We start from the raw sequence: 72089 nt of genomic DNA, 5'->3' as shown, positions 1-72089 counted from the left end.
TTCTGTCGGTGTAAGGACTTCCCACAGAGCGGGACGTCCTGCAGCGCTTCCAGGCGCCGTCGTCGGCCTGTTTCGACCTGAAAACATCCTAATTTAAGGTTTAATTCACCCAGGACGTCGTGAGAGAACAGAGAATGTTCAGAAGACGCCGGCATGAGGACTTAATCAATCAATCAACTTTTTTCTTATATAGCGCCAAATCACAACAAACAGTTGCCCCAAGGCGCTCCATATTGTAAGGCAAGGCCATACAATAATTATGAAAAACCCCAACGGTCAAAACGACCCCCTATGAGCAAGCACTTGGCCACAGTGGGAAGGAAAAACTCCCTTTAACAGGAAGAAACCTCCAGCAGAACCAGGCTCAGGGAGGGGCAGTCTTCTGCTGAGACTGGTTGGGGCTGAGGGAAAGAACCAGGAAAAAGACATGCCGAGAAGGGGGGCAGAGATCAATCACTAATGATTAAATGCAGAGTGATGCATACGGAGCAAAAAGAGAAAGAAAGTGCATCATGGGAACCCCCCCACAGTCTACGTCTAAAGCAACATAACCAAGGGATGGTCCAGGGTCACCCGATCCAGCCCTAACTATAAGCCTTAGCGAAAAGGAAAGTTTTAAGCCTAATCTTAAAAGTAGAGAGGGTATCTGTCTCCCTGATCTGAATTGGGAGCTGGTTCCACAGGAGAGGAGCCTGAAAGCTGAAGGCTCTGCCTCCCATTCTACTCTTACAAACCCTAGGAACTACAAGTAAGCCCGCAGTCTGAGAGCGAAGCGCTCTAATGGGGTAATATGGTACTACGAGGTCCCTAAGATAAGATGGGACCTGATTATTCAAAACCTTATAAGTAAGAAGAAGAATTTTAAATTCTATTCTAGAATTAACAGGAAGCCAATGAAGAGAGGCCAACACGGGTGAGATATGCTCTCTCCTGCTAGTCCCCGTCAGTACTCTAGCTGCAGCATTCTGAACCAACTGAAGGCTTTTTAGGGAACTTTTAGGACAACCTGATAATAATGAATTACAATAGTCCAGCCTAGAGGAAATAAATGCATGAATTAGTTTTTCAGCATCACTCTGAGACAAGACCTTTCTGATTTTAGAGATATTGCGTAAATGCAAAAAGGCAGTCCTACATATTTGTTTAATATGCGCTTTGAATGACATATCCTGATCAAAAATGACTCCAAGATTTCTCACAGTATTACTAGAGATCAGGGAAATGCCATCCAGAGTAACGATCTGGTTAGACACCATGCTTCTAAGATTTGTGGGGCCAAGTACAATAACTTCAGTTTTATCTGAGTTTAAAAGCAGGAAATTAGAGGTCATCCATGTCTTTATGTCTGTAAGACAATCCTGCAGTTTAGCTAATTGGTGTGTATCCTCTGGCTTCATGGATAGATAAAGCTGGGTATCATCTGCGTAACAATGAAAATTTAAGCAATACCGTCTAATAATACTGCCTAAGGGAAGCATGTATAAAGTGAATAAAATTGGTCCTAGCACAGAACCTTGTGGAACTCCATAATTAACTTTAGTCTGTGAAGAAGATTCCCCATTTACATGAACAAACTGTAATCTATTAGACAATAGATTCAAACCACCGCAGCGCAGTGCCTTTAATACCTATGACATGCTCTAATCTCTGTAATAAAATTTTATGGTCAACAGTATCAAAAGCAGCACTGAGGTCCAACAGAACAAGCACAGAGATAAGTCCACTGTCCGAAGCCATAAGAAGATCATTTGTAACCTTCACTAATGCTGTTTCTGTACTATGATGAATTCTAAAACCTGACAAACTCTTCAAATAGACCATTCCTCTGCAGGTGATCAGTTAGCTGTTTTACAACTACCCTCTCAAGAATCTTTGAGAGAAAAGGAAGGTTGGAGATTGGCCTATAATTAGCTAAGATAGCTGGGTCAAGTGATGGCTTTTTAAGTAATGGTTTAATTACTGCCACCTTAAAGGCCTGTGGTACATAACCAACTAACAAAGATAGATTGATCATATTTAAGATTGAAGCATTAAATAATGGTAGGACTTCCTTGAGCAGCCTGGCAGGAATGGGGTCTAATAAACATGTTGATGGTTTGGATGAAGTAACTAATGAAAATAACTCAGACAGAACAATCGGAGAGAAAGAGTCTAACCAAATACCGGCATCACTGAAAGCAGCCAAAGATAACGATACATCTTTGGGATGGTTATGAGTAATTTTTTCTCTAATAGTCAAAATTTTGTTAGCAAAGAAAGTCATGAAGTCATTACTAGTTAAAGTTAATGGAATACTCAGCTCAATAGAGCTCTGACTCTGTCAGCCTGGCTACAGTGCTGAAAAGAAACCTGGGGTTGTTCTTATTTTCTTCAATTAGTGATGAGTAGAAAGATGTCCTAGCTTTACGGAGGGCTTTTTTTATAGAGCAACAAACTCTTTTTCCAGGCTAAGTGAAGATCTTCTAAATTAGTGAGACGCCATTTCCTCTCCAACTTACGGGTTATCTGCTTTAAGCTACGAGTTTGTGAGTTATACCACGGAGTCAGACACTTCTGATTTAAAGCTCTCTTTTTCAGAGGAGCTACAGCATCCAAAGTTGTCTTCAATGAGGATGTAAAACTATTGACGAGATACTCTAACTCCCTTACAGAGTTTAGGTAGCTACTCTGCTCTGTGTTGGTATATGACATTAGAGAACATAAAGAAGGAATCATATCCTTAAACCTAGTTACAGCGCTTTCTGAAAGACTTCTAGTGTAATGAAACTTATTCCCCACTGCAGGGTAGTCCACCAGGGTAAATGTAAATGTTATTAAAAAATGATCAGACAGAAGGGAGGTTTCAGGGAATACTGTTAAGTCTTCTATTTCCATACCATAAGTCAGAACAAGATCTAAAATATGATTAAAGTGGTGGGTGGACTCATTTACTTTTTGAGCAAAGCCAATAGAGTCTAATAATAGATTAAATGCAGTGTTGAGGCTGTCATTCTCAGCATCTGTGTGGATGTTAAAATCGCCCACTATAATTATCTTATCTGAGCTAAGCACTAAGTCAGACAAAAGGTCTGAAAATTCACAGAGAAACTCACAGTAACGACCAGGTGGACGATAGATAACAAATAAACTGGTTTTTGGGACTTCCAATTTGGATGGACAAGATTAAGAGACAAGCTTTCAAATGAATTAAAGCTCTGTCTAGGTTTTTGATTAATTAATAAGCTGGAATGGAAGATTGCTGCTAATCCTCCGCCCCGGCCCGTGCTACGAGCATTCTGACAGTTAGTGTGACTCGGGGGTGTTGACTCATTTAAACTAACATATTCATCCTGCTGTAACCAGGTTTCTGTTAGGCAGAATAAATCAATACGTTGATCAATTATTATATCATTTACCAACAGGGACTTAGAAGAGAGAGACCTAATGTTTAATAGACCACATTTAACTGTTTTAGTCTGTGGTGCAATTGAAGGTGCTATATTATTTTTTCTTTTGAATTTTTATGCTTAAATAGATTTTTGCTGGTTATTGGTGGTCTGGGAGCAGGCACCGTCTCTACGGGGATGGGGTAATGAGGGGATGGCAGGGGGAGAGAAGCTGCAGAGAGGTGTATAAGACCACAGCTCTGCCTCCTGGTCCCAACGCTAGATAGTCACAGTTTGGAGGATCCAAAAAAATTGGCCAGATTTCTAGAAATGAGAGCTGCTCCCTCTAAAGTGGGATGGATGCCGTCTCTCCTAACAAGACCAGGTTTTCCCCAGAAGCTTTGCCAATTATCAATGAAGCCCACCTCATTTTTTGGACACCACTCAGACAGCCAGCAATTCAAGGAGAACATGCGGCTAAACATGTCACTCCCGGTCTGATTGGGGAGGGGCCCAGAGAAAACAAGAGAGTCCGACATTGTTTTTGCAAAGTTACACACCGATTTAATGTTAATTTTAGTGACCTCCGATTGGCGTAACCGAGTGTCATTACTGCCGACGTGAATTACAATCTTACCAAATTTACGCTTAGCCTTAGCCAGCAATTTCAAATGTCCTTCGATGTCGCCTGCTCTGGCCCCCGGAAGACAATTGACAATGGTTGCTGGTGTCGCTAACTTCACATTTCTCAAAACAGAGTCGCCAATAACCAGAGTTTGATCCTCGGCGAGTGTATCGTCGAGTGGGGAAAAACGGTTAGAGATGTGAACGGGTTGACGGTGTACACGGGGCTTCTGTTTAGGGCTACGCTTCCTCCTCACAGTCACCCAGTCAGCCTGCTTTCCCGACTGCACGGGATCTGCCAGGGGGGAACTAACGGCGGCTAAGCTACCTTGGTCCGCACCGACTACAGGGGCCTGGCTAGCTGTAGAATTTTCCACGGTGCGGAGCCGAGCCTCCAATTCGCCCAGCCTGGCCTCCAAAGCTACGAATAAGCTGCACTTATTACAAGTACCGTTACTGCTAAAGGAGGCCGAGGAATAACTAAACATTTCACACCCAGAGCAGAAAAGTACGGGAGAGACAGGAGAAGCCGCCATGCTAAACCGGCTAAGAGCTAGTAGCTGCGCTAAGCTAGCGGATTCCCAAAAACACACAAAGTGAATAATGTGCAAATAATCCAGAGGTGATTCAGCAGAAGGAGTGCCCCAATCAAGGCACCAAACAGGCCATGAAGCAGCACAGGCAACGCACGACAACAGCGAATGCACGACAACGGTGCTAAAATAAAATAAAAATAAAAAAAATAAAAACGAAAGCGTTAGCAAGCTAGTTAGCTTGCCAACGCTAATGAAAGTTAGCTGATAAAAGTGCTCCGTCGCGATGTTTCGACCGTTAGAGGTCTTCCTTAGGCGTTGTTGGAGCACAGTAAAAAAGTTAAAAAAAGTAAAAAGGTAAAAAAAGTCTTGAAAAAGACTGTTAGTTCAAGTCCAAAGCAGCAGGTAGCAGTCTCTGTGTAAACAGTCCCAACCTAACATTTTTTAATGAAAGACGTGCGTGCAAATTCGCCGAGTCGTTTCCGTGACAACTCGGCAAATCTGTGTGCGCCGCGACAGGAAAAATACCTCCGTGTTGAAAACCATTTGTAAAATTCAGGCGGCTTTTGATGGCTTTCAACGAGTAACTGAGAAACTGTTTAACAGCTTGGGCATGTTCCAACTTGTCCGTTAAGGTTTCCAACGGAGGTGTTTTTCCTGTCGCGACCCCCGCGGTCGGGTCCGGCCCGACATGCGACTCTGCCCGCACGATCTTTCATTACAAGATGTCCGTTAACAATGGAATGTCCGAATAAACTCATGCCGACTTCTTCTGAAAGTTCTCTGTTCTCTGACGACTTCCTGGGTCAACAGAGCCTGAAATGTGGAAGTTTTCCACTTGAAACGGCGAGACGCTGCCGCCTCAAAGCGCAGATCGCCGTCAGGCGCCGTGGGCCGTCCTTACGGCGACACTACCAGACCAAAATCTCTCAACCGTTAAAATTTTTACCGAAAACCAGCTGAATTTATCGAATGGTGTCTTTAGTTGTGCCTTACAGCTTTGAAAAAATTTTGATCAAACAAAGCAGCAGTCAGCCATTCCTAAACAATGAAAAAAAAACGACGAGAGGGTGGGCCAGTCCTCACTCAAAGACTGCCCACAGGCGAGTGACGTAACCGACAGGCGTGAAAAAACTCTTGCATGCCTCGTCTATTTTTTATTGCGAATAAATGTCTGAACGATTTGGAGCTTTGCTGCATCAATTTTTTTCCAGAAACTGTAAGAGACCTCCAGGTGGACACCGTTCGAAAAATTAATATGGCTTTCAGGGACGATTTTATGGGGATTAAACAGATTAAGGAGTGTTACTGCCCCTTTAAGGACGGCCCACAACTGCTGAGAGCACGGCGCGCTCCCAGCGCCGATGGACAGGCTGACACCGCGCACAAACAACCAGATCATTTCCAACGTGAAAGCTTTGTTGATCCGGGACCTTGTCTGACTTTCACAAAAAGGCAGAAGATGTGGACATCAGCACTTTTTCCGGCACATTCCACCGTTACAAGATTTTTTTTTTCATGGAAAAAGAAGCCGAAGGACGCGCCACGGAGCCGTTCATTATGCGGGACAAAACCACCTCGGTGTTGGTCTCACAGGACGGCTTAAAGGTGGATTTCAGACGGATTCCAGTTGCTTTCCAGTCGTGTGAATATCCGATTGTGATTGTGCATGAGCTGGACATGCCAGAACATGTCCTGTGAGGCTTCATCACGGCGTTTCTTTTCGCCATGCAGCTCCGCCGCGATGCGCGGAATTCCTTCGCCTTTGTTCCTCTTTCCATGACAAAAACTCCTGTAACAGTGAAATGTGCAGTTCATTTCTAAACTGGACGCTGTCTTGATCTGGTATGTCCTCTGACTAGCACAGGAATTGTGAAAAGATGTGGACATCAGCACTTTTTCGGCACATTAAGACAGACGTGCGGAGGAGTTCGGCGCGTCGTGATGCAGCCGCTCGGTGCAAAGAAACGCTGTGATGAAGCCTCACAGGATATGTTGGGGCTTGTCCAGCTCAAGCTCAATTTCTCGGATAGTCACACGACAGAAAAGCAACCGGAATCCGTCTGAAAGCCACCTGAAAGCCGTCCTGAGAGACGGACACCGAGGTGGTTTTGTGCGGCGTCCCTCGGCTTCTTTTTCCATGAACAAAAAAAAACTCCTGTAACGGTTGAATGTGCCGGAAAAAGTGCTGATGTCCACATCTTCTGCCTTTTTGTGAAAGTTAGACGAGGTCCCGGATCAACAAAGCTTTCACGTTGGAAATGATCTGGTTGTTTGTGCGGGGTGTCAGCCTGTCCATCGGCGCTGGGAGCGCGCTGCGCTCTCAGCAGTTGTGGGCCGTCCTTAAAGGGGCAGTAACACTCCTTAATCTGTTTAATCCCCATAAAATCATCCCTGAAAGCCATATTTATTTTTCGAACGGTGTCCACCTTGAGGTCTCTTACAGTTTCTGGAAAAAAATTGATGCAGCAAAGCTCCAAATCATTCAGACATTTATTCGCAATAAAAAAATAGACGAGAGGGGTAGACCACACCTCACTCAAAGCCTGCTCACAGGCGAATGAAGCAACCGACAGGCATGAAAAAACTCACGCATGCGCACGAGGGTTCAAGCTTGGCTGACGCAATCACACGTGATTCAAATCCATATGGTTTTTGAAAAAAAAAATAATAAGGTCGGATACTTTTCTAACAGACCTCGTATCACGGCCTGACTTATCATACTGAGACGTTACGACTGCTTAAACAAAAATAAAGATTTGTTAACTTGCCCAGACACTGAGCTCTTCCCTTCCTCGATGACTCCAACATGCTTTCGTTGGAGACGCATCATTATCGTCGTACTCCCGTGCCATGCGAGGTCCGACTTGCAAATGTTGCAGTTAACAAACGTCTTTGCATTAACGTAAAGTGCTCCCACACTTTTGAAGTCTTGACTTTCTTCTGTCTACTTGCTTCTGCCATATTCTAAGTGTGTAGTTCTTCTACGAAACAGCGTCTGATCTGCTCTGGGAAGGGAGGTGATGGTCTAGTGGTTACGGTGCTGGGCTTGAGTCCAGAAGATCATGGGTTCAAATCCCCGCCTGACTGGAAAATCACTAAGGGCACTTGGGCAAGGCCTTTAATCCCCTATTGCTCCCGGTGTGTAGTGAGCGCCTTGTATGGCAGCACCCTAACATCAGGGTGAATGTGAGGCATAATTGTAAAGCGCTTTGTGCGTATGATGCAGATGGAAAAGCGCTATATAAATGCAGTCCATTTACCATTTGCTCTGTGCACTGGTTGCTTCTGGTGCCATAATCGCTCGACACAATGCATCGATGACGCAATGTGTTGCCAACGCCTGTCGTAATCGAATTTTATCGATTCGTTGTTGCAGCCCTACTTTGTTATATATATATATATATATATATATATATATATATATATATATATATATATATAAAAATCAGTCCGTTTTTGATTATTAACATTTACTTGCACTTTTACTTTCAATACTTGAGTACATTTAGTTGTACATTACTTGGCATACTTAAGTACAATAAATACTAGATACTTTAAGACTTTTACTTGAGTAGCATTTCAATCGGTGACTTGAACTTCTACCAAAGTCATTTTTTTAATGGGTATCTGTACTTTACTTAAGTGTGAGTTTCCGGTACATAATACAACACTGATGGCCAAAGAAGACAACTCAAATAAAATCAGAGCAACCTTAGTTGATCATGTCATCAACCATGGGTTGACAATGCGAGAAGCTGGACAGAGTGCAGCCCAACACGAGCAGTTTTACTGTCTCCTCTGTCATCCGGACATTTAGACTGGAACACAGGTATGTAACCAACATATCTTTCACACTATGTAATATAGCCCATGTCAGTGTATGAGTTGGGTGACACCTGTTTACTTCATGAATGGCTGATGTCACACACTAACTGTATACTTTACTCTACTGTGGGGGAAATATTTTTAGGCTGCATTGTCCAAGCCCTATATATATATATATATATATATATATATATAGTTTTGGAAAATAATGAAGTCAGACTACGTGAAATTCAAAGCCACATCATCCAAGACAACACCATCTTCAACACCATTCAACGAGTCAGTCTGTCCACATTGGCTTGCATTCTCAAATGAAACTAAATCAGGCTGAAACAACTTTATAAGGTGCCTTTTGAGAGAAACTTTCAAAGAAACAAAGAGCTCAGACGTGCATATGTGGATGTAAGTAGAATATTGACTGCAGTACACTACACGCAGCATGTTCTCCAGTGTACTGGATAATACCATATTGACTTTGTTCTTTGTTTTCAGGGAGCACTGGAAATGGATGCTCATGCAATTTCTCAAGTTCATCTTCGTAGATAAGGTTGGCTTCAGCCTAGTGTTGCAGGTGGAACCATGGGGTGTCGCTGTTGCCCCACAGACTACTATAAGAAGCGGAAGTGGGGTGGCAAGTGCTAGTTTCCGTGGGAGGCCGGGGCGTTACCTGGGTCCATGCTTTGTGCTGATGCAACAAATTGAGTTTTTATTGTTTTATGATTTAAATTATAGTGCAGAAGTAAATTTTTATTGTTTTATGGAAGGGTTGCATTTAATTCAATGCTTCGCATTGGCTGAACAACAGATGCAGTGAGAAGCGAGACATATGTGTGTGTGTGGGGGGGGGGATGCGACGCACAGGTACATCTGTTTTACTACATAAGTTTTATTGAAGTAGTTGGGACTTAAATATTGATTTTACTTTTTTCTTTTACAACGATACACTGTTTTCTGCTGCCCTTGTAGTTGTGGTCTGTTTTTTTTTCCTACTTAGTCCATCTAAATTTTTGTCTGTTGATGTCAGAATTAGTGTTTTGTAAGGGCGGACTAACTAGTTTATTCCATTTTGTTTATCTGTTTTTATTGCTTTGGTCACTTCCGTAAACCTGCACTGCCGAGGTAAACTTTTCATCACCCAATCATTGGAAGCTTTCAAAAATATTGGGAGGACAGTAGGATGCCTAACGCTAAGGAGAGACAGGAACTCTGTAAGGGTTCGAGGGAGCTGATACGACAATGGGGCCGTCTCAGAAAGGGGAGGAGCCGGTGCTGCCTCAGTGTTTACAGGAGCGTGTCCTTCGTTCTCTCCATGATGAACATGGTCATCAGGGGGTAGAACATACTGTACAGTTAGTTCGTTCCAGGTATTACTCTAATTCTCTACTGCCTCTACTGATGGTTGGCTCTCACTGCGGTATTGTATCACTTCCTGTTCCGGAGCACAGCGGTGTTTTGCTGTATCTGTTAGCTGTTTAATCTGCGCAGTTAGATTGATCTACTTAACTAGATAATGATTTGTTTCAGTGTAATCTTCACGTGCCTTAACTAAAGCACTCCCTCTGCTGAATCACCTCTAAATTATTTACACATTATTCACTTTGTATGTTTTTAGGAATCCGCTAGCTTAGCGCAGCTACTAGCTCTTAGCCGGTTTAGCATGGCAGCTTCTCCTGTCTCTCTCGCACTTTTCTGCTCTGGGTGTGAAATGTTTAGTTATTCCTCGGCCTCCTTTAGCAGTAACGGTACTTGTAATAAGTGTAGCTTATTCGTAGCTTTGGAGGCCAGGCTTGGCGAATTGGAGACTCGGCTCCGCACCTTGGAAAATCCTACAGCTAGCCAGGCCCCTGTAGTCGGTGCGGACCAAGGTAGCTTAGCCGCCGTTAGTTCCCTCCCGGCAGATCCCCAGCAGCTGGGAAAGCAGGCCGACTGGGTGACTGTGAGGAGGAAGCGTAGTCCTAAACAGAAGCCCCGTGTACACCGCCAACCTGTTCACATTTCTAACCCTTTTTCCCCACTCGGCGACACACCCGCTGAGGATCAAACTCTGGTTATTGGCGACTCTGTTTTGAGAAATGTGAAGTTAGCGACACCAGCAACCATAGTCAATTGTCTTCCGGGGGCCAGAGCAGGTGACATTGAAGGAAATTTGAAACTGCTGGCTAAGGCTAAGCGTAAATTTGGTAATATTGTAATTCACGTCGGCAGTAATGACACCCGGTTACGCCAATCGGAGGTCACTAAAATTAATATTGAATCGGTGTGTAACTTTGCAAAAACAATGTCGGACTCTGTAGTTTTCTCTGGGCCCCTCCCCAATCGGACCGGGAGTGACATGTTTAGCCGCATGTTCTCCTTGAATTGCTGTCTGTCTGAGTGGTGTCCAAAAAATGAGGTGGGCTTCATATATAATTGGCAAAGCTTCTGGGGAAAACCTGGTCTTGTTAGGAGAGATGGCATCCATCCCACTTTGGATGGAGCAGCTCTCATTTCTAGAAATCTGGCCAATTTTCTTAAATCCTCCAAACCGTGACTATCCAGGGTTGGGACCAGGAAGCAGAGTTGTAGTCTTACACACCTCTCTGCAGCTTCTCTCCCCCTGCCATCCCCTCATTACCCTATCCCCGTAGAGACGGTGCCTGCTCCCAGACCACCAACAACCAGTAAAAATCTATTTAAGCATAAAAATTCAAAAAGAAAAAATAATATAGCACCTTCAACTGCACCACAGACTAAAACAGTTAAATGTGGTGTATTAAACATTAGATCTCTCTCTTCTAAGTCCCTGTTAGTAAATGATATAATAATGGATCAACATATTGATTTATTCTGCCTTACAGAAACCTGGTTACAGCAGGATGAATATGTTAGTTTAAATGAGTCAACACCCCCGAGTCACACTAACTGCCAGAATGCTCGTAGCACGGGCCGAGGCGGAGGATTAGCAGCAATCTTCCACTCCAGCTTATTAATTAATCAAAAACCCAGACAGAGCTTTAATTCATTTGAAAGCTTGTCTCTTAGTCTTGTCCATCCAAATTGGAAGTCCCAAAAACCAGTTTTATTTGTTATCTATCGTCCTCCTGGTCGTTACTGTGAGTTTCTCTGTGAATTTTCAGACCTTTTGTCTGACTTAGTGCTTAGCTCAGATAAGATAATTATAGTGGGCGATTTTAACATCCACACAGATGCTGAGAATGACAGCCTCAACACTGCATTTAATCTATTGTTAGACTCGATTGGCTTTGCTCAAAATGTAAATGAGTCCACCCACCACTTTAATCATACCTTAGATCTTGTTCTGACTTATGGTATGGAAATTGAAGACTTAAAAGTATTCCCTGAAAACCCCCTTCTGTCTGATCATTTCTTAATAACATTTACATTTACTCTGATGGACTACCCAGTAGTGGGGAATAAGTTTCATTACAGTAGAAGTCTTTCAGAAAGCGCTGTAACTAGGTTTAAGGATATGATTCCTTCTTTATGTTCTCCAATGCCATATACCAACACAGGGCAGAGTAGCTACCTAATCTCTGTGAGTGAGATAGATTATCTCGTCAATAGTTTTATATCCTCAATGAGGACAACTTTGGATGCTGTAGCTCCTCTGAAAGAGAGCCTTAAATCAGAAGTGCCTGACTCCGTGGTATAACTCACAAACTCGCAGCTTAAAGCAGATAACCCGTAAGTTGGAGAGGAAATGGCGTCTCACTAATTTAGAAGATCTTCACTTAGCCTGGAAAAAGAGTCTGTTGCTCTCTAAAAAAAAAAGCCCTCCGTAAAGCTAGGACATCTTACTACTCATCACTAATTGAAGAAAATAAGAACAACCCCAGGTTTCTTTTCAGCACTGTAGCCAGGCTGACAGAGTCAGAGCTCTATTGAGCCGAGTATTCCTTTAACTTTAACTAGTAATGACTTCATGACTTTCTTTGCTAATAAAATTTTAACTATTAGAGAAAAAATTACTCATAACCATCCCAAAGACATATCGTTGTCTTTGGCTGCTTTCAGTGATGCCGGTATTTGGTTAGACTCTCTCTCTCTGATTGAATTATTTTCATTAGTTACTTCCTCCAAACCATCAACATATCTATTAGACCCCATTCCTACCAGGCTGCTCAAGGAAGCCCTACCATTAATTAATGCTTCGATCTTAAATATGATCAATCTATCTTTATTAGTTGGCTATGTACCACAGGCTTTTAAGGTGGCAGTAATTAAACCATTACTTAAAAAGCCATCACTTGACCCAGCTATCTTAGCTAATTATAGGCCAATCTCCAACCTTCCTTTTCTCTCAAAAATTCTTGAAAGGGTAGTTGTGAAACAGCTAACTGATCATCTGCAGAGGAATGATCTATTTGAAGAGTTTCAGTCAGGTTTCAGAATTCATCATAGTACAGAAACAGCATTAGTGAAGGTTACAAATGATCTTATGGCCTCAGACAGTGGACTCATCTCTGTACTTGTTCTGTTAGACCTCAGTGTTGCTTTTGATACTGTTGAGCATAAAACTATTACAGAGATTAGAGCATGCCATAGGTATTAAAGGCACTGCACTGCGGTGGTTTGAATCATATTTATCTAATAGATTACAATTTGTTCATGTAAATGGGGAATCTTCTTCACAGACTAAGGTTACTTATGGAGTTCCACAAGGTTCTGTGCTAGCACCAATTTTATTCACTTTATACATGCTTCCCTTAGGCAGTATTATTAGAAAGCATTGCTTAAAATTTCATTGTTACGCAGATGATACCCAGCTTTATCTATCCATGAAGCCAGAGGACACACACCAATTAGCTAAACTGCAGGATTGTCTTACAGACATAAAGACCTGGATGACCTCTAATTTCCTGCTTTTAAACTCAGATAAAACTGAAGTTATTGTACTTGGCCCCACAAATCTTAGAAACATGGTGTCTAACCAGATCCTTACTCTGGATGGCATTACCCTGATCTCTAGTAATACTGTGAGAAATCTTGGAGTCATTTTTGACCAGGATATGTCATTCAATGCGCATATTAAACAAATATGTAGGACTGCTTTTTTGCATTTGCACAATATCTCTAAAATTAGAAAGGTCTTGTCTCAGAGTGATGCTGAAAAACTAATTCATGCATTTATTTCCTCTAGGCTGGACTATTGTAATTCATTATTATCAGGTTGTCCTAAAAGTTCCCTGAAAAGCCTTCAGTTAATTCAAAATGCTGCAGCTAGAGTACTGACGGGGACTAGAAGGAGAGAGCATATTTCACCCATATTGGCCTCTCTTCATTGGCTTCCTGTCAATTCTAGAATAGAATTTAAAATTCTTCTTCTTACTTATAAGGTTTTGAATAATCAGGTCCCATCTTATCTTAGGGACCTCATAGTACCATATCACCCCAATAGAGCGCTTCGCTCTCAGACTGCAGGCTTACTTGTAGTTCCTGGGGTTTCTAAGAGTAGAATGGGAGGCAGAGCCTTCAGCTTTCAGGCTCCTCTCCTCTGGAACCAGCTCCCAATTTGGATCAGGGAGACAGACACCCTCTCTGCTTTTAAGATTAGGCTTAAAACTTTCCTTTTTGCTAAAGCTTATAGTTAGGGCTGGATCAGGTGACCCTGAACCATCCCTTAGTTATGCTGCTATAGACTTAGACTGCTGGGGGGTTCCCATGATGCACTGAGTATTTCTTTCTCTTTTTGCTCTGTATGCACCACACTGCATTTAATCATTAGTGATTGATCTCTGCTCCCCTCCACAGCATGTCTTTTTCCTGGTTCTCTCCCTCAGCCCCAACCAGTCCCAGCAGAACACTGCCCCTCCCTGAGCCTGGTTCTGCTGGAGGTTTCTTCCTGTTAAAAGGGAGTTTTTCCTTCCCACTGTCGCCAAGTGCTTGCTCACAGGGGGTCGTTTTGACCGTTGGGTTTTTCCGTAATTATTGTATGGCTTTGCCTTACAATATAAAGCGCCTTGGGGCAACTGTTTGTTGTGATTTGGGGCTATATAAATAAAATTGATTTGATTTGATTACTGGCCGAATATGTACAGTGATGTTGAGAAGTGGTGTCAGAACTGTGAAAGATGCGTGTTGGCTAAAGCTCTACAACCGAAGATTAGGACCTACATGGGTTCACTTATAGCATCCAGGCCTCATGAAATTTTGGCTATAGATTTCACAGTACTGGAGCCTTCTACAGATGGGAAAGAAAATGTTCTTGTTATGAGCATGGTGGGCAAGCATGGTGGCGGAAATTATTGTAAAGCATTGGTTTCACTTATTTGCGTAGGTGGCCCAGACATCTATCACAGGTGACTTATGCTTATAACACCACTGTGCATCAGTCAACAGGTAGGACCCCTTACCTTTTAATGTTCGGGCGGGAGCCAAGGATACCTGTAGATGTTTTAATGGAGTGGAGGAGATGGAGCCGTACATAACTGTGGACGAGTAGGTTGAGGAACATCAGAAGTCTCTAAATGTGGCATATGAAACTGTACAAAAGAGACTGGAGAGTAAAAGAGCACAGAGGGAGTTGAGGAAACAGGACCAGTCTATGGCTGCAGATTTTGAGGAAGGAGATTTAGTTTAGACAAGAAACCATTCAGTCAGGGGAAGAAATAAAATTCAGGATTTTTGGGACCCTATCCTTTATTGGGTAGTATGCCCCCACCTTCAAGAGGTGTCGTTTACTCTGTAGCTCCATTAGGACAGGAGGGCCCACTTCATCAGATGCACAGGACAGAGTTGAGAAGTGTTCCTGAGAGTAGGACTGAGAATGAAACTTCTGACTGTCCAAGGGCAGAAGATGTGTTGACTGACTTGACTGTGGATGTGGCGGGTGATTTATCTAATATAGAGTTGAACGATGATTGTGCGCATGATGCATTGTCTGAGGTCAGGTTTTATCCAGGCCAAGATCCCACGAAGGAAACTGGCACCCCCTTAGTTTCTGAGGACAACAGGACAACACTCAAATCCACATAGGCTGCCGCAATTGGTGCAGGCAAACAAAGTATTAGAATAAAGATGCAGGTATTTGATAGGTTCTCCTTTGTACATCGTCGGGTCGATGATGCTTCTTGTTGAGGAGGGATGTTGTGGGTGTAACTGTGGGGTGTCACTGTTGCCCCACCGACTACTGTAAGAAGTGAAAGTGGGGTGGCAAGTGCCAGTTTCCATGGGGTGTTACCTGGGTCCATGCTTTGTGCTGATGAAACGAATTGTTTGGTGAGTTTTTATTGTTTTATGGTTTAAATTATTAGCACAGAAGTTAATTTTTATTGTTTTATGGCAGGGTTGCATTTAATTCAACGCTTCACGTTGGCTGAACAACCGATGCAGTGAGAAGCGAGACGTGTGTGTGTGGGAATTCGACGCACAGGTACATCTGTTTTACTACATAAGACTTTTATTAAAGTAGTTGGGACTTAAATATTGATTTGCCTTGTTTTTTTCTCTTACAGTGATACACTGTTTTCTGCTGTCCTTGTAGTTGTGTTGTTTTTTTCCCTAGTTAGGCCATCTAAATTTTAGTCATGTCAGAATTAGTGTTTGTAAGGGCGAACTAAGTGTATTTCTGTTTTATCAGTTTTTATTGTTTTGGTCACTTCCCTAAACCTGCACTGCTGAGGTAAACTTTTTGTCACCCAGTCATCTGAAGTGCTGTGATGTAATGCAGTGCACTCGTCCGTTTGTGGTTTTGCCGTGTTTGACACTGGTGTTTGTAATTGGGTTGTTCACAAAGTGTCCTCAGGGTGGAGCAGTTGAAGCAGGAATGTGATCTATTTATTTTGAGTGCAAATAAATAATATAAACTATATTGCTGACTGTCTGCATATCTACAACCTGGTAACATTAGAAAAGACCAGAAGAAGGGGAAGAAACAATTGGCCACAGAGCCATTATACAGTGGGGCCAAAAATTATTTAGTCAGCCCGATTGTGCAAGTTCTCCTACTTAGAAAGATGAGAGGTCTGTAATTTTCATCATAGGTACACTTCAACTGTGAGAGACAAAAAGAAAAAAAAAAAAAAAAAACAGGAAATCACATTGTAGGATTTTTAAAATGGAAAATAAATATTTGGTCAATAACAAAAATTCAACTCAGTGCTTTGTAACATAATCTTTGTTGGCAATGACAGATGTCAAATGTTTCCTGTAAGTCTTCACCAGGTTTGCACACACTGTAGCTGGTATTTTGGCCCATTCCTCCATGCAGATCTCCTCTAGATCTCTCCTCTCGCTGGGCAACATGAACTTTCAACTCCCTTAAATTTTCTATGGGGTTGAGCTCTGGAAACTGGCTTGGCCACTCGAGGACCTTGACATGCTTTTTACGGAGCCACTCCATTGCCCGTGCGGTGTGTTTGGGATCACTGTCATGCTGGAAGACCCAGCCACGTTGCATCTTCAATGCTCTCACTGATGGAAGGAGGTTTTGGCTTAAATTCTCATGATACATGGCCACATTCATTCTTTCCTTAACACGGATCAGTCGTCCTGTCCCCTTTGCAGAAAAACAGCCCCAAAGCATGATGTTTCCACCCCCATGCTTCACAGTAGATATGGTGTTCTTGGAGTGCAACTCTGCATTCTTCTTCCTCCAAAAATGACGAGTTTTTACCAAAACGTTGTTTTGGTTTCATCTGACCACATGATATTCTTCCAATCCTCTTTTGGATCATCCATATGCTCTTTGGCAAACTTCAGACGGACCTGGACATGTACTGGCTTAAGCAGGGGGACACGCCTGGCACTGCAGGATTTGAGTCCCTCTCTGCGTAGTGTGTAGCCTTTGTTACTTTGGTCCTAGCTCTCTGCAGGTCATTCATCAGGTCCCTCTGTGTAGTTCTGGGATTTTTGTTCACCGTTCTCATGATCATTTTGACCCCACGGGATGACATCTTGCATGGAGCCCCAGATCACGGGAGATTATCAGTGGTCTTGTATGTCTTCCATTTTCTTACAATTGCTCCCACAGTTGATTTATTCACACCAACCTGCTTGACTATTGTAGATTCACTCTTCCCAGCCTAGTGCACATGTACAATTTTTTTCCTGATGTCCTTCGACAGCTCTTTGGTCTTGGCCATGGTTGAATTTGGAGTCTGACAGACTGTGGACAGGTGTCTTTTATACAGATAACGAGTTCCAACAGGTGCCATTAATACAGGTAACAGGTGGAGGACAGAAGAGCTTCTTAAAGAAGTTACAGGTCTGTGAGAGCCAGAAATCGTGCTTGTTTGTTGGTGACCAAATACTTATTTTCGACCATAATTTACAAATAAATTCTTTAAAAATACTACAATTTGATTTCCTCGATTTTTTTTTCTCATTTTGTCTCATAGTTGAAGTGTACCTTTGACGTGCCTGGTACACCTCCCTAGGGAGGCGCCCAGGGAGCATCCTTAACAGATGCCCTAACAACCTCAGCTGGTTCCATTCAATGTGAAGGAGCAGCAGCTATACTCAGAGCTCCCGACAGCTGACCAAAGATCTCACCCTATCTCTAAGGGAGACACCAGCAATAGAGTTCTTTCGGTCATGACCCGACCCTTATGACCACATGTGAGTAGGAACGAAGACTGACCACTAGATCGAGAGCTTTGCCTTTTGGCTCAGCTCCCTTTTCGTCACAACAGTACATTAAAGCGAATGCAGCACGACCTCTGCTGCGCTGATTCTCCAGCCAATCGTCCCCTCACTCGTGAACAAGACCCCAAGGTACTTGAACTCCTTTACTTGGAACAAGTAAAGGAGTACCCCTCACTCCATACTCCCGCAGTACCTCCCACAGTATCTTCCGGGGTACCTGATAATACGCTTTCTCCAAGTCCATAAAACACATGTAGACTGGATGGGCATACTCCCAGGCACCTTCTAGGATCCTTGTGAGAGTGAAGAGCTGGTCAGTTGTTCCACGACCAGGATGGAACCCGCATTGTTCCTCTTCAATCAGAGGTTCGACTATCGGCCAAACCCTCCTTTCCAGCACCATGGAGTAGACTTTACCAGGGAGGCTGAGTAGTGTGATGCCCCTGTTGTTGGCGCACACTCTTGTCCCCCTTTTTAATATGGGGACCACCACCCCAGTTTGCCACTCCTTAGGCACTGTCCCAGACCCTAACGCAATGTTGAAGAGACATCTCATCCAAGACAATCCCTCCACACCCAGAGCCTTCAGCATTTGTGGATGGATCTCAACCCCCAGGCCTTGCCACTGCGGAGTTATTTGACTACCTCAGTGACTTCCACCAGGGAAATTGATGCAAATCCTCCATCAGCTTCCAGCTCTTTAATGTAGACAGCTTGGGTGGTTCCCCGTTTTCCCCTCCTGAGGTGCTTCATGGTCTGCCAGAAACACCTTGGCGTCGACCTAAAGTCCTTCTCCATGGTTACTCTGAACTCCTCCCACACATGCTGCTTTGCTTCCCCCACAGCAGAGGCTGCTGCCCTTTGGGCCTGTCGGTACCGTGCAACTGCCTCCGGAGTTCTGAGATAATATATCCCAGAAGGACTCCTTCAGTCGGATGGCTTCCCTGACCAGCGGTGTCCACCACGGTGTTCGAGGGTTGTTGCCCCTTGAGGCACTTAAGACCTTCAGGCCACAGCTCCCCGCTGCAGCTTCAGCAATGGAAGCTTTGAACACTGCCCATTCTGGTTCAATGAGTTTAAGATCTGTTGAACAGTGGGCTCCTCCAGATGTTCCCAGTTCACCCGCATTATGCGTAAACCTAATGGCTAAAGAGACATCAGGATATGTATGTCAGCTTCAGGAGCCACACAAATCACCCGTTTCTTGAATCTAAAATACTGACATTTTTGGATCTGGTAGAATACTTAAGTGTAATTAGAATTTATAAAGCAAAAAATAGTTTGCCTGATAATGTTCAAAAACAGTTTATGGAGAGAGAAGGGGGATACAATCCGAGAGGTGCACTAAAATTCAAACATGTCAGAGTTCTCACTACCAGAAAGAGTTTTTGTGTCTCGGTCTGTGGTGTGAAGCTCTGGAACTCAATCAGTGAAGAGCGGAGAGGGTGCCCAGACATGAGAAGGTTTAAAAATAAGTTTAAAGAGGTGATTCTGTCACGATACAGTGAAGCAACTTAGAACTAATACATTTCTGAGAGTTGAGCAATAGAAGAAACCCTGTTGCACTTATTAAATTATGCAAATGAATGTTGGAATTTCTTATGTGTAAATTATAGAAAAGTTGACTGAAACTGTGAAAGCAACAAGAAATGTTCACAAATAAGTGAGTATAAATTGTAGTTTGAAACTTCTGAAATATATAAATTGCAGAATTGGGAACAACACTGTAACCAAGGGACCGAATGATGATATAAGTTGTATTGTAAGTTCAGAGTAAAGGGATGGGACTAAAGTCTATACTTCTTCCCATTCCTTTTTGAATATGTACTTTCTTTATGTAGTAATGATATTGTTTTGTCTTGTGTACTATACACATATTCAAATAAACAAACTTGAACTATCCGTTTGGGATTACCAGGTCTGTCTAATGTCCTCCCCCATCCCCATATCCAACTCACCACCAGATGATCATTTAACAGCTGTGCCCCTCTCTTCACCCGCGTGTACAGAACACGCGGCCTCGGATCAGATGATACAATCACAAAATCGATCATCAATCTTCGGCTGCTCATCGATAGGGTGCTCTGGTACCATGTACACTTATGAGAATCCTTATGTTTGAACATGGTGTTCGTTATGGACAGTCCGTGACTAGCACAGAAGTCCAATAACAAACCACCATTCGGATTTAGATCAGGGAGGCCGTTCCCCCAATCATGCCTTTCCAGGTGTCTGTCATTGCCCACGTGTGTTGAAGTCCCCCAGCAGAACAATGGCCAAACTGCTCAGGCAGGGATTCATGAGTATTCCACACCCACCCAGCTCCTCACACCCTGGGCAACTCCAGAGAAGGTCCAACCCCTATCAAGGAGAGTGGTTACGAAGCGGAGGCTGTGCGTGGGGGTGAGGCCCACCAGATCTAACTGGTATCGCTCCACCTCCCGCACAAGCTCCGGCTCCTTCCTCCACAGCGAGGTGACGTTCCACACCCCTAGAGCTAGCCCCTGCCACCCGGGTCTGGTCCGCCGGGGCCCTCAACTTTCACTGCCACCCATGGGACAGTGCACCCGACACCAGCGGTTCCCCCTGTGGATGGTGAGCCCACAGGGTGGAGATGGAAGGTCCTTGTTGCCTTTTTGAGCTGTGCCTGACTGGGCTGCATGGCAAACCCAGCCACCAGGCGCTTGCTGACGGGCCCTATATCCAGGCCTGGCTCCAGATGGGGCCCGGTTTCCTCCGGGCCAAGTCACATTTCCTCTGCCTCATTTTGTCACGGTGTCTTGTGAACCATTCCTGGTCTGGCCTCTCGCCTGAGACCAATTTACCACGGGAAACCCTTCCAGGAGCACAAAGGCTCCAGACAACACAGCTCTCAGGTTCATAGGGGCACACAAACCTCTTCACCATGATAAGGTGATGGTTCCCAGCGAAGAACCATCACCTTCATTCAATACTCATGAATACAAAAGCATACCAGGGATCTAACTTAGATATTACCTTTGGATCAAATCAAATCAATTTCATTTATATAGCGCCAAATCACAACAAACAGTTGCCCCAAGACGCTTCACATTGCAAGGCAAAGCCATACAATAATTACAGAAAACCCCAACTGTCAAAACGACCCCCTGTGAGCAAGCACTTGGCGACAGTGGGAAGGAAAAACTCCCTTTTAACAGGAAGAAGTCTCCAGCAGAACCAGGCTCAGGGAGGGGCAGTCTTCTGCTGGGACTGGTTGGGGCTGAGGGAGAGAACCAGGAAAAAGACATGCTGTGGAGGGGAGCAGAGATCAATCACTAATGATTAAATGCAGAGTGGTGCATACAGAGCAAAAAGCGAAAGAAACAGTGCATCATGGGAAACCCCCAGCAGTCTAAGTCTATAGCAGCATAACTAAGGGATGGTTCAGGGTCACCTGATCCAGCCCTAACTATAAGCTTTAGCAAAAAGGAAAGTTTTAAGCCTAATCTTAAAAGTAGAGAGGGTGTCTGTCTCCCTGATCCGAATTGGGAGCTGGTTCCACAGGAGAGGAGCCTGAAAGCTGAAGGCTCTGCCTCCCATTCTACTCTTACAAACCCTAGGAACTACAAGTAAGCCTGCAGTCTGAGAGTGAAGCGCTCTATTGGGGTGATATGGTACTATGAGTTCCCTAAGATAAGATGGGACCTGATTATTCAAAACCTTATAAGTAAGAAGAAGAATTTTAAATTCTATTCTAGAATTAACAGGAAGCCAATGAAGAGAGGCCAATATGGGTGAGATATGCTCTCTCCTAGTCCCTGTCAGTACTCTAGCTGCAGCATTTTGAATTAACTGAAGGCTTTTCAGGGAACTTTTAGGACAACCTGATAATAATGAATTACAATAGTCCAGCCTAGAGGAAAGAAATGCATGAATTAGTTTTTCAGCATCACTCTGAGACAAGACCTTTCTAATTTTAGAGATATTGCGCAAATGCAAAAAAGCAGTCCTACATATTTGTTTAATATGCGCAATGAAAGACATATCCTGATCAAAAATGACTCCAAGATTTCTCACAGTATTACTAGAGGTCAGGGTAATGCCATCCAGAGTAAGGATCTGGTTAGACACCATGTTTCTAAGATTTGTGGGGCCAAGTACAATAACTTCAGTTTTATCGGAGTTTAAAAGCAGGAAATTAGAGGTCATCCATGTCTTTATGTCTGTAAGACAATCCTGCAGTTTAGCTAATTGGTGTGTGTCCTCTGGCTTCATGGATAGATAAAGCAGAGTATCATCTGCATAACAATGAAAATTTAAGCAATGCTGTCTAATAATACTGCCTAAGGGAAGCATGTATAAAGTGAATAAAATTGGTCCTAGCACAGAACCTTGTGGAACTCCATAATTAACCTTAGTCTGTGAAGAAGATTCCCCATTTACATGAACAAATTGCAATCTATTAGATAAATATGATTCAAACCACCGCAGCGCAGTGCCTTTAATACCTATGGCATGCTCTAATCTCTGTAATAAAATTTTATGGTCAACAGTATCAAAAGCAGCACTGAGGTTTAACAGAACAAGCACAGAGATGAGTCCACTGTCTGAGGCCATAAGAAGATCATTTGTAACCTTCACTAATGCTGTTTCTGTACTATGATGAATTCTAAACCCTGACTGAAACTCTTCAAATAGACCATTCCTCTGCAGATGATCAGTTAGCTGTTTTACAACTACCCTTTCAAGAATTTTTGAGAGAAAAGGAAGGTTGGAGATTGGCCTATAATTAGCTAAGATAGCTGGGTCAAGTGATGGCTTTTTAAGTAATGGTTTAATTACTGCCACCTTAAAAGCCTGTGGTACATAGCCAACTAATAAAGACAGATTGATCATATTGAAGATCGACGCATTAATTAATGGTAGGGCTTCCTTGAGCAGCCTGGTAGGAATGGGGTCTAATAGACATGTTGATGGTTTGGAGGAAGTAACTAATGAAAATAAGTCAGACGGAACAATCGGAGAGAAAGAGTCTAACCAAATACTGGCATCACTGAAAGCAGCCAAAGAGAACGATATGTCTTTGGGATGGTTATGAGTAATTTTTTCTGTAATAGTTAAAATTTTATTAGCAAAGAAAGTCATGAAGTCATTACTAGTTAAAGTTAAAGGAATACTCGGCTCAATAGAGCTCTGACTCTGTCAGCCTGGCTACAGTGCTGAAAAGAAACCTGGGGTTGTTCTTATTTTCTTCAATTAGTGATGAGTAGTAAGATGTCCTAGCTTTATGAAGGGCTTTTTTTATAGAGCAACAGACTTTTTCCAGGCTAAGTGAAGATCTTCTAAATTAGTGAGAAGCCATTTCCTCTCCAACTTACGGGTTATCTGCTTTAAGCTGCGAGTTTGTGAGTTATACCACGGAGTCAGGCACTTCTGATTTAAGGCTCTCTTTCAGAGGAGCTACAGCATCCAAAGTTGTCCTCAATGAGGATATAAAACTATTGACGAGATAATCTATCTCACTCAGAGTTTAGGTAGCTACTCTGCCCTGTGTTGGTATATGGCACTGGAGAACATAAAGAAGGAATCATATCCTTAAACCTAGTTACAGCGCTTTCTGAAAGACTTCTAGTGTAATGAAACTTATTCCCCACTGCTGGGTAGTCCATCAGAGTAAATGTAAATGTTATTAAGAAATGATCAGACAGAAGGGGGTTTTCAGGGAATACTGTTAAGTCTTCAATTTCCATACCATAAGTCAGAACAAGATCTAAGGTATGATTAAAGTGGTGGGTGGACTCATTTACATTTTGAGCAAAGCCAATCGGGTCTAACAATAGATTAAATGCAGTGTTGAGGCCGTCATTCTCAGCATCTGTGTGGATGTTAAAATCGCCCACTATAATTATCTTATCTGAGCTAAGCACTAAGTCAGACAAAAGGTCCGAATATTCACAGAGAAACTCACAGTAACAACCAGGTGGACGATAGATAACAAATAAAACTGGTTTTTGGGACTTCCAATTTGGATGGACAAGACTAAGAGACAAGCTTTCAAATGAATTAAAGCTCTGTCTGGGTTTTTGATTAATTAATAAGCTGGAGCGGAAGATTGCTGCTAATCCTCCGCCTCGGCCCGTGCTACGAGCATTCTGGCAGTTAGTGTGACTTGGGGGTGTTGACTCATTTAAACTAACATATTCATCCTGCTGTAACCAGGCAGAATAAATCAATATGTTGATCATTTACTAACAGGGACTTAGAAGAGAGAGATCTAATGTTTAATAGACCACATTTAACTGTTTTAGTCTGTGGTGCTATATTTTTTCTTTTTGAATTTTTATGCTTAAATAGATTTTTACTGGTTGTTGGTGGTCTGGGAGCAGGCACCGTCTCTACGGGGATGGGGTATTGGGGGGATGGCAGGGGGAGAGAAGCTGCAGAGAGGTGTGTAAGACTACGACTCTGCTTCCTGGTCCCAACCCTGGATATTCACGGTTTGGAGGATTTAATAAAATTGGCCAGATTTCTAGAAATGAGAGCTGCTCCATCCAAAGTGGGATGGATGCCGTCTCTCCTAACAAGACCAGGTTTTCCCCAGAAGCTTTGCCAATTATTTATGAAGCCCACCTCATTTTTTGGACACCACTCAGACAGCCAGCAATTCAAGGAGAACATGCAGCTAAACATGTCACTCCCGGTCCGATTGGGGAGGGGCCCAGAGAAAACTACAGAGTCCGACATTGTTTTTGCAAAGTTACACACCGATTCAATATTAATTTTAGTGACCTCCAATTGGCGTAACCGGGTGTCATTACTGCCGACGTGAATTACAATATTACCAAATTTACGCCTAGCCTTAGCCAGCAGTTTCAAATTTCCTTCAATGTCACCTGCTCTGGCCCCCGGAAGACAATTAACTATGGTTGCTGGTGTCGCTAACTTCACATTTCTCAAAACAGAGTCGCCAATAACCAGAGTTTGATCCTCAGCGGGTGTGTCGCCGAGTGGGGAAAAAGGGTTAGAAATGTGAATGGGTTGGCGGTGTACACGGGGCTTCTGTTTAGGACTACGCTTCCTCCTCACAGTCACCCAGTCGGCCTGCTTTCCCAGCTGCTCGGGATCTGCCGGAGGGGAACTAACGGCAGCTGAGCTACCTTGGTCCGCACCGACTACAGGGGCCTGGCTAGCTGTAGGATTTTCCAAGTTGCAGAGCCGAGTCTCCAATTCGCCCAGCCTGGCCTCCAAAGCTACGAATAAGCTACACTTATTACAAGTACCATTACTGCTAAAGGAGGCCGAGGAATAACTAAACATTTCACACCCAGAGCAGAAAAGTGCGGGAGAGACAGGAGAAGCCGCCATGCTAAACCGGCTAAGAGTTAGTAGCTGCGCTAAGCTAGCGGATTCCTAAAAACACGCAAAGTGAATAATGTGTAAATAATTTAGAGGTGATTCAGCAGAGGGAGTGCTTTAGTTAAGGCACGTGAAGATTACACTGTGAAACAAATCGTTATCTAGTTAACTAGATCAATGTAACTGCGCAGATTAAACAACTAACAGATACAGCAAAACACCACTGTGCTCCGGAACAGGAAGTGATACAATGGATCAATCAATCAATCAATCAATTTTTTTATATAGCGCCAAATCACAACAAACAGTTGCCCCAAGGCACTTTATATTGTAAGGCAAGGCCATACAATAATTATGTAAAACCCCAACGGTCAAAACGACCCCCTGTGAGCAAGCACTTGGCTACAGTGGGAAGGAAAAACTCCCTTTTAACAGGAAGAAACCTCCAGCAGAACCAGGCTCAGGGAGGGGCAGTCTTCTGCTGGGACTGGTTGGGGCTGAGGGAGAGAACCAGGAAAAAGACATGCTGTGGAGGGGAGCAGAGATCGATCACTAATGATTAAATGCAGAGTGGTGCATACAGAGCAAAAAGAGAAAGAAACAGTGCATCATGGGAACCCCCCAGCAGTCTACGTCTATAGCAGCATAACTAAGGGATGGTTCAGGGTCACCTGATCCAGCCCTAACTATAAGCTTTAGCAAAAAGGAAAGTTTTAAGCCTAATCTTAAAAGTAGAGAGGGTGTCTGTCTCCCTGATCTGAATTGGGAGCTGGTTCCACAGGAGAGGAGCCTGAAAGCTGAAGGCTCTGCCTCCCATTCTACTCTTACAAACCCTAGGAACTACAAGTAAGCCTGCAGTCTGAGAGCGAAGCGCTCTATTGGGGTGATATGGTACTACGAGGTCCCTAAGATAAGATGGGACCTGATTATTCAAAACCTTATAAGTAAGAAGAAGAATTTTAAATTCTATTCTATAATTAACAGGAAGCCAATGAAGAGAGGCCAATATGGGTGAAATATGCTCTCTCCTTCTATCTTCAATGGATAAAAACATCTTCTGGCCCAACACCAATATTCCACATTAAAATAACTTTTTTTTTAATCAAATGGTGGTGTTTTTCAACTTTTTTTCTTGTTTAAACACAGCACATACTTATTTATTGAGCACTCAATAAAATACTGTTACCAAAAGACATTAAAGCAAAATAGCTTGTTAAATTTCCACTTTTGTGGTCACTTACTTTTTCAACAGTCCCTAGATGTCTCATTTGCCGAATATCTGAATTTCGACCGCTAAGACACTGTGCTGGCTCAAACACATACATTTCATGAAATTACTTCAGGGGTTAAGTTCTTACTTGTAGGAGACGCTGTGAGAACAATCAAACAAACCTCGAGGGTGGAGCTGGACACAAGAGACATGAGGACAGAGGTGTTTTTTTTTTTTTATTTAATAACTTTGATAAAATCCTGTAAATGTGACATCATGTAAACATCAAAAATAATTCCCTTCGGTTTCTCCCTTTGTTCCTTTGGGGTCGCTTGTTTATTTGGCACAAGTTTTACGCCCGATGCCCTTCCTGACAACTCCACATTACTCCAAGAAAAGGCTTCAAACCTTCTGCACCAAAAAGAAGTGCACTCGACCACCACCCCATCTGACACATCATTAAAGATCACAGATTATAGATTATTTCCAGAATATTGTACAGACTGATTTACAACCTGAATAAATCAGTCACATGAAGATATTCTTTTTACAAGTTTGTCAAAAACTTTAATTTCCCATTAAAAATGTTCCACTGTTTGCTTCTCAGTAACTTTAGATGGAAACAAACATGTTCAGACACCGGGTTTGAACTGGAAATGAACAACATGAACTCACCTGTTACTGAGCATGGCAGCATGTCATCTGTTCGATTGTTTACCATCGGCTCCCGTTTCGCTCAGACTGTCAGTCTGTCTCAAATTAAATCTTGTCTCCTCCTCCTCTCTGTTCACGTGCACAGAACGCGCTTGCGCACACTGACAGCTGATTAATATCGTAGAGAAAGAACCAAAAAAAAGGTAGACTGACATGACTCATTAAAACACCGTAAAAGGTGGCGTCCAGACTGAATGCTGTCCTCTACGCCATAAAACCATTTGAGAGCTGCTCTGACGTCAGAGTGCTGTATTATCGTCTCAGGTGTTTTCACTGTTCAGCCAGAACAGGCCGAGCCATGAGCCTGTGGCAGAAATGAGACAATTCTAACCCAAAACTTGATTAAAAAAAGTCAAGTTCCAGTTTATGCCAAGCATTCACTGAAAGTATTATCAGTAGTAGTAAAAGTCATACTGGATATTTTCCTTACATGAACTAATGTACTCAGAACAAAAGGATGCCACATGGTTTGATGAAAATGGAAAATCAATCTAGAGAGGGCTGAATTCAAAGACACTCCAAAAACGAAAGCAAAAATAAATAAATAAAAATGATGGAGCAGGCTTGTTCATTTAGTCTGAATTTCATTACAGCAACTGAAAATTTTCCTCTGTAGTTTGTATGGCCCCCACATGCTTGTATGCATGCGTGACAATGTCAGGGCATTAGCCTAATGATTGGAGAGATGGTGTCCTGAAGGATCTCCTCCCAGATCTGGAGCAGAACATCACTTTCTAAAGTATTCGGCCTCTTGGTATTTCACTCATTAGGGCCCGAGTAGGCAACGTCCTACGAGGACCTTATTGTAATTGCGCTGTTTATTATTATTATTATTATTGCTACTTTTGAAATCGAAATTTCGGCCTCTTCCCATGCTCAAAAACTCAAACTTTCCAAAGTCGTACGGCCGGATCCGAAAGTTGATATTTTGGGGGCGTTGCACATGGTCGCAGAAAAAAAAAAAAAAAAAAAAAAGAAAATCGCGAAATAGCGCCCCCTAGAAATTTTCAAAAAAAAATTTCGGAGCACGCCATTTCACTTCAAACGGCTGTCACGCCCACATACTTCATCGTAGATCCTTCAAACTTGCTGGACATGAGGGCTCCGCCCTGAACGTCTACATATCTTAAGTTCCCACCTGCGCCATAGCGCCCCCCGGTGGTGGCGGGAAATGTCCTATTTTTACTTTAAGAGGTCCTGATGTCACATACTTAACCCAATCAACTTCATTCCACTTCTAAAACATGCAGAACAAATTGGTGAATGCAGGCGATGAACGCCGTGAAGTTACGAGTAACTGCATCCGTGTGGCGGCGTGACGAATATTGCCCATTCGCCATGAAATTACGTTCTTCCTTTTTACGGCTTTAATTGTCACATCATCATGAAAATTGATACACAGGTCGAGCACGACAACCTCTTACAATTCATAGGGGCGTCGCCCATGGGCGGAGCAAAATGCCTCAATAGCGCCCCCTTGAAACTTTCAAAAACCCCTCCCCGTAGGGTTTTTTTGGAGTAGGGAGATGAAAATTGGTACACGTGTGACTTGCATAGACGTACAAAAAAAAGTCTCTTGCACCATGGGTCTACTCCAAACAGGAAGTCGGCCATTTTGAATTTTCTTCTCATTTTGGCGTGATTTCCACATGTTGTATTTGAACGAACTCCTCCTAGGGATTTTGTCCAATGCACTTCAAATTTCTTCCACATCACCCACAGATGATACTGACCAAAAGTTATCGAAAGCTTTTCTTTATGTCGAAGGGTGTGGCCGCTATGGCGCCGCCATTCTGACCCTTCGCCATGGAACATTATACTTAAACAGGTACTGATTTCACATACTTAACACCATCAACTTCCTTCCACTTCTAAAACATGCAGAACAAGTTGGTGAACGTAAGCGATGATCGCCGTGAACTTACGAGTAACGGCTTCTGTGTGGTGGTGTACCAAATATCGCCCCTTCGCCATGAAATTACGTTCTTCCTTTTGACTGCTTTAATTTTGTCATATCATGAAAACATACACAGGTCAAGCATGACAACCTCCTACAATTCATAGGGGCCTCGCCCATAGGCGGGGCAAACTGCCTCAATAGCGCCCCCTTGAAAATTTCAAAAACCCCTCCCCATAGGGGTTTTTTTTTGGAGTAGGGAGATGAAAATTGGTACACATGTGACTTGCATAGACGTACAAAAAAGTCTCTTGCACCATGAGTCTACTCCAAACAGGAAGTCGGCCATTTTGAATTTTCTTCTCATTTTGAAATGATTTCCACATGTTGTATTTGAACGAACTCCTCCTAGGGATTTTGTCCAATGCACTTCAAATTTCTTTGACAACATCCAAAGATGATACTGACCAAAAGTTATCGAAAGCTTTTCTCTATGTTGAAGGGTGTGGCTGCTATGGTGCCGCCATTTTGACCCTTTGCCATGGAACATCAAGTCATGATAACTCCTTCATGCTTTGCCTGACTTGAAACTTCACATGTACGATGACGGTTGGCCCCTGAACACACCCAGCCCCTCTGTACACTGAGCGCCCCCTAGTGGATGAACAATCAACATGTCATAACTCCTTGATGCATTGTGTGAATTGTTTAAAATTTTAACTGTGTGATGAGTGGTTGCCCCTGCATGCACATACCCACATGTAGTCACAATGGCACCCACTGGCCTGGGTAGGCGGTCGCGCGGAACGAGGGCCCGTATATGACTGCTTGCAGTCAGTTTTAATTTGTTTTTAATTTGTTTATACCATTTCAAATACATAAAGTAAACAAATACATAAAAACATAAAAATTTGTAAATTTTCAGTCAGTGAATTTTAATGCTGATTTTATTACATATTTTAATAATTAAAATAAAAGTCACACAATTCAAATTTTACACATTTTTTCCAAACAGTGCTGTAGTATAACCAGCAGGACCCCACTGATGTGTGCAGTAAATTTTGTTTCACAACACCGTATATTGAAAACTTAATGAAAAAGTTTAGTTTTTCCAGAGACATTTTTCCCAAACTGAGTGCTGTCATATAACCAGCAGGAGACCACTGATGTGTGCTGTGGATTTTGTATTACAACACCTTATAATAATGAATTCATGAATTTATTCGACATATGCACATACTTAAAAAAAAAAATCTCATAAAAAACAAAAAAAAAAAACACCTCAATTTCAGTTTTGTGCGGCGGAAAGGGTGTAGGCAGAAGCAAAATCTTATAAACATCCAGCCCTTTTATTTTATATACACACACACACACACATACATACATGAGGTCTGTCAATAAAGTATAGGTCCTTTTTATTTTTTTCAAGAACTATATGGATTTCATTCATATGTTTTTACGTCAGACATGCTTGAACCCTCGTGCGCATGTGTGAGTTTTTCCACGCATGTCGGTGACGTCATTCGCCTGTGAGCACTCCTTGTGGGAGGAGTCGTCCAGCCCCTCGTCGGAATTCCTTTGTCTCAGAAGTTGCTGAGAGATTGGCGCTTTGTTTGATCAAAATTTTTTCTAAACCTGTGAGGCACATCGAAGTGGACACGGTTCGAAAAATTAAGCTGGTTTTCGGTGAAAATTTTAACGGCTGATGAGAGATTTTGAGGTGATACTGTCACTTTAAGGACTTCCCACGGAGCGGGACATCGCGCAGCGCTCCCAGGCGCCGTCGTCAGCCTGTTTCAAGCTGAAAACCTCCACATTTCAGGCTCTATTGATCCAGGACGTCGTGAGAGAACAGAAGTTTCAGAAGTCGGTTTCAGCATTTTACCTGGATATTCCACTGTTAAAGGAGATTTTTTTTAATGAAAGACGTGCGGACTGATTGCAGCGTCGGCTCGCAGCCGCCGTGACGCTCCGCCACAGGAAAAACACCTCTGTTGGAAGCCTTAAGGACAAGTTGGAACATGCCCAGCTGTTAAACAATTTGTCATATACTCACTCCACTGAAAGCCATCAAAAGCCGCCTGGATTTTACAAATGGTTAACACAGAGGTGTTTTTTCCTGTGCCGCCGCACCGCGCCGGCTGCGTCCCGACGCGCGGCCCCGTCTACACGTCTTTCATTAAAAAAAAATCTCCTTTAACAGTGGAATATCCAGATAAAATGCTGAAACCGAGTTCTTCTGAAACTTCTGTTCTCTCACGACGTCCTGGATCAATAGAGCCTGAAATGTGGAGGTTTTCAGCTTGAAACAGGCTGACGACGGCGCCTGGGAGCGCTGCATGACGTCCCGCTCCATGGGAAGTCCTTAAAGCGACAGTATCACCTCAAAATCTCTCAGCCGTTAAAATTTTCACCAAAAACCAGCTTAATTTTTTGAACCGTGTCCACTTCAATGTGCCTCACAGGTTTAGAAAAAATTTTGATCAAACAAAGCGCCAGTCTCAGCAACTTCTCAGACAAAGGAATTCCGACAAGGGGCTGGATGACTCCTCCCACAAGGAGTGCTCACAGGCGAATGACGTCACCGACAGGCGTGGAAAAACTCGCGCATGCGCACGAGGGTTCAAGCATGTCTGACGTAAAAACATATGAATGAAATCCATATAGTTTTTGAAAAAAATAAAAAGGACCTATACTTTATTGACAGCCCTGGTACACGTATACACACACACACACAAAATTTGTTGGAATCTTTAAGACCAACAAATTTTGTTTCCGTTACAATTTCAGCAGCATTTAATAAATTTCTACTTAAATTCCTGGGCTTATTTCCAAATATAATCCACTTTGTCTTACCAAGATTAAGCGATAATTTGTTTGACTCAAACCATTATTTGAAATTCTATAGTTCCCACTCCATGTTCAAGAGCTGTTCCAAATGATACCCTCTACAAAACAGTTCTATCATCAGCAAATAAAATACAACTCACAGACTTTGAATCCAAACATACATCAATATATAAAAGAAACAATGGTCAAGGACTGAACCCTGGGGCACCCAACAAATCTTCAACAATTCAAAATTAACCCCACCAATATAGGCCCACTCATACCAGTTGTTGAAATAGCTAGCTATCCATTCATGCTAATCTTCTGATACCATGCTTCTGTAATCTATCCAATAGTAAAGTGCGATATATAGTGTCAAATGCTTTCTGCCAATCATAGAAAACCTCTACAGTGTATTGCTTTTTTCAATTGCATTTGTAATTTGTTCAACAAAATCAATTAAAGCCAATGAAGTAGACAGTTTTTTTTCTAAATCCATATTGCTATTCAATGAGTATATGATGTTTAGTTATGAAGTCGTTTAACCTCTTAAATACCTTTTACAGAATTTTTTAACATTGTTGTTAACAGTGAGATTGGCCTGTAGTTTGAAAAGATGTATGTCACCACATTTGAACAGCGGTATCACTTTAGCAGGAAATTTCCCAGTCATTAATGATAAATTACAAATATAAGTTAGAGGTTTAACAATACAATCAATAATATTCTTTATCAAAAACATGTCAAAATTGTAACTGTCATTTTTTTTCTCTTAGTTTATGAACTATCAATTTTTTTCCATCTTTTTTTTATATATACATTGAATCCAGAATTGTTTTCATTGTTTTGCTGTTGTCCAATTGCATCCAAATCGCGGATGCAATTGAATTTGACAAGTTATTACCCACATTAATAAAATAATCGTTAAAATGATCTGCATTAACTGTTTTGACTGTCAGAATTGGTGTAAAAATAAGATGGACCATATTTAACAACTTTTTTCTTTTTAATGATTTCATTTTAAAGCTTCCAAGTGCTTTTAATATTGGTTTTATTTTTTCCCCCCAATAAATCACTATAGCACTGCTTCTTACAAGATCTCAGTGTTAATTTGTTTTTGCATCTCATTTTCTTTCAGCTTCAATTGTTCAGAGTTTTATAAACTGCTTATACAAAACGTTTTTAACACATTCACGTGTTTTCAATGATAGGGGTGAACATAAAAGCGTGCTCAAAGTGATGTGTAAAATGCTGCTAAATGGCTGCGTTAGCGTTGTTCGAAGACCTTGCAAATGCTGCAATCCAACACAAGCATGTATTCAGGGAACATGTGGCTTTAGATACAAATGACGATAAATGACTCATGAGCCAATTTTGATTATCAAGGCCACTGTCACTGGAGTTGCAAGAAGAGCGCAGCTGACCCAGAACGCAATACAGCGAGGAGCCAGGGGTTGTCTGTGCCCACACAGGTGCTGACCATGCTGGGATTCCTGGCAACAGGAGCATTCCAACATGTGGAACAAGGCTGAAAGCAGATGTTGATATGCCACTGGAGAAGACCTCCACCTGGCTTTGCTAACCTTCACGTTCCTCGAGGCCAGGTGGAGGAGCGGCCCCATTTTACTGCTCAGGTTTCAGTCCAATGTCTAAACTGACAAACTGTAAAAAACTCATATCTATCTCTCTCATATATATATGTGTGTGTGATTGTTTTCTGCATTGGTTAACAGTCACTTAGGTCATAGCGATTAAGTGCTCACGTAAGGGCCCCTTCACACATAGTACGAATAAGTACAAATCAAGGCGAATCACGGGAAAACAGCCCGCACAAAAACAGTGAGCCGATGGGCAGGCGTGAACGATCCCGCTGCAATGGTACTGTGCACGACAGTGTTGCAGCGGGAACACAGTGCGAGCAGCTGGAGCATGTGGAAGCATATCATGCAGCTGCCATGGAAATAAATAAATGCTAGCCATGGGAACCTGCAATTTACAAAAGCTCTGACTGCCAAGCAGAAGCTTTACCACTCCGCTACCATCGCTGTCCTACAAAAGGTGCGTAAAATGCCTGAAATCAACAAGGACAAACTTAAGTAAAAATAATACCGCACACTATACAAAACACCGCATTTTACTGAATCCCTCATCGAGCGGGCAATACAAGTATGAACCGTCCGTTCCTCTGTAGGTGACCCATGCGCTCTTATGTCCACATCTGCTGGGCCAGTGTGTCCAGCCGGCCCCACGCGCATGTTCGGCTCGACATGCATGTCCTGTGGATGACGCGCCACAAGACTGACACCGCGTCATGTGGAACAGAGCTCACGTGGGTGACATGACCTTCAGATCACCCACTGCGTGTTATGATCTGATGGTCTGTTTCACCTAGGGTATCTTGTCAATGTGCGCACCATGCGCTCGCTCACTGTAGCGATATGTTTTTCGGTATGTCCACGTGAGGACAGCAAGCAGACACATGCATCACAGTGGACAGTTAGGTCATGTCCATTCAAACATGGTACGCATTTCCCAGCTGGGACGTCCAGAACCAGAGATTTCAACAGCAGCTTCTGTTGGCGGACACGCCCCCTGTCAGTTCAGCCCACACACCAACATGTCACTCTGTTTCTTTGTTATGCTGTCATTTTTCTTTAGTTATTTGTTATGTAATTGTGTATGTAGGTAGTGTAGCACTCGCGTTTTTAATGTGACATCCTGTGCACTGAGCAGTTGGGAGGCACCTCCCCGTGCGAATTTTATGCAAGTGTGCCCCCCCCCCACACGTGTAGGGGGAGGGCGACACGCGCAGCACTGTGTTGTTTGCAGCGCCACACTCGTGAGGGCACTTAAATTTCATATCCAGCTCAAAAGTGATCGCCTGCTGACTGATTTCGACCTAACAGCGCGAATGGCCACACATTTTAAGTGCCAAGCGAGCGGTGTTAGATGTTCGTGTGTGTGTCACCTGGAATTTGGTTGACACCTGCTGTGAGAGGGATGCAAATAGTTGTAGCAACAGGTGTACGAGACGTTGGAGGCAGCTCTCTAAAGGTGGATGATGTCACATTTCCATTTCATGTCTCTTCAATTCCTGAATTATGCCACAGTTTCTGTTGGACCTTCAGTTGCAGATTCCTGGGTGTTAATTTTGATCTCCTTCCTCAACAATAGATTGTACCGCTACTTGTGAGATAAATATTTTCCAAGTGACTTTTAAAGAGGAACCGCAACTCTGGTGTTGCCGACCCAATGGTCCACCCTAAAAACCTGCCGCCCCCCGCCCGCCCCCCCACACACACACACACACACAGAGCAGCGATTCACTGATTATTGGCTCGTTTCTGCTTAAAACTGACTTTAGAATGATTTAAGAGATTTTACTTTGTCATCTGATGGTTAATAATCACATTATTCCCTTTGATCACTTTGGGTGGACAGAGTCAGACAGAGTCAGACTCAGACGTGCTGCTGTGGCGCTCTGACCTCTCCCCGTCTTATTATGAGATTGCTGAATTCATGTGAAAATCATTGTTGTACAAAAGCTTCAGATATCTGTCACTAAGACAGATGACTGGAGTGCAGTTTTAATCAGAACAGAGGTGATAACCAGTGAATTACTGCTGACGCTTCGAAATGACGCATGCATAGTGAAGGCAGGGGGACCAATTTTTATGGGGTAGTGTTCGGCTGGCAACACCAGGAGTCCAAAATTGTTGTCTGAAGCCTAAAACAGTGTATATTTTTTCCTGGTCTTAAACTCATGATGGTTCAAAACGTGTCTAGTACATCACCCTCTGAATTAAGGATTCTACATTTTCTCAGTTTTTTTCCCTATATTATTATAAATTTAAGACGATTAAATGTACAAAAAACAAAAATACAGCATGTATTAAGTGGTAACATCAGAGGACATTTCCCATAAACTATCTAATTAAAAAATGTCACAGATTTAATTAAAGCGTCACAAGACCCAACGACACACAAGAGACAGACGCAATGTCTGTGCAGCTAAAGTGCTGTAAGAGCTTCAAAGCACCGATTTAAACCATAGATCAAATATTTCCTGAATTAAAAATTTTACACAAGAAAATCCTTTTAAAAAAAAAAAGCAAATTTCTCACCCTGACAACTGTGCCTGTCAGATCCTGTGTTTTGTGCATGTTCCTTACTGAACAAACTCTCAAACTCGAGCTGATTGCTCAGGAACAGGTGCACTGTGGGTAAAGCACTTCGTGGCAGGTGCTGCGGCGATGCTGGAGACGAGCGATACCAAAAACCATCTAAACTACAGACAGTTGCAGTGTTGCCAAAGTAACTTTGAAAAGTTACTTTGTTACTTTTTTAGTTGCATTATACAGTTACTTCATTAGCAGCTTCACGCAATTACTTTATTAGAAGCTGCCAACAACTTACAACTAATAATGTAACTAATAAGGTAACTAGTAATCTAACGTGGTTACTCATAAGATTGAGTAATCAGCAAAGTAACTAATAGCCACTTTTCTGAGTATTCAATCTTAAAAATAACCAAGTTAGATTACAAGTTACTTTATTAGTTACATTCTGCAGTTGCTAATTAAGTAACTGTATAAAGTAAGTGTAAAATATAAAGTAACTTTTCAAAGTTACTTTGGCAACACTGGATAGTAGCCAGTGTAAATGCTGAGTGCAGACCGGTTCCATGGTTCAGGACCCTCAGACGTTGGGTCGGATTGCAGCGTAGTTCTTGACGACTCCAGAGAAGCGGATGATCTTTAGCTCACGCCTTCTGGGAGCAAAGTCTTGCCAAAGGTACTCTGGTGACAGAAGCTTTGTGGGTTTGTTGATCCACATGTACCTGAACACACACACACACACACACACAAAAACAATCTGAACAACACGGATCCGAAAATTGACTTGGACTGGTTTAGTGACGAAACGATTATTGGAACCTTCGTTATTGAGTCTGCCGACAAAAACTATGCTGAACCACAACCAGACTCATTTTCACTTCAGTTTGTTTCGTTCGCCGGTTATTTACTTCATTTGTGTTGCTATGGTTACCTACAGGTTAACATCTGAGGTCTCTGATGACATCTGCCTTATGTACAGCTTTCGTCCGCCCCATGTACAGTTTTGTGAACACAGAATATCGGATGTAACATTTTTCAAAATTCAATGTTTCAGCCAATCAGAAAGCAGGATTTTCTGCATACCTGTTCAGGTGACTTTCTTCCTGCCAAGCTGCCTCAATGCCTTTCAAGGTATCAGCCTCAAAGTTGGCACGGCAGGTCTTTGTGAGGAGGCGAACCTGCTCCAGAATGCCCCCGAAAGCACCGCCACAGTAGTAGAAATCACCTTCGTTAGGTGCCAGGAAGGCCGTGGACTCAGGACGCCGTTCATAGGGGAAGTGGCCGCGGTCAGTGTAATAGTATCCTGTGGACAGAAGACAGTGCAGGCCACGCCCTCAATAGCAGCCATGCTAACATGTCACATGCTAATGATGTCAGTAGACCTAGAGTGGCTACATACAGAGAGGGGCAACATTCAATGTCTCCACCAGGTGTTTCCAAAGTCAAAGTGATCTCACATCAATCACACTGTAAATAAAGCACAATGCAGCACCATTCATTCTGGCAATGAATCAGTACTTGAGCACATCGACAGAAGGATAAAGAGCTGTTTTCCTGCATCTCTGCTGCACATGCAAGTCAATTACCTGTTAATTTTCTTATAGAAGAAACTTGCTTCATAACTAACATGGAATTGTTTAAAATGTATTTGTGTGTGGGGCAGCACGGTGGATTAGTAGTTAGCACTGTTTAACAGCAAGAAGGTTATGGGATCAGAATCAAATTTACTGCCAAGCAAGTTCGCACATAAGGAATTTGAGCTCATGTTATTTCTGCATAATAACAATACAAAGTAAAGGAAAAATACTTCTGTAAGAAGTAAAGGAGACAAATAGACTAAACTATTTTCACTGTTAAATATAACAGTGGAATGGGGCTGTGCAAAGGCATGCAGATGTACAGTCCCTTTCAGTGCAGGGATGATCAATCTGTACCTTGTGGAAGTGGGAGGTGGGTGAGTGAGGGTAAATGGGGGTCTCTGGCATTATTTATAAGTCTAGCTGTGGATGGAAAGAAGTTGTTTTTGTGTCTGGAGGTTTTAGACCTGATGGACCTCAGCTGCCTGCCAGAGGGAAGGATGAGAAAAAACTCATGTCCTGGGTGTGAGAGAATGGCCACAATCTTTCTTGCTCACCTCAGGGCCCTGGAGGTGTACAGGTCCTGAAGGGATGGCAGATTGCAGTCGATCACCTTCTCTACTGTGTGGATGATACGCTGCAGTCTGCTCCTGTCCTTAGCAGTGGCTGCAGCGTACCAGGTGGTGATGGAGGAGGAGATGATGGCCTCAGTGATGGCAGTGACGAAGTTCACCATCATTGTTTTTGGCAGGTTGAACATCCTTAGCTGCCGCAAAAAGTACATCCTATGTTGTGTGCTCGTGGTTAGAGCTGACATTCAGCTCCCACTTGATGTCCTAGGTGATGGTGATCCCCAGGTAATGAAAGGACTCCACAATGGTGCCTGGAATCACACAGGGTGATGGGGTTGGCCAGGACTGGGATCTTTCTATCAACAGTGATCTCCACCGTCTTCAGGGCAGTGAGCTCCAGGTTTTTGTGTTTGCACCAGGACACCAGGTGGTTGATCTCCCGTCTGTAGGCAGACTCATCTCCAGAGATGAATCTGATGATGGCTGTATCATTCACGAACTTAGGAGCTTTACAGACCGGTAACTAGAGGTGCAGCTGTTTGCGTACAGGAAGAAGAATAGAGAAGAAAGAATGCAGCCTTGGAGAGATCTGGTATTGATGGACTGTGTGTTGGAGACGTGCCCTCCAGCTTCACATGCTGCCTCCTGTTGGAAAGGAAGTCAGTGATCCACCTGCAGGTGGAGTTGGGCACACCAAGCTGAGAGAGCTTGTCCTGCAGCAAGGCTGGGATGATTGTACTGAAAGCAGAAATTAAGTCCACAAACAGAATCCTGGCTTAGGTTCCTTGGGAGTCCACATACTGGAGGATGTGTTGACAGCATTATCTACCAACCTGTTGGCTCTGTAGGCAAACTGCAGGGGATCCAGGTGTGGGTCAGAGATGGCCTTGAAGTGTGTGAGGACAAGGCGCCCGAAGGTCTTCACCACAGAGGTCAGGGTGACAGGTCTGTAGTCATTAAGTCCTATAGTTCATTGTTTTTTGGGGATGGGGATTATGGTGGAGGCCTAGAAGCATGCTGACACCAGGCTTGATTCCCAACTGTGGCCTTTCTGTGTGAAGTTTGCATGTTCTCCCCGTGTTTGTTTGGGTTCCCTCCGGGTGCTTCGGCTTCCTCCCACATCTAAAGACATGCTGCTTAGGTGGACTGGAAACTTTAAATTGTCTGTAGGTGTGCATGCAGGAGTGAATCTGTTTGTTTATCTATATATGGCCCTGTGACAGACTGGCATCCTGTCCAGGTTGTACCCCGCCTCACGCCCTATGACTGCTGGAATAGAAACTCCCCCGTCACCGATGACTGTAGTAAGCGCGCGCGTGTGTGACGCATGTGATCAACTTTAAAACTTTAAAGTGCATTAAACCTAAGGCCATGAGTCTCTTCTTCAAAAGTCGGTCCCAGGTCTACTCCCAAGGTCTAGAGGTTGTCAACGTGTCAACGAAATGTTTTCCTGAGCCCAACGCAGGAAGGAATGGTCAGTAAAACTGACAACTAATCAAATGACCTTCTGAGAACATTCTTTGTAAGGAGGTCAGAAAAACCCTCCACATGGAACACACAAAGCCAATAGTTGGATTCTATGAATAAACTTTTCCCCAAGTCCCAGAAGTGTCTTAAGAAAATTTCATACCACAAAATACATGTCTTATCTTTGGGACCACAATGCAGCTTCTCAGTCCAAAATTTACCTCAGATTGACGAAATTCATGTTTTATAATTACAGTGGGGTAAAAAAAAGTATTTAGTCAGTCCCTGATTGTTCTCCTACTTAGAAAGATGAGAGAGGTCTGTAATTTTCATCATAGGTACACTTCAACTATGAGACAAAATGAGAAAAAAAAAATTCAGGAAATCACAATGTAGGATTTTTTTAAAGAATTTATTTGTAAATTATGGTGGACGTATTTGGTCACCTACAAATAAGCAGCATTTCTGGCTCACAGACCTGTAACTTCTTTAAGAAGCTCTTCTGTCCTCCACCTGTTACCTGTATTAATGGCACCTGTTTGAACTCATCTGTATAAAAGCCACCTATCCACTGCCTCAAACAGTCAGACTCAAAACTCAACCATGGCCAAGACCAAAGAGCTGTTGAAGGACACTAGGAAGAAAAATGCTGATGTGCACCAGGCTGGGAAAAGGAAATCTACAATAGTCAAGCAGGTTGGTGTGACTAAATCAACTGTGGGAGCAATTGTAAGAAAATGGAAGACATACAAGACCATTGATAATCTCCCTCAATCTGGGGCTCCACACAAGATGTCATCCCATGGGGTCAAAATGATAATGAGAACGGTGAACAAAAATCCCAGAACTCATGGGCGTAATTTGGTGGGGGATAGGGGGGCCATATCCCCCCACCTTTTCAACCAGGGGGGACAGAATATGGTATGTCCCCCCCACCTTTTGACATATGTGTGTACTTGAAACATGCTATGCCAGTCTTATGTGCAAACCATGTCAGTCTTATGTGTCTCTCACAGTGGACATGCACCTAAGATGAAAATTTCAGACCCCTCCATGATTTCTAAGTGGGAGAACTTGAAAATCAGCAGGGTGTTCAAATACTTATTTTCCTCACCGTATATATCCATCCAGATCAGCCTGAGCCGCGCAGCGATTTGAAACGCCGTCAGAAGATCAACAAAGCTCTGACCGCAAAACAACTGAGTGACCAGCTACAACTGGTTGCACGGTGACCGGCAGAGTTACTCTGTCAGGGTTCATCAAGGGAGCAGTTGAGACAGACGGATCATCGCCTGCGGAAGAAGGTGGCTGCCAGCATCTGATCTCAGCGAGACATCCTGCATGTCGGCAAAAGTAAGCTGCGGTTTTGTGAAAATCTGAGTGAAGTGGCTTTATTTAATTCTCTTCCCTGTCATCAATAATATTTTAAACACCAAAATAAATCCCCTGCTGACTAGGACGTAATTCATTCTTAAATTCCTGCAACTAAGTCGTACCTTACCGAATTTTCACATGACATAACTGTCATAACTGTCGAACTTTATCAGAAAATTGCATTACTGTAATATGTTCTGTTCTGTTTAACCCTTGACTGAGTTAAATGTTTTGAACGTATGCGGTTGTCTGTGGCTTGAACAGAGGTATCAGATCTTGACCTGTAGAACTTCTGACTGGAAGATAAGAGACTGATTTAATTAAACCTGCTGACTGATACGAAAAATACTGATATAATATTGTTATAAAATTTTTCAGTTATAGGTGGTGACCCCCCCCAAGATTTATTCAAGGTAAAATTAACCACTAGTGTTAATTCCCTACAATAAGTAGTGGAGTTTTGTGCTCAAACTCTTGTTTAGCCTAAAATGATCGTTAAACACAGTCATGTACCTCTGAAACATGTTTTTTCCCATAAGACAGGTGTGAATGTGGAGCTGCAATACATAAACACAGTAAATATGTTGTGTAATGGATTGAAAGAGGAAACAATACAGCTTCAAATTGCGACTTGTCGCCACTGTCAGTATGTAGGCACTCTAAGGTTGTGTCCCAATTCAGAGGCTGCACACTTCTCAGACTGCAACAGTCAGCAATTTATGTCAAATACAGCGATTAGATCGTCCCATTTCAAAGGTGCTTGGGTGTCTGTGGATTCCCTCAGACCAGTTCAGTAAGTGGTCTCACTGCATCCACCTTTACAGAAGAGATTATCAGAGAAAAACACAGGAGTTCTTTTCACCAACATCAGAACATAATTACCAAACTTTAGGACGTCGACCTGAGGACCAGGATCAGAATCTGGTCCCAAACTTTAAACTGATCCAAGGACAACCTCCTCACTAAAATCATCAGAACTTCTCATATGAACAAACAGCAGTGGTGACATCATGCATGTTTACACACACCTGGATGAATGATGGCAACCAGATCACCCAGCGACTCTGTGCCCCAGCGCCCGCGGAACTTTGAGTCAACATCCAAACAGAAGATGTAGTCCATGACATCCTGAAGCTCCACCTCTATCAGCGTCTGGATGATCTCCATCCGGCGAGCACTGATCTCCTGCCAACGTTTGGAACTGGGCACCAAACGCACCGTCAACTGCACAAGGATGGAGAAGAATGATTCAACTGACCAAAATCAGCTTCACAATAAAACACAGTTTACATAAGAATTCAAAACAAAAAGAAAAAACTTCTCACAGCCAGAATCTGTAGCATGAAGCAGGAGAGAGAGTTTATGACCCCCCCTCCAGGCCACTCCAGGGACAACTAAAACTCAAAATGGAACCTGGTGTGTGGTTCAGGAGCCAAAATACCACAGGAAATTGAGGCAAAATAAAATGAAAAACAAAGAAAGAAATTAAATTAAACAAAAACAAAAGACATTTTATGACTTGATTTGAAAATTGATTTTTTTTTTTTTTTGTCTAATGTTAACCGCTGCATAAAACTGGAACAGTGTGGGCAAAGGTTCTACAACTTGCTGACTTCTTTTTCACCCCGGGAACACTCAGCCAATAAGCAATCAGTATTTTACATGTCAGAAATAAAACTTGGAAATTAGCCCTCAAGAGGACAGAAAGCCAGTGCAGGGAAACTAGTAATGGAATTATCGCATCATATATCCACGATCCAGACAGGATTCTTTTGCCTTTACTGGTGGTTGGTTCTCACTGCGGTATTGTATCACTTCCTGTTCCTGGGCACAGCGGTGTTTTTCTGTATCTGTTAGCTGTTTAATCTGCGCAGTTAGATTGGTCTAGTTATCTAGATTACGATTTGTTTCCCAGTGTAATCTTTACGTGCCTTAACTAAAGCACTCCTTCTGCTGAATCACCTCTAAATTATTTACACATTATTCACTTTGCGTGTTTTTAGGAATCCGCTAGCTTAGCGTAGCTACTAGCTCTTAGCCGATTTAGCATGGCGGCTTCTCCTGTCTCTCCCACACTTTTCTGCTCTGGGTGTGAAATGTTTAGTTATTCCTCGGCCTCCTTTAGCAGTAATGGTACTTGTAATAAGTGTAGCTTATTCGTAGCTTTGGAGGCCAGGCTGGGCGAATTGGAGACTCGGCTCCGCACCGTGGAAAATTCTACAGCTAGCAAGGCCCCTGTAGTCGGTTGCGGACCAAGGTAGCTTAGCCGCCGTTAGTTCCCCCCTGGCAGATCCCGAGCAGCCGGGAAAGCAGGCTGACTGGGTGACTGTGAGGAGGAAGCGTAGCCCTAAACAGAAGCCCCGTGTACACCGCCAACCCGTTCACATCTCTAACCGTTTTTCCCCACTCGACGACACACCCGCCGAGGATCAAACTCTGGTTATTGGCGACTCGGTTTTGAGAAATGTGAAGTTAGCGACACCAGCAACCATAGTCAATTGTCTTCCGGGGGCCAGAGCAGGCGACATTGAAGGAAATTTGAAACTGCTGGCTAAGGCTAAGCGTAAATTTGGTAAGATTGTAATTCACGTCGGCAGTAATGACACCCGGTTACGCCAATCGGAGGTCACTAAAATTAACATTAAATCGGTGTGTAACTTTGCAAAAACAATGTCGGACTCTGTAGTTTTCTCTGGACCCCTCCCCAATCGGACCGGGAGTGACATGTTTAGCCGCATGTTCTCCTTGAATTGCTGGCTGTCTGAGTGGTGTCCAAAAAATGAGGTGGGCTTCATAGATAATTGGCAAAGCTTCTGGGGAAAACCTGGTCTTGTTAGGAGAGACGGCATCCATCCCACTTTGGATGGAGCAGCTCTCATTTCTAGAAATCTGGCCAATTTTCTTAAATCCTCCAAACCGTGACTATCCAGGGTTGGGACCAGGAAGCAGAGTTGTAGTCTTACACACCTCTCTGCAGCTTCTCTCCCCCTGCCATCCCCTCATTACCCCATCCCCGTAGAGACGGTGCCTGCTCCCAGACTACCAATAACCAGCAAAAATCTATTTAAGCATAAAAATTCAAAAAGAAAAATAATATAGCACCTTCAACTGCACCACAGACTAAAACAGTTAAATGTGGTCTATTAAACATTAGGTCTCTCTCTTCTAAGTCCCTGTTGGTAAATTATATAATAATTGATCAACATATTGATTTATTCTGCCTAACAGAAACCTGGTTACAGCAGGATGAATATGTTAGTTTAAATGAGTCAACACCCCCGAGTCACACTAACTGTCAGAATGCTCGTAGCACGGGCCGGGGTGGAGGATTAGCAGCAATCTTCCATTCCAGCTTATTAATTAATCCAAAACCCAGACAGAGCTTTAATTCATTTGAAAGCTTGTCTCTTAGTCTTGTCCATCCAAATTGGAAGTCCCAAAAACCAGTTTTATTTGTTATTATCTATCGTCCACCTGGTCGTTACTGTGAGTTTCTCTGTGAATTTTCAGACCTTTTGTCTGACTTAGTGCTTAGCTCAGATAAGATAATTATAGTGGGCGATTTTAACATCCACACAGATGCTGAGAATGACAGCCTCAACACTGCATTTAATCTATTATTAGACTCTATTGGCTTTGCTCAAAAAGTAAATGAGTCCACCCACCACTTTAATCATATCTTAGATCTGTTCTGACTTATGGTATGGAAATAGAAGACTTAACAGTATTCCCTGAAAACTCCCTTCTGTCTGATCATTTCTTAATAACATTTGCATTTACTCTGATGGACTACCCAGCAGTGGGGAATAAGTTTCATTACACTAGAAGTCTTTCAGAAAGCGCTGTAACTAGGTTTAAGGATATGATTCCTTCTTTATGTTCTCTAATGCCATATACCAACACAGTGCAGAGTAGCTACCTAAACTCTGTAAGGGAGATAGAGTATCTCGTCAATAGTTTTACATCCTCATTGAAGACAACTTTGGATGCTGTAGCTCCTCTGAAAAAGAGAGCTTTAAATCAGAAGTGTCTGACTCCGTGGTATAACTCACAAACTCGTAGCTTAAAGCAGATAACCCGTAAGTTGGAGAGGAAATGGCGTCTCACTAATTTAGAAGATCTTCACTTAGCCTGGAAAAAGAGTCTGTTGCTCTATAAAAAGCCCTCCGTAAAGCTAGGACATCTTTCTACTCATCACTAATTGAAGAAAATAAGAACAACCCCAGGTTTCTTTTCAGCACTGTAGCCAGGCTGACAAAGAGTCAGAGCTCTATTGAGCTGAGTATTCCATTAACTTTAACTAGTAATGACTTCATGACTTTCTTTGCTAACAAAATTTTAACTATTAGAGATAAAATTACTCATAACCATCCCAAAGACGTATCGTTATCTTTGGCTGCTTTCAGTGATGCCGGTATTTGGTTAGACTCTTTCTCTCCGATTGTTCTGTCTGAGTTATTCTCATTAGTTACTTCATCCAAACCATCAACATGTTTATTAGACCCTATTCCTACCAGGCTGCTCAAGGAAGCCCTACCATTATTTAATGCTTCGATCTTAAATATGATCAATCTATCTTTGTTAGTTGGCTATGTACCACAGGCTTTTAAGGTGGCAGTAATTAAACCATTACTTAAAAAGCCATCACTTGACCCAGCTATCTTAGCTAATTATAGGCCAATCTCCAACCTTCCTTTTCTCTCAAAAATTCTTGAAAGGGTAGTTGTAAAACAGCTAACTGATCATCTGCAGAGGAATGGTCTATTTGAAGAGTTTCAGTCAGGTTTTTAGAATTCATCATAGTACAGAAACAGCATTAGTGAAGGTTACAAATGATCTTCTTATGGCCTCGGACAGTGGACTCATCTCTGTGCTTGTTCTGTTAGACCTCAGTGCTGCTTTTGATACTGTTGACCATAAAATTTTATTACAGAGATTAGAGCATGCCATAGGTATTAAAGGCACTGCGCTGCGGTGGTTTGAATCATATTTGTCTAATAGATTACAATTTGTTCATGTAAATGGGGAATCTTCTTCACAGACTAAAGTTAATTATGGAGTTCCACAAGGTTCTGTGCTAGGACCAATTTTATTCACTTTATACATGCTTCCCTTAGGCAGTATTATTAGACGGTATTGCTTAAATTTTCATTGTTACGCAGATGATACCCAGCTTTATCTATCCATGAAGCCAGAGGACACACACCAATTAGCTAAACTGCAGGATTGTCTTACAGACATAAAGACATGGATGACCTCTAATTTCCTGCTTTTAAACTCAGATAAAACTGAAGTTATTGTACTTGGCCCCACAAATCTTAGAAACATGGTGTCTAACCAGATCCTTACTCTGGATGGCATTACCCTGACCTCTAGTAATACTGTGAGAAATCTTGGAGTCATTTTGATCAGGATATGCCATTCAAAGCGCATATTAAACAAATATGTAGGACTGCCTTTTTGCATTTACGCAATATCTCTAAAATCAGAAAGGTCTTGTCTCAGAGTGATGCTGAAAAACTAATTCATGCATTTATTTCCTCTAGGCTGGACTATTGTAATTCATTATTATCAGGTTGTCCTAAAAGTTCCCTAAAAAGCCTTCAGTTAATTCAAAATGCTGCAGCTAGAGTACTGACGGGGACTAGAAGGAGAGAGCATATCTCACCCATATTGGCCTCTCTTCATTGGCTTCCTGTTAATTCTAGAATAGAATTTAAAATTCTTCTTCTTACTTATAAGGTTTTGAATAATCAGGTCCCATCTTATCTTAGGGACCTCGTAGTACCATATCACCCCAATAGAGCGCTTCGCTCTCAGACTGCAGGCTTACTTGTAGTTCCTAGGGTTTGTAAGAGTAGAATGGGAGGCAGAGCCTTCAGCTTTCAGGCTCCTCTCCTGTGGAACCAGCTCCCAATTCAGATCAGGGAGACAGACACCCTCTCTACTTTTAAGATTAGGCTTAAAACTTTCCTTTTTGCTAAAGCTTATAGTTAGGGCTGGATCAGGTGACCCTGAACCATCCTTAGTTATGCTGCTATAGACGTAGACTGCTGGGGGGTTCCCATGATGCACTGTTTCTTTCTCTTTTTGCTCTGTATGCACCACTCTGCATTTAATCATTAGTGATCGATCTCTGCTGCCCTCCACAGCATGTCTTTTTCCTGGTTCTCTCCCTCAGCCCCAACCAGTCCCAGCAGAAGACTGCCCCTCCCTGAGCCTGGTTCTGCTGGAGGTTTCTTCCTATTAAAAGGGAGTTTTCCTTCCCACTGTAGCCAAGTGCTTGCTCACAGGGGGTCGTTTTGACCGTTGGGGTTTTACATAATTATTGTATGGCCTTGCCTTACAATATAAAGCGCCTTGGGGCAACTGTTTGTTGTGATTTGGCGCTATATAAAAAAATTGATTGATTGATTGATTCTTTGAGTTGAGTTCTGAATCACTAAAGAGTTTTAAAGGTAGAATGTGACTGACTTTAGGTATGGCGGTGAGGCAAGAGGCTGCATAAATCACCACCTCCCAGCGGGTCTGACTCCCCCGTTAAATTTGACCTTAAAATTATCAGAAAGCTGTAAAATTAATAGACATGGTGGAGATAATGAGGAGAACAACAGGAAACAGTCAAGCACAGGGGAGGACGTTTTATCCTCAAGCGAGCGCAAAGATAGCGCACATGCTAACCCAGCGTGTTAACCTAGAGGCTATTAAAGTTACCATCACTGCTGAAATGAAAGAGCTCCGATGTGAGAAAAGATGTCAGCGAAGCCACAGGGGAAATTAAGAGAGAGCTTTCTGACTCCAGAGAGGAGATGAATCAGACGCTGAGGAGTATTAACACGGACATTAAAGAACTGGGAAACAAGGTTGTGGAGACCAAACAGTTTCCAACATGGAGACGTTCAGTGCTGAATTTAACTACAGGAACGGCTCCAGACAACTCACAGATCTTGAGGTGTGTTCATGGAGAAATAACATCTGCATCCACGTAATATTAGAAGGAGCAGAAGGAGACAACATCACGTTTCATGGAGGGATTTACAGAAACTGAACTCGCTCTCCCCGACACAGGTTTCGGAATACATCGATGCCACCGCTCGCTCGGGCCAAAACCTCTGCAGGGCACCAGCCACAGATCGGTAATAATCTTGAGTTCAAGACTGAAGAACTCATGTTTCGGTCCGCCTGAAGTGAAAAAAGATCCAGCACAGCGGGGGACTCATCTTCTGTGAACGGGATTATAAGAGCGACACTTTGGCCAAAAGAAAAGCCTACACCCCAATAAAAAGAGCGCTGAAAGAAAAAGAAATCCATTTGCAAACTCTTCATCCCGCGTGGCTATGTGTCCACCTCAGCATCGGCCCGGTAATCTACAAGGACATACATGAAGCTACCACAGATCTCAGGGAAAGAGGAGTGATCGATGTGGGAACCTCAGCTCCTGCATCAAAGCCAACCGTGAAAACAGCCGACACCGGCGTGGGAACGTGCACTGCACTGCAACAAGGAGACGAGGCTGAAGCGCATCCAGGATCGACTGAAGGATTTCAGGCATACATGTCAACCTATACGGATTTTCCGTAAATGGTACCGATTTTTCAGAGTCATACGGACGTACAAATAAAGTCTTACGGATATTCAGGATTTTCTGTTGTAAAATGTTTTTTTTTTTTTTTTTTTTACTGTTTTTCTTAACTCTGGACTTTTGGCCAGCCTTCCACCATTTTTGTACTCCTCATAGAAGCTGTGTGATGACGTGCGCAATGTGAGCATCCAATCGGAATTGGTTCACCATCACATAGTTTTCCAATATCCAAGCGTAGGGCAGAGCAGTCTCAGATGGTAGGGCCAAAGATTGTTAGGAGCAGTGATCTGTTACTCTGAGTTCTTGTTTCTGTAAAAATAGAACAGCTGTGTGACACTATATTTACGGGAAATATATTGAGTTTGTACAAAATACCTACAATGTACTTGTAGACATTGATTTTATTGACAGCAAGCAATTGTACTGTGGAGCAAGAGGATTTAACTGTGGAGGACTTCCACCATAGAAGAGCCCATGGAGATCCCTGGTGTTAGTTAATACATGGACAAAACCCCAGTTATGTGATACCGCTATGCGGTTGTGTGTACTGTAATAAAACTGATTTTGGTGCGATTTAGGAGGTTATAAGGATTTTCTGTTGATTTTATGGATTTTATCACTTGGTTATACAGGTGGACCCTGAAAGGGGTTGACATGTATGTTCAGGTGCAAGAGCGCAAACTGCCCCGAAAGCTAAGAAGGACCTAAGAAGGTTCTGTAGAGTGTCAAAAGCTGCAATGTGGAGGAACATTTATGGGGACCTGCTGTGTTGTGATGTCAGTATACTGTTTATTTCATAGTACTACAATATTGTAACTGTGCACAGCATCTTTTCCAATTTTTATATGAACCAGGATTACAGTTCCTCCGGACACTTGGGTTTCCTGAGGATCCTGAGATATGGTGCATGTGTCGTGGTCCATCACTTTATTTACCCTTCTGCCTGCAGCCATTTCTACTTTGGGCACTTCTTCAGGCCGATCGGTGAACACATAGATGTGCACATTGAAACCAACAAAAAAGTGCTGCTCCGCAGTTTCCAGGAAGTCTTTCAGGAACATGGTGTACCTGTACAGGAGAACAAAAGATGAGACTTATTCCTGCTAAGAAACACCACCACCTACTGGAAGGATTCTGTAATAACAAACCAACAGAAGATTAAAGACACTGAACATTATTTTTTAAATTGTCTTCAAATTAAAGTGACACTGCTGACCTGCAACTTCACCATGTTAGACAACAAAGAACAAGAAACTGAAAGCTGTGTCTGGTCCCCGTTTTAAAAGAACCAAGTGGAACTAGATGACTATCCTCATTATTCAACCTTTACAAAGACCCTGCAGGGCGGAACCATATCTATGGCAAAGTAAACCTTTGAAAGAAAATCCTCAAGAACAGATCAAGAAACATCCTGAACTGAAAATACAACATAAAATGAATTAGACCAGGAACAAGACAAAAAAAAAACAAAAAAAAAAACAAAAACAAAACAAAAAACCCTGATCCAAAAACCTTTTTACTGATGATTTCTCTGAAGAATTTGGATGCCTTTAGACTCACATGATTATGTTCAGACAAATTATTCTAGACTTATGACCAATGACCCAAAGCATGGTGGGAAATACACTCTGGGAAGTCTCTCAGCCCATTTAAAAAAATAGAATGGAACCACACCCACAAAACCATAATTCCTGCAGTGATCATCCCAATCTGGATTCATTCATGGGATGGATTCATCTGGAGTCTGTTCAAGGTTCCTTAAGATATAATCAATGTTATTGACAATTGAAAAGACGTGAAGAAGAGATACATACTTCCCCACAGCGAAGACCGTGGCGGCCACCGTCAGGTTTTGGGGTTTGTAGATGCTGTCCAGCAGATCTGGGTAAAAGGTTCCCTCCCACACCACAGGAGCCAACCATGGCGTGACCGTCACCACATCTGTACGACTACAAGGAAAAACACACTACATCAAATAAACACCAATCACAGCGCCACCTGCAGGAAAGTATGACTCACCCACTCAGAATGCTGGGCTGTTTGTAGGTCAAGCTGAAAAACAAATAGTCCACATCAGCACCCCCTGCAGGCTACACTGGTTATCACCTTCATGACAGATGAGTGACAACACCCTGAGAACTTATACTGTTTAAAACCAGAGTAACTTTGTGACCAACATTCTGATTTGATGAGCTGAGAGTGGGTGTGGCCTGGCACTGGCTCCTCCCCTCATTTCCTCTGGCATCAGGGAAATGAAAACTATTTTGTTGGCAGGGCTCTGATAAAATGTTTTCTCCACAAACGTCATGCATGTGGTTTAATGTGATGGGAGGGGTCAGCTGAACCATGCGCCCCCTACAGGACAGATTTCATAAAGAGAACAGGCCGATTTAAATAAGCCAATTCCATGAATTTCCACATAGTTATTTAGTAATAAATACTAAATATGAACTGGATTATTTACAACTCAATTCTTTTTTAATGGCAGACAACTTAAAATATTTTTAAACTGAAATGTTACTACAGAAACTCCAATGAAGTTTGTCCGTTATAATCTAAATCTGCTATACACGTTTATTACATGGAAACCCATACAAAAACATTGGGACTGTTGCTTTTCTCCGGTCAGTGCGAATATCCAGTTTATAAAATTATGGTTTTAGGTGAGTTTTACTGTAATAAAATGTTTAGTTTGCTGTGCAGTAAAAAGCTATTTAAAGTGTTCTGGCTCCACCCCAAGACAGTTTGGTTGCAAACTCCCTCCAGCTGGTTTCCTAAAAGCTGATAAGAGTGAGACGTCTGTCCTGAAGGATGGCATGTTCCCTGATGCATTGTGGGTTATATTGAGAAAAATTTATTTTAGCAATAATGACTAAAGTGACCATAGAGCGAGCAAGAATTTCACACACTGTCAAGAAGAAAAAAGAAAAGAAGAACACTGAGAAAAAAGTCACAAGTGGACGCTGACACTGACTGACAGTTCATCACAGAAATAAAATTATATTGATTTACTGTGATCAGGGGAGCTCATATTTGCACTTAAAATAATACATCAACTAGCAGGTGATCAATTGCTTCTAATCAACAATCCTTTAATCTATTTAATCATCAACTGTATTTACTGGTTTAATTACTGTGGGAAACAACCCGAGGTCTGTCACCAGTATTTCTACATTGTACGATATACCAACATGACCGGGATGCTGCCCGGTTTGTTTATCGAAGAATGTGGTTTCAACAAGCCGTAAACTTTGATGGCAGCAGATGAAGCCCTCTCAGAAGTCCAGAGAGAGTTGCAGGTCCTTGACTGAGTGTTTGAGGCTGCCTCCAAAACAGAGCACATTCTCATAGGAGTCCATGTTAAAATGTCCAAATTAGGTTTTGTTCTCTATATAGTTTCCTTCTCTGTGACAACTGTGTGGGGGGTGAATTTTTTTCTAACTTCTTCATTTAATATGTTCTCAGACAACGTTCTGTAAATTTGGGGTGTGGTTGTTTTGAGTGACAGCAGCTGAGCCGAGTGTCTCCGCCTCTTATGCCGTCCGGTTGCAAGTCAGAATCCGCCTGATGTGGCTGCTAGCTGGTGTGGAGGCTGTGTCAGTTTTGTATGGAATAATTTATTAAACGCCTGGAATAATACAGCTTGTTATGCAGTGAAACGTCCTAACAGATCATCCAAGATGTCTCTACTGCAATATTTGTGCTGAGTGAAATTCTCGTCTGATTTAACGTTACACCTTCTGGCAAATTGTGGCTGAACTTCGGGGGGGGGGTTTTATAAGAAAGCCCTTCTCTGTACCACATCATCATAAAGCTGCATAAGTAGTGATGTAAAATGCAAAACTTGCGCTGTGCACAATTTCTTCAATCACAGCCACTGCAGCCTGTACCCTCTTCTGGGTTGTCTGAGTGTCTTGGTGGCTTTCTGATCAGGATATGTCATTCAAAGCGCATATTAAACAAATATGTAGGACTGCTTTTTTGCATTTACGCAATATCTCTAAAATCAGAAAGGTCTTGTCTCAGAGTGATGCTGAAAAACTAATTCATGCATTTATTTCCTCTAGGCTGGACTATTGTAATTCATTATTATCAGGTTGTCCTAAAAGTTCCCTAAAAAGCCTTCAGTTAATTCAAAATGCTGCAGCTAGAGTACTGACGGGGACTAGGAGAGAGCATATCTCACCCATATTGGCCTCTCTTCATTGGCTTCCTGTTAATTCTAGAATAGAATTTAAAATTCTTCTTCTTACTTATAAGGTTTTGAATAATCAGGTCCCATCTTATCTTAGGGACCTCGTAGTACCATATCACCCCAATAGAGCGCTTCGCTCTCAGACTGCAGGCTTACTTGTAGTTCCTAGGGTTTGTAAGAGTATAATGGGAGGCAGAGCCTTCAGCTTTCAGGCTCTTCTCCTGTGGAACCAGCTCCCAATTCAGATCAGGGAGACAGACACCCTCTCTACTTTTAAGATTAGGCTTAAAACTTTCCTTTTTGCTAAAGCTTATAGTTAGGGCTGGATCAGGTGACCCTGAACCATCCCTTAGTTATGCTGCTATAGACGTAGACTGCTGGGGGGTTCCCATGATGCACTGTTTCTTTCTCTTTTTGCTCTGTATGCACCACTCTGCATTTAATCATTAGTGATCGATCTCTGCTCCCCTCCACAGCATGTCTTTTTCCTGGTTCTCTCGCTCAGCCCCAACCAGTCCCAGCAGAAGACTGCCCCTCCCTGAGCCTGGTTCTGCTGGAGGTTTCTTCCTGTTAAAAGGGAGTTTTTCCTTCCCACTGTAGCCAAGTGCTTGCTCACAGGGGGTCGTTTTGACCGTTGGGGTTTTACATAATTATTGTATGGCCTTGCCTTACAATATAAAGCGCCTTGGGGCAACTGTTTGTGATTTGGCGCTATATAAAAAAAATGGATTGATTGATTGCTTTACTCTTCTTGCACAGTCACTCAGTTTTTGGTAAACTGTCTGCTCCACACAGATTATGTAGTTATGAGAACCACTGGGCAGTCCCCAAAAACATGATTTAATAAACACCTGAACCCTGGCAAGTCAATTAACGCAAATGAGACGATAACGCCACTTGGTTATTTAAAAGTCTATTTTGTTTATGTTTCCATTAGGTTTATTTATTATTGGATAGTTTGACATTTTTTTCCACATTCTAAATGTCTGGATTTTCTTCAGAATTAACCATCAGTGGCATGAAATGCTTTTGAAGTGACATATTACAATTATTTCTGGGTCAATATATTGTTCAAAGATCATTATGGTGACAGGCCTAAAAATTAGACAATGAATTTTCAACGTGACATTTTATGCATGTAAATGGTTGTCATTTTAAAAAGGTTAGATGGCAGAAGAGTAAGTTTACAAGGACAATAATGATCTAATGATGGTTTTGATGAGGAGTCTGATTACTGACTTACAGCCACATCAAAACTCCAACAGGATGTCAGATTATGACTGGATTTGGGTTAAGATCATGATCATCTTCACAATGTTGTCCATGTAAATGAGGGGAAAAAAAGAAGAAAAAAAAATAGCAAATGAAAAGTGTCCTTACTTGTCAGGAGACACTAGATGGTGGTGTGGAATCTCTCTGATGAGTTCAGCAGCAGTTCTGCAGAAAACAGAATGAATCCAAAATAAAAATGATAAATGAAACTAATTAAAGTTTGTATGCAACAGAAAATAACAATGCAGCACAAAATCCCGATAACAGAAATTCATATTTAACAAGAAAGCAAATATTTAACAAAATACCTAATTAATATTTTGTCAGACGACAAAGGCTGCTTTAATAAAAAAAACTGCAAAATGAGTAAAATGAAAGTGGCCCTGATTATTTATTTATTTATTTTTTAAATCAAAAATGATCATTTTTGGGGAGGTCCTAAAAAGTGCATCTGGAAAGTATTCACAGCACTTCACTTTTTCCACAGTTTGTTACAGCCTTATTCCAAAATGTAGTAAATGTTTTCCCCCTCAGAATTATTCATTAAAACATCCCATAATGACAAGAACATGAAAAAAATTTGTGCCTTCATTTTTGCAAATTTCTAAAAACAAACGAAGAAATCGCATATACATAAGTATTGTGAAACCAAAATGATAAATATTGCTTTTCTGTTAACTAAATGTTCTGTTTGACTGCTGTAACCTCACGCTCAGTGTGAATGGCATCTGATAAGTAAGTAAGTAAGTAAGTTTTATTTATATAGCGCCTTTCACAGACATAAGTCACAAAGCACTTCACAGGTTAAGATACCATAAAAATAATAAAACATACATAAAACAAAGGACAAGGTTAACAATTGGTCAGTTCTGAAAAGCCTTATTAAAGAGAAGAGTCTTCAAATGCTTCTTAAAAGTCTCAGCACATTCCAGGGAACGCAGGAAAAGTGGCAGTTCGTTCCAGAGACGAGGAGCTGTGGCTTTAAAAGATCTGTCACCCCGGGTTTTAAAGCAGGTTCTTGGAACTATCAGGTTCTGATTTGAAGACCTGAGACTACGGGCAGAGGTATAAGGCTGAATCAGATCTTTAATATATCCGGGAGCCTGACCATGAAGGGCTCAGAACGTCAAGACCAAGATTTTGAAAGTGAGTCTAGACTCAACTGGGAGCCAATGGAGAGACTTTAGGACGGGGAATATGAGCTCTCCTATTTGTACGCGTCAACAGCCTTGGAGCAGAGTTTTGGACGTACTGTAGCCGGTTAAGGTCTTTTCTACTAAGGCAGGTAAACAGGCTGTTACAGTAGTCCAATCATGAGGAGATAAAGGCGTGGATGATTGTCTCCAGCTCATGGCAAGATACCACCTGTCGCAGCTTGGCGATATTCCGCAAGTGAAAAAAACAATTTCTAATTAATTTATTACAATGCTCAGAAAGAGACATTACTTCAAAGATGACTCAGAGATTCCGCAGACTTGTCTTAACTGACGAGCCCAAGTCACCCAACTGCTGCTTGATGCCAGGAATGGCATCATCAGGGGCAACAACAAGTGTCTCAGTTTTCTCGGAGTTCAATTGAAGGCTATTTCCATTCAGCCACTGCTTCACCTGTGACAGACAGTTCATTAAAGAGTTCAGTTTCCCAAGTTCCGTAGTTTTAAAAGAGCAGTATAGTTGTATATCATCAGCATACAGATGATAGGACACATCACTGAAATGCTGAATTATCTGGCCAATGGGAAGAATATATAAAAGAAACAAGAGTGGCCCCAGCACCGAGCCTTGTGGTATGCCACACTGCAGATGAGCTGACTCAGACCTAACATGGTTTACTGAAACGCTAAAACTCCTGTTTGTCAAATAGCACATTTCAGCACAGAGCCCGACATCCCCACCAGATCACGCAGCCTATTGACCATGATGGTGTGGTCGACCGTGTCAAAGGCAGAGGACAGGTCTAAGAGAACCATCACAGTACACCTCCCAGTGTCAGCAGACATCATGATGTCACTGGACACTCGACAGTGCAGTCTCAGTAGAGTGGAATTTGTCAGATGTTATATGAGGTCTGTCCCCAAAGTATCGTACCTTTTTATTTATTTTTTTTTAAACTATATGGATTTGAGTCATATGTTTTCACGTCGGACAAGCTTGAACCCTAGTGCGCATGTGTGAGTTTTTCCACGCCTGTCGGTGACGTCATTCGCCTGTGAACATGCCTTGTGGAAGGAGTGGTCCCGCCCCGTCGTCGGATTTTCATTGTCTGGAAATGGCGGAATGATTTGGGTTTTTTTTTCCATCAGAATTTTTTCAGAAGCTGTTATGTCTATCTCGGCTTTCAATGCTTATCAGTCCAGTAAGTATCAGTGAAATTGTGGAGAGCTGGACATGTCCAAACTTGTCCTCTGACACGCCGAAATGGAGGTGTTCCTTTGTCTCGCTTCCAAAGCGAATTGGTCGTGACGCGCGAAGCCTCCGCGGCTTTCCATGACATCTCCATGACATTAAATCTCTTGTTAAAAGTGAAATCTGCAGGAAAATGGCTGATGTCCAGCTCTTGTGATAACCAGAGAAAGAGCACACGACGGTCTCATATCCACAGAGCCATCAGCTTAGAAATGGTCCGGTGGCTTGTGCCGCGTCGTCGCAGCTCGAAGCGTGGCACGCTGAGCGTCCTTAAAGCTGTACTAACAGACCTTATTCTCGGTGAAGCCTGTAAAATTTTCACCGAAAGCCAGATAAATTTTTGCGAATGGTTTCCAGGTGCCAGTCTCTAACAGCTTCTGAAAAAAAAAAAAACCCCAAATCATTCCGCCATTTCCAGACAATAAAAATCCGACGACGGGGCGGGACCACTCCTTCCACAAGGCGTGCTCACAGGCGAATGACGTCACCGACAGGCGTGGAAAAACTCACGCATGCGCATAAGGGTTCAAGCTTGTCTGACGTGAAAACATATGAATCAAATCCATATAGTTAAAAATAAAAAAAAGGTACGATACTTTATGGACAGACCTCGTATGTCTCAAGGAAGGATGTCAGTTGTTTGGCTACCAGTTTTTCCAAACTATTAATTTAGATCGAAAGGGAAGCTTAGATATTGGGCGGTAGCTTTTATACTCTGCTTGGTCCATGTTAGGGTTTTTGAGTCTTAGTTCGATCGCATGTTTGAAGTGGGTGGGAAATACACCAGATGAAAGGGAAAAATTGAACAATTCAGTGACCCAGCCAATATAGTCAAGAATATTAAGAAGTTTAGAGGGGATAATGTCGATCAAGCTAGAGGTCAGCCTCATTTTGGATGACAATGCCACAATGTCTTCCAGATGCACAGGGTCAAAGGTTGACCACATCTGTGCAGGTGGCTCACTCTGAATAGGGCCGGAATATGAAGGCCAGTTTATTTGGTCTTTTATTTCCTGCACTTTCACAATAAAGAAAGTTAAAAAGTTATTGCTGTCGGCTTCAGAGAACACAGGGGTAGCAGGAGCAGTGTTATACACTAAAGAATTTATAGTGTCTAATAACACTATCGGGTTTCCCTTTGTTGTTATTAATTGTTGAAAGTATTTAAATCTGGCCTCTTTTATAGACAACATAAGGTCTTTAAGATGCAACTTATGGACCTGGAGCTGAGTGGATTTCCACAGCCATTCAATTTTATGGCACGTCCTTCTTAAACTCCGGATGCTGTCATCTATCCAAGGGCAGGTGTGTTCATGGGTACCACAGATTGTCTTGAGAGGAGCAACTTTGTCCAAGATTGCAGCACAATGACAAAACAGTTCAAGAACCTGTCCACATCTGTGCAGTGTTCAAAAATGTAAGAATCGAACAAGGCACAGAATCTGCCTGCTGTTGTCTCTGTGATGATCCTTCGTTCGGCCTGTTTACGGACAGGTCGAGGCTCAGAAAGAACAGAAAAATCAAAGAAAATGCCACTATGATCACTCATGTGGACATCCTCAACACATACGTTTGTGACGTGTAGGCCCAGTGAGTACACTTGATCGAGTGTATGTCCCCTTAGGTGGGTGAGGCCTAATACATGTCTAAAATCATGGATTTCCATAGTCTTTAAAAATTCCACTGCTGGGGTAGACAAAGTGTCTTCAAAGTGCAGGTTAAAATCACCAAGAAGTAAAAGTCTCTCGAGTTTAATAAGATGATAAAAAGCTGTTAAACTCTGATAAAAGAGCCTGCAAAACCAGGGGGACGATAAATTAAAATTACATAAAACTGCTTGAGAAACCGACCTTAATCATTTGTGATTCAAACGAGGGGAATTGTTCACAGTCAATCATTCTGCATGTGTATCTGTCTCTGCCTCTTTGACCGGGGCGGGGCTTCCCAAGGGCACTGCAGCCCACAGGGCGCAGTTCATTCAGGTGAAAGACTTCTCCATCTTTCTGCCAAGTCTCTGTAAGGAATATAAAATCCAGCCTTTCCTTGGTGAAGAGCTCATTAAGAGAGAAAGTTTTATTTGTAATTAAGCATGCGTTTAGCAAACATTCGACAAGATGTTGGTGTCGGCTCCGGCTCGGTAGAGCACAGTGGGATTGGTCGCAGCCACTTCCCACGGTCACGTGACGCCCAGCTGTTACGCCAGGTCAGCTGTTGCTCTGTTGTTGGTGCCGGCGTCGGAGACCTGGAAGGATCTTGTCGCCGAGTAGCAAGTCCACCCTGCCTCTAGCACTGTTGCAGGGCTATGTTATTGGCCCTGGGGAGTGGCAGAGGTGGAGTCGCAACATTATCTGGCGCACCCCCAGAGAGGGACAATCCGCAGCCACCTGTGGCCTTGATGAAAGCGAGAGAAGCCGGCCAAACGCGCACCACTCCTGAGCTTAACCTGGACCCCAGCCCTGCAGCCTCATCTCTTGGCCCTCTTCCCAGGACCACCTGGAGACCTCAACAGAAACAGGTATTCTGAGGAAGTAAGCCAGCACCCGAATGGAGGGGGGAAGTTTGTTTGTAGCTTTCCCAGGTGTTGTATCAGCGCTCCATTGACTCTTTGATGTTAAAAAGAGCATTTCAATCATAAGCCCGGATGGCATCTGTTAAGACATTCCTTCAACCTTGCAGCACATCTGATAAAACCATCTTGGGCCTTAAGCCCCTTTCACACCAGGCCTGCTTTGAGTTACATTACCTGCTTATCTAATAACGCAGGAATCTCTGCATCAGTTGTGCGCAGCAAGGGGTGAGAAGCTTGAGGAAGTGAGTGCACAGAGGAGCTGCAGCCAGACTATAATGAGCAGGGGTGCATTCTGATTTGTCTTCTAGTTTAGATGTCTTCTTGTGCAGGTGTGTGCTCTGATTTCTGTTAAACTATCATTCTTCCTGTGACTGTGGAGCTGCAGCTACATTCACGCAGGAACTGTCCATGAGTGGAAGTGGAGATGTCCTCCATGAGGAGTATACTTGATGTGGAGATGTCCTGTTGCTAGCAATTTGTGAGCAGAATGGACTTTAACACAATCGTGAGAGTACTTGAGGTGGTGAGTGCAGGAGCTGCCTGCAGCCGCAGGCTGTAATGAGCTTTTTTTTTTTATTTCTTTCAATAGTTCACATGTGCTGTTTGAGTGGTATACAACCCCAATTACCATTAAGTTGAGACATTGTGTAAAATGAAAATAAAAACAGAATACAATGATTTGCAAATCCTCTTCAACCTATATTCAATTGAATGCACCACAAAGACAAGATATTTACTGTTCAAACTGATAAACTTTGTTTTTGTGCAAATATTTGCTCTTTTTGAAATCGATGCCTGCAACACGTTTCCAAAAAAAAAAAAGCAAAAAAAAAAAAAAAAAAAAAGCTGGGACAGTGGCAACAAAAGACCGGGAAAGTTGAATGCTCAAAGAACACCTGTTTGGAACATTCCACAGGTGAACAGGTTAATTGGAAACGTGAGTCTCATGATTGGGTATAAAAAGGAACATCCCCAAAAGGCTCAGCCGTTCACACGCACAGATGAGGTGAGGATCACCCCTTTGTGAAAAAATAGTCCAGCAGTTTAAGAACAATGTTTCTCAACGTTCAGTTGCTTGGAATTTAGGGATACCATCATCTACAGTCCATAATATAATCAGACGATTCAGAGAATCTAGAGAACTTTCTACACATAATCAGCAAAGCCGAAAACCAACACTGAATGCCCGTGACCTTCAATCTCAGGCAGCACTCCCGACATCATTGTGTAAATGATCTTACCACATGGGCTCAGGAACACTTCAGAAAACCATTGTCAGTTAACACAGTTTGTCGCTACAAGTGCAAGTTAAACTCTACCATGCACAAAAATAAAGTTTCAGTTTGAACATTAAATATCTTGTTTTTGTGGTGTATTTAATTGAATATAGGTTCAAGAGGATTTACAAATCATTGTATTCTGTTTTTATTTACATTTTACACAACGTCCCAAATTCATTGGAATTGGGGTTGTAGTTTCACTGTATTGGTATAAAGTTAAACAATCCTGTGTGATTTATAGCTCGGCAACAATGGAGCACAGCAGGAATCATAAATTGGCGTCAGGTAATGTTATATCATATGGGTGTGACATCCAGTAATTATAAGTTACCTCAACTTGCAAGAAAACTTTCTGCAAAAAAAGTTAAACATGTTTAATTTTTGGTATCTGTTTCACGTCGCCCTTTGCGTCCCTCACAGAGTTAGGGTTTTGTCTTGTCTTGACACTTGTCTTAAATAAAGACAAGTGTCACAGTGGAACACTGTTCACAACCTCCAAGTGACCTCTGATCCTCACCATGATGGAAAAGACATTCTCTCAGATGAAAGGGACTCTGATCATCACAGCCCTATCATTCTTGTAGATAGGACAATCATTTAGTCTTCAGTTTGGGACTTTGTTTTTTTCACAACTTGTTTCTTTTTAATTAACTCTGTTTATGTTTGAGCAGATACATTCTTCAGACACTGTATACGCAAGTACCCCCTGCCCTGACGTGGATAAAAGCAGAGCTCAGAAAGCCACACTTTACACTGTTCCAATCAGAACACCCTGTTTGACAGTGTCCAAAGCGTTGCATTAAAGAGCCTGTGATTTGACAAAAGGTCAATGTCTTGACTTTCTTTCCACAGACAGCCTGAAAATCCACTGCCTCCACAGTATTCACACCCTTTACTCAATACTTTATTGCTGCACCTTTGGCAGCAATTGCATCCTCAAATCTTGGTGCACCTATCTTTGGGGAGTTTTGTCCATTCTTTGCAGCACCTCTCAAGCTCCATCAAGTTGGATGGGGAGCATTGGTGCACAGACATTTTCAGATCTCTCCAGAGTTGTTCAGTCAGACTCAGGTCTGGTTCTCTGGCTGGGCCACTCCAAGACATTCACAGAGTTGTTCTTGGCTGTGTGCTTAAGGTCATTTTCCTGCTGAAAGATGACCCCTCGCCCCAGCCTGATGTCAAGAGCGCTCTGGAGCAGGTTTTCATCCAGGATATCTCTGTACATTGCTGCATTCATCTTTCCTTCAATCCTGACTAGTCTCCCAGTTCCTGCTGCTGAAAAACATGATGCTGCCACCACCATGCTTCACTGTAGGGATGGTGCGTGGTTTCCTCTGAACATAACACCTGGCATTCAGGCAAGAAGTTCAATCTTTGTCTCATGAGACCAGAGAATTTTGTTTCTCATTGTCCTTCAGGTGCCTTTTGGCAAATTAAGTGGGCTGCCATGCGCCTTTTACTAAGGATTGGCTTCCATCTGGCCAATCTACCATACAGGCCTGATTGGTGGATTATTGCAGAGATTATTGCAACAAAAATGTTTCTGTACCCTTCCCCAGATTTGTGCCTAAAGACAATCCTGTCTCAGGTCTACAGACAATTCCTTTAACTTCATGTTTGGTTTGTGTTCTGACATGCTCCGTGAACTGTGGGACCTTGTATGTAGACAGGTGCGTGTCTTTCCAAATCATGTCCAATCAACTGAATTTACACCAGGTGGACTCCAATTAAGCTGTAGAAACATCTCAATGATCAGTGGAAACAGGATGCACCTGAGCTCAGTTTTGAGCTTCATGGCAAAGGCTGTGAATACTTACCTAAATGATTTCTTAGATTTTTTTATTTAATAAATTTGCAAAAATCTTAAAAAAAGACAAAAAAAACAAACTTTCAGTCTTTATGGGGAATTGTGTGTAAAAGTTTGAGGTTTAAAGTTACACTGTCAAAGTCACAAGTGTTTTCACAGACATCCTGCTGCTATAACAATGAACAGGTAAAGGTCAGCTCCGCCCACAAATCAGTGCAACTCACCTGGTGATTGCTGTGCCTGAAGGTTTGGCAAAAGAAACAAAATACCTGCAAATAAATAAATAGAACAATTTTCAGCAAGTCACCTGAACCGTGTTCAGAAAAAGTGACTCTTCACTCCTCTTGATAAAAAAGTACAAGCTGGAATACATGACATTTAAGGGCAGAGCACAGATATTTAACACAAGAGTCATTTATTTACAGATAACTTCAGCAAATTACAAATGTCAATATTAAATTCATGCAAATTCACACCGCTGGCTTTTAAAGACAAACGCTGATTAAAATGTAGGTGGCTAACATTAGCTCGCTGTGTCACATGACTTAGATTTGATTGATACACCTAACTGAATCCCTGCTGCTCTGCATTTTGGGGATTGAAGCGACTGCCCCTGAGACATAACAGTGTTGTGTTTGGAACCTGTTGATGTCAAAGAACCAGTGACGCACACCAAAATCTAAGTCCATGTTCTTGTTTATAAATTAATAAAATCACATTTATAGCAATTATGTAGAACAAAAATATTTTTTTTTCATTCATTCAATGGAAAGAATATTTCATTGGGTGAAAGGAAATATTACATTCAACAAGGCCTTCGTTGAATGGAACGTTTCTTCTTTCACATGAAATATCCATACCAATGAACAAACATTATTTGTGTTATATTTAATATTAGTTATATATTAGTCAAATGTTAATAGTAAATTGACATTGGGTGGATGTTGCGTTTGCTGCTCTGCTCAAAAATCTACACAATATATTTAATCTGGGCCTCAGAGCTGATCAGACACTAATACATGAGTGTCAATGCAAAATATTTATTAAATGTTTGTCATTGATGTTGGATGAATATCTTCTGCTTCCTTCAACTACTCACACAGCATGTAATGTAATAAGTGGCATTGTCTTCTTAAACACAGTTATTAAATGTTTTGGCTTTTAGGTTCCTAGTTTGTAAGAAAAATGTAAGTGAACTTTCTGGAGGCTGCTGTCCGCTCTAGTGGCCTTTACAGATCTATGCTTAAACACGTGGCAGGATAACACACCGACCCCAAATGCAGACAGGAGATGGATAAGCCAGAGCGAGGAGAATCAAACAAAACTGACACGTTATTTTAAAAACCAATTTATGAATGATTTTAATGTCACCTGCACATTCTCAGATGCGCCCGCTGTAAATTTTATATGTTGCATCCAGCCTTTCATCAGGATGGTGTCTGCATGAACTCTGCTAAAGGAGACATTTTGGAAACTTTTCAAACTGTAAGAACTAAAAAATGGTGTTTATTTCATGTAAAACATTTTCGTTATGGTTCATGGTCATTATTAGTCAACAATAATGCATGTTAATTTCATCCTAATTTCGTGTTTAGAAGACTGATGTAGTGTCATCCTCGTCGTCTTAATCACGAAAGAAGAGTCATCAGGAGAGGACATATCCCCTGTCCCCAAAAATCAGAAATACAAAGTGTCAGGGGATCACCCAAGTACACCCCAATGCTAAATATGAATGAAATCGGTCAACTAATTAATTTAATCAGCGTATAAAGCGCCAAATCACAACAAAAGTTGCCTCAAGGTGCCTCACACAGAACAGTTGAAAATAAAATTTAAAATGAGTAAAAAATTTTCAGATACATAATTTAAAAACAAGTAAAAGAATAACAAAAATAAATAAATAAAAGCTATTCATAAAGAATAAAAATACGTTTTAAGTCTCGACTTAAAAATGTATACGGACTCTGACTACCTCACAGTCGCAGGGAGACTGTTCTACAGAATGGGTGCACAATATGAAAAAGCTCTTTGACCCGCTGACTTCTTCACCCTGGGAACACACAATAGTCCTGCATCCTGCGACAGCAAAACCTGGGTTGGCATGTAGGGTTTCACCAAGTCAGCCAGATAAGAAGGCACCAGTCCATGAACAACATATATAGGTTAATAAGACCTTAAAATTTGCTCTTACAGAGACAGGAAGCCAGTGCAAAGATGCCAGAATGGGTGTAATATGTTCAAACCTTCATGTCAAAAGTCTGGCAGCAGCGTTCTGAACCAGCAGAAAACCCCTAATGCTGGACTGTGGTAACCCTGAAAATAGGACATTACAACAATCCAATCGAGAACAAACAAAAGCATGAATCAGGGTCTTAGCATCAGCCATAGACAGGATGGGGCGGATCCTCAGTATATTTCGCATACTGAAAAAAGCAGTCCTGGTATTATCCATAATATGGAGGTCAAAGGACAACATGGGATCAAAAATTACCCCAAGATTTCTCACTTTGTCCATGTGATGTATGGCACACAAATCCAGGCTGAGCGCCAGCTGGTCAAATCGAAGCCGATGTCTCGCTGGACCAAGAACCATCCTTTCAGTCTTATCAGTTTAAAAGTAAGAAGTTACTACAGCTTCTCACTGACAGAAGACAGTCCTCCAGGGATTTTATTATCAAACTCAGCACTAAGATCTAACAGCACCAAAACCGCAGTGGTGTCTGAGTCCATTGCTCGCAGAAGCTCATTCACTACTTTAGTCAGCGCCATCTCTGTGGAATGATATTTTCTAAAAGCAGACTGCAACGCCTTAAAAAGATCATTCTCGGTGAGATGGTCCATGAGCTGCCGAGAAACCACTTTTCCCCCAACGTTTTGCAACAGAATGATAGATCTGATATCTGCCTATAATTTTTCAATATACTCGGGTCAAGATTAGATTTCTTAAGCAATGGTTTAATCACTGCAGATTTAAAACATTTAGGAACTAGTCAGGGAGCATGTGCAGTAATGTACAACCCCAATTAAAAAGAAGTTGGGACGTTGTGTAAAATGTAAATAAAAACAGAATACAATGATTTGCAAATCCTCTTCAACCTATATTCAATTGAATACACCACAAATACAAGATATTTAGTGTTCAAACGTTCAACTTTATTTTTGTGCAATTATATACTCATTTTGGAATGGATACATGCAACACAGTTCATAAAAGCTGGGACAGTGGTATGTTTACCACTGTGTTACATCACATTTTCTTCTAACAACACTCAAGCATTTGGGAACTGAGGACACTAATTGTTGAAGCTTTATAGGTGGAATTCTTTCCCATTCTTGCTTGATGTACGACTTCAGTTGTTCAACAGTCTGCGGTCTCCGTTGTCGTATTTTGTGCTTCATAATGCGCCACACATTTTCAGTGGTTGACAGGTCTGGACTGCAGGCAGGCCAGTCTAGTACCTGCACTCTTACTATGAAGCCACACTGTTGTAACACGTGCAGAATGTGTCTTGGCATTGTCTTGCTGAAATAAGCAGGGACGTCCCTGAAAAAGACATTGCTTGGATGGCAGGATGTGTTGCTCCAAAACGTGGATGTACCTTTCAGCATTGATGGTGCCATCACAGATGTGTAAGTTGCCCATGCCATGGACACTAACACACCCCCATACCATCACAGATGCTGGCTTTTGAACTTTGCACTGGTAATCTGGATGGTCTTTTTCTCATCAGACCCCAGCAGACTTTTCCACTTTCAATCAATCAATCAATTTTTTTTTTTAATATAGCGCCAAATCACAACAAACAGTTGCCCCAAGGCGCTTATATTGTAAGGCAGGCCATACAATAATTATGTAAAACCCCAACGGTCAAAACGACCCCCCTGTGAGCAAGCACTTGGCTACAGTGGGAAGGAAAAACTCCCTTTCAACAGGAAGAAACCTCCAGCAGAACCAGGCTCAGGGAGGGGCAGTCTTCTGCTGGGACTGGTTGGGGCTGAGGGAGAGAACCAGGAAAAAGACATGCTGTGGAGGGGAGCAGAGATCGATCACTAATGATTAAATGCAGAGTGGTGCATACAGAGCAAAAAGAGAAAGAAACAGTGCATCATGGGAACCCCCCCAGCAGTCTACGTCTATAGCAGCATAACTAAGGGATGGTTCAGGGTCACCTGATCCAGCCCTAACTATAAGCTTTAGCAAAAAGGAAAGTTTAAGCCTAATCTTAAAGTAGAGAGGGTGTCTGTCTCCCTGATCTGAATTGGGAGCTGGTTCCACAGGAGAGGAGCCTGAAAGCTGAAGGCTCTGCCTCCCATTCTACTCTTACAAACCCTAGGAACTACAAGTAAGCCTGCAGTCTGAGAGCGAAGCGCTCTATTGGGGTGATATGGTACTACGAGGTCCCTAAGATAAGATGGGACCTGATTATTCAAAACCTTATAAGTAAGAAGAAGAATTTTAAATTCTATTCTAGAATTAACAGGAAGCCAATGAAGAGAGGCCAATATGGGTGAGATATGCTCTCTCCTTCTAGTCCCTGTCAGTACTCTAGCTGCAGCATTTTGAATTAACTGAAGGCTTTTTAGGGAACTTTAGGACAACCTGATAATAATGAATTACAATAGTCCAGCCTAGAGAAATAAATGCATAAATTAGTTTTTCAGCATCACTCTGAGACAAGACCTTTCTGATTTTAGAGATATTGCGTAATGCAAAAAGCAGTCCTACATATTTGTTTAATATGCGCTTTGAATGACATATCCTGATCAAAATGACTCCAAGATTTCTCACAGTATTACTAGAGGTCAGGGTAATGCCATCCAGAGTAAGGATCTGGTTAGACACCATGTTTCTAAGATTTGTGGGGCCAAGTACAATAACTTCAGTTTTATCTGAGTTTAAAAGCAGGAAATTAGAGGTCATCCATGTCTTTATGTCTGTAAGACAATCCTGCAGTTTTAGCTAATGGTGTGTGTCCTCTGGCTTCATGGATAGATAAAGCTGGGTATCATCTGGTAACAATGAAAATTAAGCAATACCGTCTAATAAACTGCCTAAGGGAAGCATGTATAAAGTGAATAAAATTGGTCCTAGCACAGAACCTTGTGGAACTCCATAATTAACCTTAGTCTGTAAAGAAGATTCCACATTTACATGAACAAATTGTAATCTATTAGATAAATATGATTCAAACTACTGCAGCGCAGTGCCTTTTAATACCTATGGCATGCTCTAATCTCTGTAATAAAATTTTATGGTCAACAGTATCAAAAGCAGCACTGAGGTCTAACAGAACAAGCACAGAGATGAGTCCACTGTCCGAGGCCATAAGAAGATCATTTGTAACCTTCACTAATGCTGTTCTGTACTATGATGAATTCTAAAACCTGACTGAAACTCTTCCAAATAGACCATTCCTCTGCAGATGATCAGTTAGCTGTTTTACAACTACCCTTTCAAGAATTTTTGAGAGAAAAGGAAGGTTGGAGATTGGCCTATAATTAGCTAAGATAGCTGGGTCAAGTGATGGCTTTTTTAAGTAATGGTTTAATTACTGCCACCTTAAAAGCCTGTGGTACATAGCCAACTAACAAAGAGATTGATCATATCCAAGATCGAAGCATTAAACAATGGTAGGGCTTCCTTGAGCAGCCTGGTAGGAATGGGGTCTATAAACTGTGATGGTTTGGATGAAATAACTAAAGAAAATAACTCAGACAGAACAATCGGAGAGAAAGAGTCTAACCAAATACGGCATCACTGAAAGCAGCCAAAGATAACGATACGTCTTTGGGATGGTTATGAGTAATTTTTTCTCTAATAGTTAAAATTTTGTTAGCAAATCAATCAATCAATCAATTTTTTTATATAGCGCCAAATCACAACAAACAGTTGCCCAAGGCGCTTTATATTGTAAGGCAAGGCCATACAATAATTATGTAAACCCCAACGGTCAAAACGCCCCCCTGTGAGCAAGCACTTGGCTACAGTGGGAAGGCAAAACTCCCTTTTAACAGGAAGAAACCTCCAGCAGAACCAGGCTCAGGGAGGGGCAGTCTTCTGCTGGGACTGGTTGGGGCTGAGGGAGAGAACCAAGAAAAGGACATGCTGTGGAGGGGAGCAGAGATCAATCACTAATGATTAAATGCAGAGTGGTGCATACAGAGCAAAAAGAGAAAGAAACAGTGCATCATGGGAACCCCCCAGCAGTCTACGTCTATAGCAGCATAACTAAGGGATGGTTCAGGGTCACCTGATCCAGCCCTAACTATAAGCTTTAGCAAAAAGGAAAGTTTTTAAGCCTAATCTTAAAGTAGAGAGGGTGTCTGTCTCCCTGATCTGAATTGGGAGCTGGTTCCACAGGAGAGGAGCCTGAAGCTGAAGGCTCTGCCTCCCATTCTACTCTTACAAACCCTAGGAACTACAAGTAAGCCTGCAGTCTGAGAGCGAAGCGCTCTATTGGGGTGATATGGTACTACGATGGTCCCTAAGATAAGATGGGACCTGATTATTCAAACCTTATAAGTAAGAAGAAGAATTTTAAATTCTATTCTAGAATTAACAGGAAGCCAATGAAGAGAGGCCAATATGGGTGAGATATGCTCTCTCCTTCTAGTCCCCGTCAGTACTCTAGCTGCAGCATTTTGAATTAACTGAAGGCTTTTTTAGGGAACTTTTAGGACAACCTGATAATAATGAATTACAATAGTCCAGCCTAGAGGAAATAAATGCATGAATTAGTTTTTCAGCATCACTCTGAGACAAGACCTTTCTGATTTTTAGAGATATTGCGTAAATTGCAAAAAAAGCAGTCCTACATATTTGTTTAATATGCGCTTTGAATGACATATCCTGATCAAAATGACTCCAAGATTTCTCACAGTATTACTAGAGGTCAGGGTAATGCCATCCAGAGTAAGGATCTGGTTAGACACCATGTTTCTAAGATTTGTGGGGCCAAGTACAAAAGCAAAGAAAGTCATGAAGTCATTACTAGTTAAAGTTAATGGAATACTCAGCTCAATAGAGCTCTGACTCTTTGTCAGCCTGGCTACAGTGCTGAAAAGAAACCTGGGGTTGTTCTTATTTTCTTCAATTAGTGATGAGTAGAAAGATGTCCTAGCCTTTACGGAGGGCTTTTTTATAGAGCAACAGACTTTTTCCAGGCTAAGTGAAGATCTTCTAAATTAGTGAGACGCCATTTCCTCTCCAACTTACGGGTTATCTGCTTTAAGCTACGAGTTTGTGAGTTATACCACGGAGTCAGACACTTCTGATTTAAAGCTCTCTTTTTCAGAGGAGCTACAGCATCCAAAGTTGTCTTCAATGAGGATGTAAAACTACTGACGAGATACTCTATCTCCCTTACAGAGTTTAGGTAGCTACTCTGCACTGTGTTGTTATATGGCATTAGAGAACATAAAGAAGGAATCATATCCTTAAACCTAGTTACAGCGCTTTCTGAAAGACTTCTAGTGTAATGAAACTTATTCCTTACTGCTGGGTAGTCCATCAGAGTAAATGTAAATGTTATTAAGAAATGATCAGACAAAGGGAGTTTTCAGGGAATACTGTTAAGTCTTCTATTTCCATACCATAAGTCAGAACAGATCGAAGATATGATTAAAGTGGTGGGTGGACTCATTTACTTTTTGAGCAAAGCCAATAGAGTCTAATAATAGATTAAATGCAGTGTTGAGGCTGTCATTCTCAGCATCTGTGTGGATGTTAAAATCGCCCACTATAATATCTTATCTGAGCTAAGCACTAAGTCAGACAAAAGGTCTGAAAATTCACAGAGAAACTCACAGTAACGACCAGGTGGACGATAGATAAATTAAACTGGTTTTTGGGACTTCCAATTTGGATGGACAACAAGACTAAGAGACAAGCTTCAAATGAATTAAAGCTCTGTCTGGGTTTTTGATTAATTAAAAGCTGGAATGGAAGATTGCTGCTAATCCTCCGCCCCGGCCCGTGCTACGAGCATTCTGACAGTGTGACTCGGGGGTGTTGACTCATTTAAACTAACATATTCATCCTGCTGTAACCAGGTTTCTGTTAGGCAGAATAAATCAATATGTTGATCAATTATTATATCATTTACCAACAGGGACTTAGAAGAGAGAGACCTAATGTTTAATAGACCACATTTAACTGTTTTAGTCTGTGGTGCAGTTGAAGGTGCTATATTATTTTTCTTTTGAATTTTATGCTTAAATAGATTTTTGCTGGTTATTGGTGGTCTGGGAGCAGGCACCGTCTCTACGGGGATGGGGTAATGAGGGGATGGCAGGGGGGAGAGAAGCTGCAGAGAGGTGTGTAAGAATACAAACTCTGCTTCTGGTCACCAACCCTGGATAGTCACGGGTTGGGGATTAATAAAATTGGCTAGATTCTAGAAATAGAGAGCTGCTCCATCCAAAGTGGGATGGATGCCGTCTCTCCTAACAAGACCAGGTTTTTCCCCAGAAGAAGCTTTGCCAATTACTCATCGAAGCACCTCATTTTTTTTGGACACCACTCAGACAGCCAGCAATTCAAGGAGAAATGCGGCTAAACATGTCACTCCGGTCCGATCTGGGGAGGGGCCCAGAAGAAACTACAGAGTCCGACATTGTTTTTGCAAAGTTACACACCGATTTAATGTTAATTTTAGTGACCTCCGATTGGCGTAACCGAGTGTCATTACTGCCGACGTGACTTACAATCTTACCAAATTTACGCTTAGCCTAGCCAGCAGTTTCAAATTTCCTTCATGTCGCTGCTCTGGCCCCGGAAGACAATTGACTATGGTTGCTGGTGTCGCTAACTTCACATTTCTCAAAACAGAGTCGCCAATAACCAGAGTTTGATCCGCGCGGGTGTGTCGTCGAGTGGGGAAAAACGTTTAGAAATGTGAACGGGTTGGCGGTTGTACACAGGGTTCTGTTTAGGGCTATCGCTTCCTCCCTCACAGTCACCAGTCAGCCGCTTTTCCGGCTGCTCGGGATCTGCCAGGGATACAGCTACAGCTACAGAAAAAACAGCTGGGCTCGGCACAGGAAGTCGATACAATACCGCAGTGAGAGCCAACCACCAGTAGAGGCAAGGAAGAGCAAGCAACAAAGACCAGATTTTGTCTCTGTCATTTTCAAATGAGCTCAGGCGCTTCACATGCAGAGTTTTAACTTGCACTTGTAGATGTAGCGACAAACTGTAACTGACGATGGTTTTCTGAAGTGTTCCTGAGTCCACGTGGTAAGATCCTTTACACAATGATGTCGGTTTTAATGCAGTGCCACCTGAGGAATTAAAGGTCACAGGCATTCAATGTTGGTTTTTGGCATTACCGCTTATTTGTAGCAAGTTCTTCAGATTCTCTGAATCTTCTGATAATATTATGGACTGTAGATGATGGTATCCCTAAATTCCTTGCAATTGAACGTTGAGAAACATTTTTCTTAAATGTTGACTATTTTTCTCATGCAGCTGTTCACAAAGTGGTGATCCTCGCTCCATCTTACTTGTGAACAGTTGACACTTTTGGGGATGCTCCTTTTATACTCAATCGTGAGACTCACAATTAGTGTCCTCAGTTCCCAAATGCTTATTGAGTGCTAGAAGGAAAGGTGATGTAACAGTGGTAAACATAACACTGTCCCAACTTTTTTCAAACGTGTTGCAGGCATCCATTTCAAAATAAGCAAATATTTGCACAAAAAGAATAAATTTATCAGTTTGAACATTAAATATCTTGTCTTTGTGTCTTCAATTCAATATAGTTTGAAGAGGATTTGCAAATCATTGCATTTTGTTTTTATTTACATTTTACACAACATCCCAACTTCATTGGAATTGGGCTTGTAAAGTCCCATGGGATTTTTGTGGTGAAAGCAAATAAACCATCCAGATATCTTGATAGGCCCTGAAATGTAAAAAATCTTTTTGCCAATCAAAGGTACTGTTTGTTAGCGAGTACGGCCTGCAT

The 72089-nt window shown here is 42.2% G+C and overlaps 1 protein-coding gene and 1 long non-coding RNA gene across 2 annotated transcripts in view; both read right to left on the bottom strand.

The window, feature by feature from the left end:
- Positions 1–36556: 36556 nt before the first annotated feature.
- LOC117528764 (globoside alpha-1,3-N-acetylgalactosaminyltransferase 1-like) lies at positions 36557–56029 on the bottom strand. Its single transcript, XM_034191394.1, has 9 exons — positions 55955–56029; positions 55549–55667; positions 54168–54224; positions 50612–50644; positions 50407–50541; positions 49528–49660; positions 42039–42234; positions 37104–37323; positions 36557–36742 (listed from the first exon to the last, which is right to left on the bottom strand). Exons 1-9 carry the CDS (start codon positions 56027–56029, stop codon positions 36601–36603), a joined length of 1110 nt encoding a protein of 369 aa, XP_034047285.1. The 3' UTR covers positions 36557–36600.
- Positions 56030–62001: 5972 nt separating this feature from the next.
- The window catches only part of LOC117527464, a 17334-nt gene continuing 7246 nt past the window's right edge, over positions 62002–72089 (bottom strand). Inside the window, exon 3 of the long non-coding RNA XR_004565536.1 lies at positions 62002–62015. This is a non-coding gene — a long non-coding RNA (uncharacterized LOC117527464). The remainder of the gene's footprint in view (positions 62016–72089) is intronic.

Source organism: Thalassophryne amazonica, chromosome 16 (genome assembly GCF_902500255.1).
Source record: "Thalassophryne amazonica chromosome 16, fThaAma1.1, whole genome shotgun sequence".
In the NCBI taxonomy this organism is placed as follows: Eukaryota; Metazoa; Chordata; class Actinopteri; order Batrachoidiformes; family Batrachoididae; genus Thalassophryne; species Thalassophryne amazonica.
Note: the sequence above shows the minus strand (reverse complement) of the source record. Positions and strands in the feature narration are given on the sequence as shown.

What these genes read in the sequence shown, in the direction of transcription:
- LOC117528764 (XM_034191394.1), bottom strand. Translation starts at nt 56,029, where the DNA reads ATGGTTCTCTTAGACCTGTCCTCTGCCTTTGACACGGTCGACCACACC. An exon ending in TCAATAGGCTGCGTGATCTG is followed by an intron (nt 55,668 to 55,954) that starts GTGGGGATGTCG and finishes TGTCTGTCACAG; the next exon opens with GTGAAGCAGTGGCTGAATGG. An exon ending in ACGGTCTTCGCTGTGGGGAA is followed by an intron (nt 49,661 to 50,406) that starts GTATGTATCTCT and finishes TCTCCTGTACAG; the next exon opens with GTACACCATGTTCCTGAAAG.